This window comes from Oryza sativa, chromosome 1 (assembly GCF_034140825.1).
Source record: "Oryza sativa Japonica Group chromosome 1, ASM3414082v1".
NCBI classification, from domain to species: domain Eukaryota; kingdom Viridiplantae; phylum Streptophyta; class Magnoliopsida; order Poales; family Poaceae; genus Oryza; species Oryza sativa.
Genome location: NC_089035.1, coordinates 26,716,594 through 26,783,471, shown reverse-complemented (window position 1 = coordinate 26,783,471; position 66,878 = coordinate 26,716,594). Strand labels below are relative to the sequence as shown.

Genomic DNA, 66,878 nt, shown 5'->3' with positions numbered 1-66,878 from the left:
TGATGTTGCAACATAATTGACCTGATTGATATATACTGGTAGTTGTGCTTTTTATATTATCTAATATTTGAAGTGTTTTCGTTATTTCGATTTCTTTAAACAATATCCCGTACATGTTTGACACTGACAGTTTTTTTATTTAAGCTATATGGCACTTCTGATGATTGTGGATACAAATAAGAGTCATGGAACTCACTAAAAATTAGATAAAGCGATCGGATTGCATGATCTTTATACAATATCGCTCATAAGAAATGCCTCTACGAGAAGCGACATCACGGCCACATCAGCCACGCAGCCAAGGTGACCAAAGAATGTAGTTGTCTCCCTGTAACCCCTAACCCTTTCACTATACACAGAAGAAAAACAATGGAGCTAAATTATAATAATACTACACATACCCTATAAGAAATAATAAATCTTAAAAATTTACGAAGAATCAAACGATCCACAAATAAAACCTTGTGGTCGTGACTAAAAACAGAGAAGGAATAACAAGAGCCAGCCAATCACTTGGGCAACAGCCATTCTGTGTAGAACAGTTCTGCAGTTCTGTAATGAGGCAAAAATACCACAATCGTTACATCTTTTAATCACACGTATTGTCTATATAATAAAAAAAATATAGTTACAGAATTACAAATCGTAGAGGACCTTGTATTCAACAGAAGAACTGAGCTCAGTAATTTGCGGGCACGAATTAGTGGTGGTAGCAAATGAAGGTTGTGTATATGAACCTCGTAGCAGTCCAATTGCAATGGCCTTGTATGCAGCTTCTGATGGATGGAAGCCATCCCATGACCCAAACTTTTGTGGGTCATCGCAAACCTTGTATTCACCATATCCACATCTTGCAGTTCCAGATACACCATACGGTCCTCCTCCACCACAACAAGCTGTCAAAGGATCTTTGATTCCTGAACCGAGGTTAGGGAAATGTTAAACAAGCTATACTCAGAAGAAAAAAATGATCTTTTTCTTGATAATATGCGCTTTCCTCCATATTAAGGCTTCTAGACAGTTTTTCTAGTGTAACCGACTAGTTAGTTCAGTCTTAAACTCGGTACAAGTGATGTCATGTTAATTTGTAATACACATAATGTATCTATACCATGGTAAGAATGCAATAATTTGTAATACACATAATATATCTATACCATGATAAGAATGCAGATATCTGAACAGAGGTCTGGCGTGGGGGTGCATTACGTGACATGATGAAAATAAACTTCTGAACCTTACAAACATATGAAGGATACAGACAGATTTGCTTCGTTTGAGAAGCACTAAGGTAATCAAATTTAAGAGAACACATATAGAGTATTTTTCTTGTAACCTAAAAACTAAAATTAGTAGTGTTAAGCTTTCGAAAAGAAATCATAGTAGAAACAGTAATGAATTAACTGAACTCACCAAATTGTTCAGGGGAAAGGAAAACTTCCATGGCAGCTCCATAGTAATCAGCATAGATGATGGCCACATCAGGATGAAGCTTGCGTAACTTTTCCAATTCATCTATAAGAAGTTTGTTGTGGTATTGCGAGAACTCGTTCATCCACCTGAGGCAACCTGTCTCTGGCTCATAATCTTCCTTCTTACCACTCTTGAATATCATGAGGTAATTTGGAACACATCCAATGGGGAGGTTACCAGGAACAACCAGCGTCTTGGCTCCAAGCCCAATCAATTCCTGCAAACTCAACGCTGTTGCATTACAAGCCATGTAATTTTGTATTGCTTCTTGATACAGGGTCTCAAGGTACACAGAAAAGATGTAACATAGGCACGTTACTCACGGTGATTGTAGAAGAAATTTTGGCAATGACACTCGGAGTGAAGCTGCGAATCTTTGTAATGGACACCCCGCTGAGAAGAGGTAGGTTGTAATCATTGCCCCCAATTTCTCCGACCAGGAAAAGAGATTGATTCATCATGCCTGTGCAACCTGTGCAATAACTAGTGTTTAGAATCAGTATGTAAATATGATATTATAGCTGAAAATGGAATTTTAAGCATATCACAATTGCTTATTTATTATATCATAGTTAAACATTTAAAGGATCACAGGAAGCTTACTACTTGTCATTTCTACTAAAAACCAGATTTGTAGCAGCATGATCTTCCCCTTGGCGTATTAATTGATTTCTGATTTATGTTGTATGCCATCAATTCAAGGGCAAAGTTCATATGTAGCAGTGACATGGTGTCCATTTATAAAATATTTTTTATAATTTTTAATTTCAACTAATGATGATGTATTCTTTGGAAAACAATGTGTTATGGATTCGCGGTGTGATTTTATATATATATATATATATATATATATATATATATATATATATATATAAACTGCAGAAAGTTTTAGGACTCCTTTTACAATATTTCCTTTTTATAGAAAATACAGTATCAGTTATGGACTTAAGGTGTTTGACAATGACGGTTATGGATTTTGAAATGGACCATCTGCCTAGCAGCAATCAACAAAAGCTGTCAATCTTCAAGCCACAAATAAACCCCACTATTTCTGGTAATGATGAATTGCTTTTCTTATTTTCCTTGTGCTGTTATTTTCTTTGGATGCACATTTTTTTGTGTCTAAACCAAGTAACCACAGGTGACATATAATATGTGAAAATGACATTAGTAGTGTATCGTGGAAAATACTTCGATGCAGTTATATTCTTTAGAAACCATGTCAACGTCCTAAAGCACAAGTAAAAACTAAAAAGGAATCAAGGAATATATATTGTATACCATTGCACCAATTCTGAAATGGCATAGAAGGTACTAGGATAAGTTCCACACCATAAGGAAAATGCTATAGCATACTTTTCCTTTTTTTTTTTCTCTTCAACTTTCTAGCCAACTCCCACCTTCCATGTCTTCTGAGAGCCACAAAAGGTTGAGACAGTGCCTTAGTACCTGTCAGTCTGCGTGCTTATACTCTACTAATCAGTTTGTGGCATGTTTGGGATTTGCTTCTCCAATCTCCATGTGTCACATTCAGACCATTCTATTTATCACCAGATGCGCATCATCATCAAGACATTAACCCCCACCAAACTACTAGTCTACTGCTACGATTTCATATCGCTAGTTGAAAATGTCATCGTCAAAGGTGGGTAGAGAGAGAGGAGGGATTATATCAACATACCGGCCAGGTCGCCGGGGCAGAGCAGTTTCAGCAGATCACGAAACCACTTCATCTCCATGTCGAGGTGCACGATGTCAGCCATGGGCACCCCTCTCGCCCGGAAGAAGGCCGGGCTGAGCGCCGTGGCGCCGCCCACCGCGAAGTTGGCCCCGCATGCGAAGTCCCCCGCGGTCCGCCCGCTCAAGTACGGCCGCACGAACGGCAGCCCCAGCGCGTCCGCTGCGGCGCGGTGCACCCAAATTTCAAATCTCAGGTTAGTCGGGTCGTTCGATCGGTCGACCAATCGATGCAGGGGAGGAGGGGGCTGAAAATCGCCGCGAGCAGAGTACCGATGAAATCGACGACGAGGCGGCCGTCGGAGAATCTTCCGGTGGCGCGGTGGAAGAAGGTCTCGCCGTAGGGCGGGCGGAGCGCCGGCTCGCGGGAGTCGTTGCCGTAGATGAAGGCGAAGTTGCCCGTGTCCGTCAGCGAGTCCCCAAAGCTGAACAGCCGCGGGTAGCACGGCTCCTCCGTCGCCGCCTCTGCCGCCGACAGGAGCACCGCCACCGCCACAACTACCGCCGCCGGCGGCGGCGAGAGGAGGAGTCCTCCTCCCTTCCTCCCGGAGGTGGAGGAGGAATCCATTCCTCTCCTCTGCTCGAGATGAACGGAGAAAAGGAGAGAAAGTCGTCGCGGCGATGCTTTGCGTTGGTCCAAGTCTAACGTGGCTTTTATAAACGCTGCGGTAGTCACTGACATGTGGGGTCGCGGTGACAGAGGCCCACGGGTCAGTGGGGCCAGTGGTCGCTCTCACGTGTGACAAGTGTGCTTTCTAACCTTCGAGAATGATGAGATGTGCTCAGTTAAGAGGCCCTCTTTGAAGTACACGTCGAATCCATTATTTTTTGCACACAAACATATGTTCTTTTTAGTATTACTTCCGTCCCAAAATAAATGCATTCGTGGATATCCGTGCCCCACGTTTGACCGTCCATCTTATTTGAAAAATTTAAAAATATTTAGTCACACATAAAGTAATATTCATGTTTTATCATCTAATAGCAATAAAAATATTAATCATAAAAAAATTTTAAATAAGACGAATGGTCAAACGTTGAACGTGAATAGTACAAAACTATATTTATTTTAGGACGAAGGAAGTATTAATTAAGGCAAAGGTTTTGGATACTCTACGTCTACGTGACCTGGTGAAACCGGTAAAACGCAACAAGGACGTACGAAAATTACGTATTCCGAATGGTGAGGCACTTCCGTATGATGAAAACCGTGTGTGAGTGAAAATATGTTTTCGTCATCTCGCTTCTCCCATGGGCAAACGGCCCAAAGAACAATAATACGAAGCTCAGCACGCAGAACGGCTCGGAGGGGCAATCCTTATAAACCAAAATTAAAATCTTACAACTTTAATCTAGCGTTGTTTCTTTGAATCTTTGGTTTTCTCATCGTAGTTTATTTTACAACATTATTTTAAAAAGTTCAAAATTTGAAATATACTCCTAACTTTTAAGAATAACAAACTTAGAGCATGTCAATGGATTGTCTATACTACTTCTAATATAAATATTTTGCAGGTTTTTTCAAAAAAATTAACCTCCCACAATAGCCCTAAACAAGCTGAAAACATCATCCCCATCACCATAAATGTCTCTCCATAAGTCGAGGGAGGGCCTCACCCCGGATAGCCATCACCGACCGATTCACACGCTTAGGAGTCAACCGTGGGAGTACAAGAAAATAGGTCTAGTTTTGTCTGAAGTTTTTTTATGTAGACACATTTTTATTTTGAGAAGTTAAATTGGGCTATCTCTTAGAGGGAAAGGATATTTTTATCCCTTAAATTCCATTAGAGATTAAAAAAAGATTTAAGGAGATTGAATTTTGGCAAAAATGTTAGTCATGCTCTTTAGCATAATAACTCACTAGGTTAAATTACTTGTAATAAAACCTATTCACATGGGTTCAAACCGTACACTTGACATCACACGGATGCTTGTATTTAGGTTTATTATTCTTTATGTGACATGGTGCTCGTATTTAGGTTATGATGACTTTGTCAATCCACATTCATATATAATATGTGGACTGCTTCTAAGTTTAATAAATTCCTGGTTCTCAAAAAAAAATCCACATTCATAATGTGACAAAAGTGGGGGAACACATGTTAGAAGAAACGACAAGTATAGTTCAACGAGAAATGTGTTTTTTTATATGAGTAATAGTTTGTCATATACTCCTATATATGTAAGAAAAGTATAAAATGTTGTAAAGTTGATGTTGCAATGATTTGACTTAATTGATTGATATAATTTGCTCGTGACTGTACTATTTATCCAACACTTCCAAAATTTTGAAGTGTTCTAATCTTTTTCATTTCTTAAAACAACATTCTCGTGCATTCTTTGAGAGGATATTATTTATGGGCTATGCCACTTGTCAGGATTTTGTGGATACAAACAAGAGCAGTCATACTCACCCAAAAAGGAGAAAGCAAATTTGCATGACCATGGTTTAATTTTTTCAATCTCATATATACACAAGAAATATCGGCTTCTCATAAAATCTCTAAAGCGTTACCACGCAGTGCGGTGATATCATACTACCAACGTCTAAACGTGCACTCAAATGTACACAAAAATATGAAAAAGATTTAAGGCGTACGGAGCTCAACGATATGTACACTACTCCTAAGTACTAACACAGCAGGACTAGCAGGATCCTTGCCAAGCAATGTGTTCTTGGAGGTAGAGAGTTCACGAAAGTATATATATGCGGTGTTGAGGCACAAGGTAACAAGTTAGCAAGTACTAGCAACAACTATGGTGTTATTTTGTGTACTAATCTCCTCTTTGTCTTACTCGCTCCGTCCCACTAAATAAAACACTTAAATTTATCAGTCTCCAAAACTAATTTTTCATATATATTTTTTGTCAAAAAAATTTACTATGTTTATAAGAATAAAATCATAATCATATGAAAGTAAATTTAAATATCAATCTAGTAATATTATTTTTAACAAATAAAATTTTATTTATAATAAAATAGTTACTGATCAAATATTTAAAAAGTTGAATCTTTAAAATATGTGTGTGCCTTATTCTTCAGTGGGACGAAGGGAGTATTAGTTTTGGTCGGCAGATCGCCACCATGAGACGGAAAAAAAGATCTGTACCAACAAAAAAATCAACTCAAAATTATGTATACACGGTAAAAAAGGACAAATTCAAGGACCAAACAGTACACAAATAATACGTCCCATCATTATTGGTAGTTACAGAATGCACTGTTTTTCATACTCATATCCCCATGTATAAAACATTTTTTTTGTTATTTTTGCATATAAATTATCATGTTGCACATCTTGATTTTTTTTTCTTTACACATTAGACACACATGCACATATCATCACATACGCAAGACCGCAAGACCGCAATTACACACCCACAAATGCATCCACTGACACACTTTTGAAAAGAAAAAAGAAATAGTAACTTGTTCCTGATCTTAGTATATTCTTGTAGAGTGATGCATTTTTAGTGTACTTTGGTGTACCAGACATCCAGCTTCTAAATTTAGTTTCAGGAGTTTATTTTGTGAGAGAGGTTTACCTAGCTCCGCTCTCAGTTTAATTAGATGGAGCTGAAACTGTTTGGCTGAGTTCCAGCTTACGAGAGATGGAGGTGGAGCTGAAGCTATGCCAAACAGGCTAGTAGTACATAAAGATTCTCTTCTCCATCGCACCAAACATTGTGAAAGAGAAAAGAGCACCATTTTGAGATTCGTTTATGCACTATTACTATTTTGAATATTGCGATTCAATCTTCACAAGTCAGGTGCAAGAACTGAATGAAAAAAAAAGGAAGAAAATTGGAACGCGCGCTAATCTTTTGCTTTTATAGAGGACCGTATCAGATACGGTCAAAAGAAAAAAAAACTCCCATGAACATAAGTAATTTGCTTTACCTCATCAGCATTAAAAGCTTTTAAGTGTCCCCTTCAGAATTTACGAATCACCCAGGGATTTGACACTTGCAAGCCACATTGAATTGTTCACCGACGGGTTGCCGCTCACCGAGAATATTCCATCGCTGGAAATCTCCTATCTAAATTTGCTTTCAACTTGAGTAGATGAACAATTATTCCAAGTGGGAACCACGAATCGCATATACTAGTCTCCACATTTGATGGCTGGTGAGTGGTGTGACTTGTTAACAGCAATAGTCTCTCTTTTCACTCGTCAAATTCAAATGAGTAGTTTGTATTTCCAGAAATTATAGTTTTAAAACTGGCTAAAGCAGAACATTAGGCCAGTGTCAACAAATGCTAAGGCAAAAGGTGCATAATCCAATGTTTGTCCAATGTAACAACTCAAAACTTGACACAAATAGTTCCTCTCGTACAAGTTTTGTTCTGTTTGGCATTAGGCCGCCGGATTCTTATTGTAAAGCTCAAATCCTCGGTATCCCAACACAAGGGGTAGAAAAAAGCATAAATCAAATCAAGAGAAGCCTCATCTACAGGTATGAGTTGCTAGTCTGCAAAATGGCCTAACTACGCATTTGCAAATTTGATACCCTTCTCAATTGAAGCCTTGAGCTCGCCCTTAAGATTCTCCAGTCCTTCCTTCTCAAAGTCTGACAGCTGGCCCAACCCAAGAACTTCCTCAACTCCATTCTTCCCAAGCTTCACCTGTAACATCAGTGAAGGAACATAAATATTTCAGCAGCTTGACCATAAAGTTTACTGATTGAAGATTTCTAAAGCAAAAACCAGTTTTGAAATGACCAGATGATAGAATCACATTCACGTTAGGCTAAGCACCCACTACGTCTATGTAATATGTAAATAATGTCACCATGAGCACAACATAAAGCAAAGCAGCAAACCACAGGAAATCTTACTGCAATTTGCATACATGATTTGCTATGAGATTTGGCATGGCATATTTGAGGGCATTTGTATGACCTTTTGTACAAAAAAAAAATGCTTCTTTTGCAACAGCCTTACAGTAACCAGCCTATAATATAGGAAACCAGATGAACCGTAACTTCTTTTGCAGCAGTACACGGATGCCGTGCACAATATCTAAATTTGCATGGATGGTCTCAGGTTCATAGAATCAGAGCACCAAAATGCACACTTCCACAGTTCATAGTAATAGATGAGCCAATAAAATGAACACATTCTGAAAGTATATAATAAGGTAGCAATTCCATAAATGAGGTATAACCATTAATTGCAAAGTAAAAAAAGAAAGAAAGTATCTAACCACACAATCATTCAGGATACAGGAATCTAACCAGAGACAAGAACCACTATTATATAGGATTTAGTATATTAATATATATCTTTCTATGCAATAAAAAATTTGCATGGTTCGATCCTGTCCATCTTCTAACATTTTTGGACAGCAAGAGGAGGACGCAAATAAAACAATATGCATACAAAACTAGAGCCGCACATTAGAAAAAGGAGGAATAGAATAAAAGAGATATCATTAAGATGAGAAGGAATGTCAAATACTCTAGATTTACTCCACCAAATGATATAGATCACAACTGCAACAGACAAAGAAAGTTGTGAAAAGAAAATGTACCTTGGAGGCAAAGAATGGCAGCTCTGTTACAGTTGATTGCACAAAAGAGCATTCAACAACGTCCGGCACTCCATTCAGACCCTTTAAGCAAGCATTTGCGAAAACAGCACCAGCATACCTGTCCCCCAATAGAATCAAATGAGTAAGGATAAAAGCACTACCATTAGCCATAAAAGCACTAATTCCTCACTCTGCACAGCTGTTATGTTTATTTTAACTTACGCCATGGACAAGGTTGCAGAGCCCTTTCCAGCCTTTGCTTCAACAACTTCAGTCCCACCATCCTGTGTTCTCTTGGTAAGAGCCTTGATGTCTTCATCAGACAACGCATTAGTTGCAGGAGTTGCCTACCCAAATAAAGAGTTCCTTCAGTTGGATTGTTAAGTTATGAGCTCATAAAAGCATCATCTGCTTCATATTTTTGAACAGCCAAAATAACACAGTTATATCTTATATATTGGTCATGTTTGTGTTCTTATTTGTAATCCAAAAAATGATTGTACACTTCATATTAGACTATGTTAGCGATGATTCTATAAAGATAAAAGATTCCTATACAGAAACTATGTCAACCTTGAGCGAGAAAATATAACAAACTTGGTTATTAACTTTTTTATCATAATAAACATGTGCAGTTTACTACAAGAATAAGAGAACACATGAACAGTAATTCTTAAGTTAGCATGTTTTAACCATAGCATGCATGATATGATTATGGTGCCATAACAAAAAATATATATATTGTAGGCATACTCCCTCCGTCCCAAAATAAACCAACCTCGTACTAGGATGTGACATGTCCTACGAGGTTTGGTTATTTCGGGACGGAGGGAGTACCAATCTGATAATCTTATTTTTATGATATGTAAATATGGATCCTACTGGTATGACATTCTGAGTTATGTTAATCAAAAGTCAAAATCCATACCTGTGAGAACAGTGGCAGGATGGTGATACCCGCATGACCACCAACAACTGGGACATTCACATCTGCCAAAAAGGGAGAAACAAATCCAACAGAAGATAAGAGAGAAAAAACACCAAAACCCTACTATATCAATTCTCAGTACTCAAGTGACTCTCAGGTCATTACCAGTAACTGGTACATTGGCCTTTCCAGCATAGAAAGTCTTAGCACGAACAACATCAAGAGTAGTCACACCAAACAACTTCTTCTCATCGTAAGTCCCAGCCTTCTTGAAAACCTCGGCAGCAATTGGGACCGTTGAATTCACTGGGTTGCTGATCATGTTGACAAGAGCCTAATATACATGAACGAATTTAATGAACGTGTTGGTAATTAAGCATGTAATACCAATGAACATGCATGAGTTTCAAAGATACGAAGACTGAAAACAAAATTGATAGAACTTATCAAAGATAAGCAGATAACAAGAAGCAATAAGTCAGGGTAAACAATGATATTCTTCTGATTTGTCCAGGTTAATAAATGACCCGTGGGGATAAAAATAATTGCTGCACCAAATTATCAGCATTCAGCCAGGGAACCAGATTATTCAACAAGAGATATACAATGAGTGCTGGATGCTGATACACGCGTGCTGGGGAAAAGTTTGGCGCCTTTTCAGTAATCTAGTACAGCTTTTTTCACACCTCTAATCAAATCATGTTTACGATTCCGTTACTAGACCTAATTGCAGCGAGCAATACCCACAAGCGACCACAAGAGCTACAGGCACAAGAGCTGCAGATCCAGAGTGCTGCGAGTGAGGGAGAGATCTTACATTCGGGCAGTACTTGGCAATGGCGGTGCAGAGGTTCTTAACGATGCCGGCGTTGATGTTGAAGAGGTCGTCCCTGGTCATGCCGGGCTTCCTCGGCACGCCGGCCGGGATGATCACGATGTCCGACCCCTCCAACGCCTCCCCGAGCTGGTCATCCCCCATGAACCCCTTCACCTGCGAGAAACCGAAACCCCCAAAACCCAAGCGCCCGCAGCGTTAGACAGATCCCGGCGGAACGGGAAGAGGGGACGGCGAGCGATGAGAGCGCGGGGGAGGTACCTGGGCCGGGGCGTTGATGTGGGAGACGTCGGCGGCGACGCCGGGGGTGCCGGCGATATCGTAGAGGGAGAGGGAGGAGACGAGCGGGTTCAGCTTCATGAGGAGGGAGAGCGGCTGCCCGATGCCGCCGGCCGCGCCGAGGATGGCGACCTTCCGCTCCGGCTGGCCGGAGGCGGAGGAGTAGCCGCGGCGGCGGCGGAGGACCTGCGAGGCGGATCTCATCAGCGACGGCCTCATTGCTGCTCTCCTCTGCGGCGCTCGAGATCTGACTCGGTGGAGGAGGCGAAGGGCGGAGAGAGAGAGGAAAATGCAAAGCGGTGTGACTTTGTAGTCGAGCAAAGGGGATGTGGATGGGATTGGGATCTACTCCAAAAGGTTGTTAGCGAAATGGTACTACTAACTTGTGCGGTTTTCTTGCTCGTGTCAATTTGATTTTTCTCTCTTTGATTTCATCTCTCTTTTTCTCTGTGCGCCTCGTTAATACTATCATTTCTGATTTGATTAATCTTAATACTATTATTTCTGATTTAATCAATCTGTTTTTCCGTCCGTCTGGTTTGGTTAATAAAGGTGTCATGGTTTAAAAACTAGTCACACTCAAAACTGTTCTAAGATTGAGACGAGTATATGACAATTGAAATTTACTGAAAGTCAGCTACACGAAGCGCTCGGAGGATACGGAAGGGCGGAAGGCTTAAGGTGCTTACAGGCAAACAATTGTAGTTCATGTGTAAATTAGCAAGAAACGAACTAAATAAATACTCCCTTCGTTTCACAATGTATTTATTTTAGCATTTCCCACATTCATATTAATGTTAATGAATCTAGACATAATATCAATATATATGTGAGAAATGTTAGAATGACTTACATTGTGAAACGAGGAAGTACCAAACATAGCCTTCTAAGTTCTAACAACCAACAATTATTAGACAAGCCTATCATTTCTTCCATAAACTGCACTCGCCATTTTTCTCAACTGAGACGTTAACTCCTCATAGAAAAACAAAGCTGAAACAGCTTGCAGTAATATGCAGTTATGCACTCGCCAGATACAAAATTTGACGAGGAGGTTAAAGTTATATGTTATGCTATTGATACAAGCTGGCTTGACTTACATCAAGATCTGATCCTAACACTAAGGCAATCATATTGGGAGCGAATCGGAGCTTCTACCAAGTGAAGAGCAACAACTAATTCCAGGCACAGCACTACAACAGGAGCAACCATGATTTGTCCAACTTCGCGAGCTCCTACCTTGTCAGGCTGATCATGAACTAAATTAAAGAAGAGCGCAAGTAAATCAGTCGGTCATGATATCACTCCCATCTGAATGCTCAGAGGCATCAGTAACGTCTCCCAGCTCTTGGCTCTCCTCGTCAGTTTCCATAGCATCAACTTCAGATTCTTCATCGTCTGTGTCCTTGTCCTCGTATATTATCGGTGGAACAGCGTCCTCCTCATCAGTTTCACCGTCAGAAACCTGGAAAAGTTTTGAGTTACTGCAGTGATTAAAAAGACCGCGCCATTTGGAGGAAAGAAACTTACCCCGCTGAAAAGATAGTCTAGGGTAGTTGAAAGTTGAAGTGCTGACTTGAAGGTTGATGTTCTTGCATCAATAAGCTGCAAAATTGGCAGATAGTAACATTAGTATTCAGAACTCAACCTGACTCACAATTGCCATTCCTGTCTGTGCTTGTGCCCTAAAAATTTGATAATCAAGGAAGTCAAAACTTCAAAAAATTCCTGACACATGACATCTAAATGCAGCATTGTTCAGGAACGATGCAAACTAGTAATCTAATAATCTTAATCAGAAAAAGCATAATCCAGTATAGATGATGCCATGCCACTTACTGTTACTGCAACTGCAGCAGAAGATGGTACTAACCTGATAGAGTGAGTTTAGCAACAGTAGAGAAGATTCCTGAGACACTATGCTGCTCATGTGCCGACAAAGTAAAGCCTGAAGCCATGGGAGCATACAAACCAGTTTTGCACCCCTGTGGAGAGGAAAAACATATCATGTGCAACCTTTCCACCAAATTGTAATGGAAATATTAGAGATTTACACTAACAGAAAACCTACCTGGATTGTATTAGCAATACAAAGAACTTGAGAAGCTTAACGACGTCTGCCGGTGTTAGGAGTGATACTGACTTTACAATGACCTGGATGTAACCCAGCCAACAATACAATTATCAGACAAGAGGAAATGTTCCATGAAATTGCAACAGGAAAATTCATATCAATGCATTGGAAGACTGCTGCTAGGAATGAATACTATTAGATTGGTTATGGCCTCATGGAGAAAAGGAGGCCAGTTTTTAGTTTAGTAAATTAGGCTAACCAAGTTTAATTGCAACTTACAAAGCAGTCCAACAAGACTGGATTAAGAGGTTCAGACTACTTTGTCTTTTCTTTCATTCTGGGCTACCCTTCTTTTTATTTTCAATTTTACTTGCTATGTGAAATATCATTAAAAATGGCAATAATAAGAAATAAGAATCCAAGTAACCATAGCCTAAGTTTGACATAGCCAAGCGTAATCATGTCTTGTTCTACATGTTTTCCTAATCATGTACATAACCATCATAGCCCAGTAAAACAAACATCCAAAATCAAATTATTGTAACGTCAACTACCTTGTCTGAGCCAAATAAAAATGATGAATTATACGGAAAAATTGAAAGCAGAATAAGATTCTAAGTGAGACTGTTTTCAAAATATGAAAAATGATTGAGTGAAGATAAGGGGCGACAGAAGTCTCAACCACACAGTGCACAGGAAAAAACGGAGCCATACCTTTTCATCTCTATTGTACAAGCATTTTAGCAATTCAGTGTGATCATCAGCACGCAAAGCTTGCTTCAGCAAAACATGGACTGAATCTGCACTTGGTGGCGCTAAAGAGGGTGGTTGCTCTTCAGTAATTTCAGACTTGTTTAGCAAATTCAGACTTGCAAGTTTTTCCTCCATGGTCGGTTCATCAAGATTGTACTCTGGATTCACTTCCTTGGTTGTGTCTAAACATCCCAAATAAAAACAAAAATTAGTGATGTGGTAATAAAAAAAACAATATAGAGGGCACCCTTAATTCTGTCCTTTCACTATTTAGAGGTAGAAAAGGTAAAAGAAAATGTTAGTGTAAGGTTTTGGAGGTAATGTAACAAGCAATGTCTCACCATTAGTGGAATCCAAAACGGATGATGTCCTTTTCTTTGCTTTTCCTTGAACAGGTTCTGCATCCTTGCTATTTGCTGGGCAAAGAAATAATCAATGTCAGGCATCTAGACAAAGTATATAATTTGCAACTTGATTATCATACCATATAGTGGAGGGTAATTATGGAGAGCAATTCCAATAGATTTTTTATCAGTTCGAAAGGTGCACGATATGAAGTTAGCATTAAACTAGTGGATGGCTGAAATGAAACTACATACATGCCATTAGTGCTTGGTGGAGTGCACCACTAGGCACTAGTCATAAATAACATCTACATTACTTCGATCTCTTGGCTAGTTGATTAATCCAAATCATTATCCATTAGTTAAGAGCAGACAAGCTGCTGTCTGGATTGGAATTCATCTGAACAGGAAGAAACAACAGTTCTTGTCATTGCAGAGAAAACTAAAACAAGGTTCAAGCAGAGCGATCTGGAAAAATTGTGAAAAAGAACAACGCGGATCAAGTAGATCAGTCCTAAATCTAACCGTGTTTTGACTAACTAAAGCTCAATGTTCTGTTTAACAATTGAGAACATTTTTGAAATAAGAACTTATTGCAGATATATAGGAACCAGCAACAGTACAAAGCAGCTCAAGAATGATGGCATGCCTTTTCCATTATGCAAACCGGGTTATTTATACCAGGATAATTCTAACACACTTAACTATTCAATTTACTGCACTGATAATGATTATAAGAGCAGCAGGCAGATACAACAACAAACCTTTAGCTTCTTGCTCCAAATTCCTTTCCTGCGGAGACACCATATCTTGTTTAGCTAGTTCATCATACTCTGCAACCAAGTTGATGTCCTTGCAAGTATCATCCAATTCTACAACCTTGAACTGTAAAAAGTTTGGTGATCCAAATACAACATGAACCTTAACAGTATTGTCTTCATTGGTGTCACATAATTTAGCTGAAATTATTGGGATACGGCCTTTTTTATCGAGTGAATTTTTGACTGAGATTTTTGTGGGCAGTACTTCATTTTGGGAGAGGGTCTGTAAATGCCAGACATGAGCAACACCTTTCTTCGATACTGCGAGAACAATGCCCCCATCTCCATATGATGTGCTCCTTGTACACTCTACTATCTTTGGCTGATTTTGCATTGTAAGGGAGGCTGTAGAAACGATGGTACAACTATTCTGATCGCAAGACCACACTTGCACTTCCTTATTATTGTCAACATGAGAAACCAAAAAACGTCCATCATCTGATACAGACATCAGCTGGACAGGACCCTGCATTTGACAATAGCATCAATAAGAGTTGAAAGCCTCTATTGAGTACATGACATATTACAAATTCATCTCGTGGGGTGTATCAACAGGGAGAGAGGAGCGCAAGTTTGAGATAATGACATACAACATCAGAAGGAATCCTCAAGATCTCTTTTTTCTCACTCACACTAAATAATCTTGTTATCTTACTTGATACACCCATAAACTTCTCATCTGCAAAATACAATGCCAAAAGTTTAGTTGAGATACACAAAGAAATGACAAAGAAAGAAATTGGCAATAATAACATAAGATGTCATATCAAAGAAAGAGTTCACATTCAACTCATTTTGCTGAAACCCTGGGTTATGTAAACTAAATTTCATTTGAACTACCCGATTGGCAATTAATAATCGAAAGATGCGAAAGAGATTAAAAGAATTAGTGTTCTGCCAGCTCCGTATGTTCTTGATATCCCATATAAAATAATTGGTACATGAAAAATTGTTTTTTTTTACCTGGCAATTGCATATGTGTTGTCATGCTCTATCACTATCAGCTACTACACTACTACATGTTAAGATCAACAAATAATTAGAAATGAATTTTCCACTTCATGATACATCAAAAACAAGCCATCCATTTTTGGTAAAAACCTTCTATTAACATAATAAACATCCGGAAGACTGGATTTTAATAAAGGTTTTTTCAAGCATGCATCAGGTGAACAGATGAAATTAAAGTTGCGCTCACCATGAGAAAGTGTAAAAGAATTAATTGGTTTCTTCGTAGCTTTAATAGTGTCTTTGGATTCCCCGGTGCGAGAATTCAATTCACATATAATTCCATCCATGCCAGCAGTATAAAGAACACGCCCATGTCTTGCAAAATGAAGAGAAACAACCTTGCTAGTAGAAAAAGGAAAGCATGTTAAGGTAGGCATGGAATTTTCACAATAAAGTTACACCAGAGACATATTGATCTAACTTGTTTTGTTCTGCAGCACAGACTATGACTCTTTTCTTCAGAGGCAAGTTGGCTCATAACATAAATCATCAGAATGGCTTGTCAAAAATTTGGTTTACAGGCCATGGGATGCTTGTAATAATCCAATTAAGCTCATGTTGCCTGCTTAAGTGTGTTCCAATATGAATATCTCGTTATTTAGTTAAACAGGAAAAATTACAACTCTTCCATTTAGGTGATAAATTGAAGCTTGAGCTTCAAGCACAGAAGGAAAGAAAGAAACTGAGTCTTGAGCTACAACAAATACGCCAAAAGAAGTTTTTTTTTCCCGGCAGAGAGCAGCATATCCATGCAGAACCAGCCATTTAGATTAAAAAAAATACTTGTAAGTTCAAATATTGTTTTAACTTTTAAGCAATGACTAAGATATAGCATAGTACACGTGATAAGCCTACAGCGCAGTTAAGTAGGGGAACAAAGTACTGAATGTTATGTATGTTTATATCGAAGGGAGAAATGGCCAAACTCCTTGTTTCAAAATGCCAAACATTCTAGTTTGAATTAGAAGTACTAAACGAAATTCAGAACATTGCAGAAGAACCCCTATCAGTCAAGTTAAAGGTCAAGAACATCAAGCTCATAGATCATAATAAGATTGCACCTACCAAGTATGAGGAGCATTCTTCCATATGACACCAGTAGAATCGAGAACTAAAACTTGACCATTTGTAGTACCAACAGCAACAAGAATAAGGTTTCCATCCTTTTTATGCTACAAAAAAAATACCCAATCAAAAACAGCAAATTGTAAGACAGAAATGAGACAGAGCCTAATTTCAATCCTAAAAAATTACCTTTTTCTGAACAGAGCAACATGCAATACAACTGTATGAATCATCTGGGGCTGAAATTGGATCAGTCCATCCTTCTATTATTTCTCCTCCTCCTGTACGCCATACCTTCTCAATTAGAAAAGCACAAGCAGAAAAAATGGATAGGTTAGCATACATCAAAGCTACAATCTCACAATTTGGATTGATGTTTTGAGCGAAGGAAAGATTTTAATGCTAAACACATATCCATCCGAATTTCCTCCATCATGTAAAGCTCAACTTTTCACCCTCTTTTTGTTAGTAGTAGTAGACTTTCACCTCTCCGAAGTACCATTTCTAAAATAGATAGGCTATCTACCATTCACAGATCTCAGCTTTTAACTTCTATCACTCTCTACAAACAGCTTATAAGCAAAATTATATACTCTTGAGTCTTGAGGTAGACGCCCAACGTATTTAAATAGTGATACATCATGAAAACTATTGCCTACAACCAAGCAGCACTTCACCCGGAAGAAACAAAAACCAACTTCACCAAACTCCCCTATTTAATCGCCGTGAGAGAGCAAGCGTTCGAACCTAGTTCCCCAACCATACAGCAATCACTCGCGAGCCACGAGACATCTCGAAAACCAAAAGCACACTACTACATCGTAGCGCAGCGACCGTATAACGCTCCAGCAGCGGAAGTATTCCCCCCTAATCAACAACGACCGAAGGACGAGGGGAACAGCGCGTAAGGAAGGGGGGATTCAGGTGACGGGTTCCGAGCGAGGACCTGGACTCGCCGATCGGAGACGGCAGCGAAGAGCTCGCCGTCGGGGGAGAAGGCGGCCGCGTCTGGCGGAGGGGGCGCCGCCGTCTTGTCGCCCGCCATGGCTGGTTGGGGGGGGGGGGGGGGGGGGAAGTAACGACGGCGCGGGGCAGCTCGGAAAGGAAGGACGGGGAGAAGCGGCGAGGGTTTTCAGGTTTTGGTTCTGGCGTCCCGGGTTTTTGCTGGTCCGAGCTGCTAAAATGGAGGCGAGGCCGTTGGGCCGACAGATTGGGCCAGAAAACTTCGGCTGATTGCAGTGGGCGTGGCCCGGTGAGCATTGTAAAGATGGGAGTTCGCTTTTAAACTCTCCTTCCAGACCCTCTTAAAACCCCACGTCTTCCAGCCAAACAATAAATTTAACAATCCCCACCCTGCAACTCCTTTCTCCCTAATAATTCCCCCAACCAAACAGCTGTTAGGTCTTTGTAAGAGTGGTAGGTGAAGATTTAGCCGTGGAGGTTGTATTTCTTTGGAATTGTAAGAAACTGTCGTAAGTTTTTTTAAAATAAAACTTTCAAACTTATGGTAGTTCTTTACATGGTCTCATTTTTTTTTCAGAACAACGTCCACCGTATGGTTTAGCGAGTTAGATTTGATTGGAGGTTAAGAGTTTGGATCTATGGTTAACGAGGTAGAATTTTGGTGTACTTAGAATGCTTATGAAATTTGTAGAGCAATTCGATGATTTGAGGCATGATTAGAAATTCTAGTGGATGGACCATCAGTATATTCAGGCACTATATATGTCAGATTAACTAGTCAGGTATATCAGGTATTCCCTCCTGTTGTTAATATTTGATGCTGTTGATTTTTCTTTTAACGGATGCCGATGGAAGTGACAACAGTGAAGGCTCGGGAGAACGATGAGGCCTGTGGCATGCAGCTCTGGTGCTCGTCTCTGTTGCTCATCATCATCCACTCCTCGTTGCGTCGCACGGCGGCCCGCAGCATGCTTTGGTGACCACCTAGTAGATCTGTCGCTCGGGAATTCGACGGCCCTGGGACAGTTGCTTGGGCTGGATAGAGGTTGCTGTCGTGTGCTTCTCATCTCACTCACCGGCATCCCGCTCCTCATCACTCCTCTCACCGTCCCTGCTTCCTTCTGGGCATGGACGCGGACGTCGGTACCAGTGCAGACTTATTGTTCGGCTCGTCGGTGCCAGACTTGCGGAGAAGAGGGAGGCTGAGTGACGGCTCCGGCAACTTGGGCCACTTCGACGGACAACGGCTGTAGAAGGACAAGACTATGGGAAATTTTGTCAGGATAGTATTTTAGGGTGTAAACCTGGTAATTTAGCAAATCCTAATTAGGCCTTATTCGGTTTAGAGGGGATTAAAGAGAATCGAAGAGAATTGAGGGGGAATAATTCCACAATACAATAGGTGTAGAATAAATTCTCTCTAATCCCTCCCTCATGGGGATTAACGAAAAAGGCCTTATGGTTAGCGTTTTGACCAAACCCCTCCCTGACGATGACATAATGGCAATTTTCTCTTATGTTTCATATAAAAAACTCAAGAAATTTCTTATATACCACTAAAAATTTACCAGTTTTCTTATATGACAGTGGAAATTAGCTCTTTCCTTATATGACATTACCTCAAATTTTCATACCCTTTTATGTCACTACTGTGTTGATTGTGTGTTACTGTTATCTCCATAGTAAAAAGACGCATTTGCCCTTATGGGATTTACTGATGATTATAATATGAGAACTATTTGAAAATTACGGAGATAGCCAGCATATTAAAAATACATATATTTTTTATATATCCAGCATATTTAAAAAATATGTACTGGAAATTCATGTGGATAGTATGTACTGCAAATTTGTATGATTTCTACTGCTTTTTATTTATTTGGCATATACATCTATTGTTGGAGGTATGTACTGTTTATTTTTTACAATTCGGTATACACTAGATCACGTAATAGTTTTCAGAGGTATATGTACTGTTTCTTTTTTTTTCTAGTATTCGGTATATTACTAGTGGTGGTTTTTGTTTTACTACGTCCATATATATATCCACGCTCGTCCTCACCATGTAGGGATACTAATTTCATTGATACTTTTAGTTAGTACTAAGGTTATTTGGGTCATTTATAAAAAAGATAACAGTTTGATCAAAGACTACTGTTAGTCAGAGTGATGGTAATGGCATAAAACAGTGTGTAAATTTGATCTAACAGCATATCTCTTATCTACTATTATAAAAATTGAAGATGTTTTTGTCATGAATTTTTGTATGTCGCTCATACATATAACTTGGCTATGTTTGACTGCTCTTATTTTTACTGTGATGTAGCCAACAAACACAGTATTTTGTTTCTTTTGGCTGTGGCAGCGCAGCGGCGGTACAAAGCAGCGAACAGGCCACATATCGATTCTGATCCATGCGTCCATGTGTTTTATCTGTCTTGCGAACGATTGCGTTAGGGCGTGGCCTGAATCGTTTTCTGTTTCCTATTCGATCCACGCGCACGATTCTCACACACAATCGCCCCATTGTCTCGTACAAGGAAGGAACAAGATGCCGATCCCTGATTGGTGTATATACGCACGAGCCGGCGAGGAGAGAAAGAAAGGCAAAGCATGTCGTGGACACATATCGATAAATTACATGCAAACATTGATTATGGCTGCTCTTCGATTAGCCGCGACGCGAGCAGGCAAAGCTCGCTTTGATGTCTCTCTCCTATATGCCTGTCCAGAATTCAAATCATCTGCTAATCGCAAACCATCAAGCAGTAGCAGCAACAACAAGGTAACGAGAGGCTGCATACGTTTATCTAATCCAAAGGATTAAGTAAATTAATTACCTTTATTATTTACCAATCTATGCTTGCACAAAAATATAATTTTTATTATGACTAGGATTGCTGGAAGTTGCTCGACATGCTTATATATATAGAGCATCATCGTGATATATATATATCCAGAACGACAAAAAATCTCAATATTTATAGTTGCTGAATATTTATTTATATATATTGGACAAATAAAAATTGTAAACTAGGAACAAAGTGTATAACTTAAAGATCATCCAATTTTACCAAGAAAAAACATATTATCATCTTAAAAGGCTAAATAGTTCCTCCCATTATAACACACTGACATTTTCTCAGTAAGAGAACAACCAATTTTAAGTGATATATCAGAAAACCAATAAATTTTCAGTGGCATATAAGGAATTCTCTCAAAAATCTCGAACCCAAGATACAGTCATACAGCTATACGGTGCCCCGAATCAAAATACTACCTCCGTTTTTTAATAGATGACGCTGTTATTTTTTTCTCACATGTTTGACCATTCGTCTTATTAAAAAAATACGCAATTATAATTTATTTTGTTACGAGTTGTTTTATCACTCATAGTACTTTAAGTGTGATTTATATCTTATACATTTGCATAAAATTTTTGAATAAAACGAATGGTTAAACATGTGAGGAAAAGTCAACAGCGTCTTCTATTAAAAAAACGGAGGGAGTGTGATACATGTATCCGAACCAAGCTAGTATAAATACTAAGGGCCCCTTTGAATCGCAGGGTAGAAAAAACGGAGGAATAGGAAAAACACAGGATTCTGACAGGAATTGAAATGTAAAACAGAGGATTGCAAAACATAGGAAAAACACAGGAATGGTCGTTTGATTGGAGCGCAGGAAAAACGCAGGAATCGGATGAGAGAGATAGACTCAAAGGAAATTTTTCAAGAGGTTGGAGCTCTTGCTAAATTTCCTCCAAAATCCACATGCAATGTGCCATTCCATAGGAATTTCATAGGATTTAGAAAGCTTCAATTCTTTGAATCAAAGGGCCAAATAGGAAAATTTTCTATAGGATTTGAATCCTATAAAATTTCTAAATAAATCCTTTCATTGAAAGGGGCCTAAAAGAACAAATTAAAGGACTAGCGATGTCTAGACAAACCTACCTTCCACGGTACCGAAGCGACGCTGCTACTAGATGGGTGCCGCGAGCGAGCGAAAGTGCACGGCGTGCGGCGGCACCGGTGGCGACGAAGTGCAGATCGACATCGATCGGCGAAGAAGTGCGCAGACCGGACGACGGCAATGGCAAAATCCCTCCACAAGAAAACCCATGTAGTCCCATGACCATGCTCGCCGTCGCCTGCATAGTGCTGTTCAGCGTCTCACTGGTGCTCCTCCTGGAGTACATCATCCGCCCGCCCGCCCCGACCCCGTTCCTCGTCCTCGCCCGCGCCGACGGGCTCGACGACACCACCGGCGCCCCCGGCGTTCCGCCTCGAGATGGGCGTGGTCGGCCTCGCCGAGAACTACCACGCGTGCGTCGGAGGGGGCGGCTCCGTGCTTGAGGTGTCGTACCACGGCATGGCCGTCGCCATGGGCCGCGTGCCGCGGTTCTGCGTCCACGGGAAGCGGGCGGGCGGCGAGCGGGCCGACGGCGTGGCCAGCGCGGAGGCGACGTCGGTGCGCGAGGAGCTGCGCGGCCTGATCCGGAGCGAGCGGCAGATCGTGGGGGCGGCCGAGTTCAGCGTGGAAGGGGAGATCAAGGGCTTCGGCTATCTCCGCTGCAAGGCGCTCTGGTTCCGGGATGACAAGCGGAGGAGCCCGATCCCTCTGTGCCAAGTCGAAGCCTAAAGTGTGTGGCACGGGCTTTTTGTTTTTTTGTTTTCCTTCGTATAGCACGAATCTTGAGGCTATTGGATGGTCCAAAAATCGACGAATCTTGAGGCTACTGGATGATCCAAGAATCGACATGTTTTTCCCTAATAACATGTCATCACTTTTTTAGCAGCTTCCTTTTGTTTTTTTTTCTTCGTGTAGCACGAATCTTAAGGCTATTGGATGGTCCAAAAATCGACATGTTTTTTTCCTAGTGATATGTCGCCACTTTTTTCTAGCAACTTCCTTTTTCTTTTTATTAAGTGGTGATAATCGGGGCACATGTGAATGATTTAGTGTTTGGGTACATCGAAACAAATAAAACTGATTGTGGGTTAGATTTTTTTTCCCAACTCAGTTTTCACCGTTGTTATATCGTAAAATATCAGGTTGTAAAGACATAGAGTCAAACAATCTTACTAGATCTGAATCTAATTTGAGAAATATCCATAAACGACTTAAAAAAACTGTAAAACCTCAAAATCTTAAAAAAAAACTTCCAAATATATATTTTAGATAACTTCCAACCTTGATAGAAAAATGCTTAAGAAACTGCTTGATGACGTAGTAGCATCCGATCCCACTATCACCGATGAATTGAGCGGTGAAGCAGAGCATGCTGCCGTATCCACGTGACTAGATTGCAGGAAGGGAAGGATACGTTATATCCACAAGGGGAAAGGAGATAGACGACCTATGTTGAGTTTGGAGGTGGTTCTTATATCGAAGTATATCTCATCATCATTAAATACAATTCTACTATCTCCGTTTCAGGTTATAAGACTTTCTAACATCGTCCATATTGATTCGTCTCACAAATTAACCTATATCCGTGTAATTAGGTTTATAATTAGTTTATATTTAATACTCCAAATTAGTGTAATTAGATTTATAATTTTAAAACGGGAGTTTGGAGGTGCTTCTTATATCGAAGTATATCTTATCATCATTAAATTCAATTCTATTAAATATTTTAAAACGAGATTTAGAAAATACTAGAATTTTAGGTAACTTTTGGTGTATAGTTTCACACTTTTCACAGCTGGGCCCTGGCACCGTTCGCCACGAGAAATTGGACATTTTGCCACTGTCAAAAGAGGGTTTCGCTATAGTGCCATTCCGCCAATTGGATTCATTAAAATGCCACCTCCAAGTGATGCCAAACATTTCTTTTGCCATATTCACCATTTTACTCTATTTTCACCAATTTTTGTACCCGGGCTGACCAAAATACCCCTTTGGGTTGCTTCTTCCAGCTCAGCCCTTCTTCTAGCACATTGGCGCCGCCGTCGCCGCGACGCCCGTTGCCATGTTGATCTCCCAGTCCCAGTGGACTATATCGCGCGTTTTTTGGCGGGGAGCGAGGCAGGCTAGCTTGCTAGCTAGCCGCGAGCGGTGGGTCGGGAATGGCGAGCCGCCGCCGCATGGTGGTGCTGGTTGGGGTGGTGGTGGTGGCGGCGGCAGTGTTGTTGGTCGCCGTGGCCTCGGCCGGCGCGAGCGGCAAGTCGGCGCGGTTCGAGCTGCTCCGGCCGACCTGACGCGCATGCACCGGGAGCGGATGGCATTCATCTCGTCGCGCGGGAGGCGCCGCGTGGCGGAGACCGCGTCCGCCTTCGTGATGCTGCTCTCCTCCGGCGTGTACACCGGGACGGGCCAGTCGCATCCCGGTCCGCCGTCGCATCCGCCATCGTGCTGAGCACATCTTCAATGTTTCTTTCTACACACGCGTACATGAGTTGTGATCTGGTTGTGTATATATTCTTCATGGACAAGTTCATTCTTTTATCTTTCTTTTTGAGCGGAGGTTCGTTCTTGTTGTTGCATGTATGTTCATCATCATCATCATAGGATTTAATAAGGCAACAAGTTAAATTTCCCACCGGAGGCGGCTGGATCCCCTTTCCTCGGCTTGAAAATAGAGTGAGCTGAGCTAGAAGAAGCAGCAGTCCTAAAGGGGTATTTTGGTCAGTCCGAGGGCAAAAATTGGTGGAAATGGAGTGAATATGGTGAATATGGCAAAAAAAAAATGCTTGGCATAGCTTGGGGATGGCATTTTAACGAATCTAATGGGCGAAATGGCATTATAGCGAAACCCTCTTTTGATAGGGGCAGAATGTCCAATTTCTCGTTGGCCGCGTGAAATTGATCCACGATTGAATCCCAAAAGCCCCAAAGCCCCACACACTCCTCGTTCTCCAGCCACCTCCAGCCCTACTATGCCTCGCCCAAAGCGCCGCCGGTCGCCCTTGCCGCCGCCGGCGCCGCCTGGCTTCCCCACGGAGCGGAAACACCATCTGCCGGAGCTGCAGCCTCCAGCGGTGGCCGCGGCGTCTCCTGGCGTCGCTGGAGTTCCCGCCGATCTTGGCGACGCGCTCCTGCGCTGCGGCAAGCTCCTGGACAAGCTCCTGGAGCACGAGGACGGGTGGGTCTTCGCCGAGCCGGTGGACGCGCGCGCCCTCCGCCTCGTCGACTACTACCTGCGCATCTCCGACCCCATGGACCTCGGCACCGTCCGCCGCCGCCTCGAGCGCCGCCGCTACGCGGACCCGTGGGCGTTCGCCGCCGACGTCCGGCTCACCTTCAACAACGCCATGTCCTACAACAGCGCGGGCGACCCCGTGTACGAGAGCGCCGCCGAGCTCTCCGAAATCTTCGAGGCCGGGTGGCCCTCCGTTCTCGCGGCGCCACCGCGCCCGCCCGACGCCGAGCGCAAGCGGAGGCTCAGTGGTTTGCTCCCGCGGCTGCCGGTGGGTGCACAGGTGACGGTGGCCGAGATCATGAAGAAGCGGGACGGGTGCCTGCGGGAGGTGAACGGGATGATGGAGGTGGACCTGGACAGGGCGGACTCCGCGACGCTGGACGAGCTCGACCGGATGGTCGCGGAGCACGGGGCCGCCCTCGCCGGCGTGGTTAAGGTGAAGCAGGTAACATCTGGCAGTGTGCTTTTGCTCTTAATCCTGCTCTTTAGCATTTCAGTGAACCCCCTGGAATCTGTACTCATCGCGTCTGTTTATAGCGTAGCAAAATCTTTGCATTTTCTTTGCAAAAAGGCAGTCCTTTTCGAATGTTAATAGCAATGATGGATATTGCCAAGTTCGGGTGGGATGTAGGCTGTGCCCGCGACGTAATTTCGGTGTGTCCGATTTGCACAAAGGAGGATAGTGACTGTGGAAAGGGGCGTTTTGTGTTGAAATGTTATTTGTAGGGTGCGTTGGTGATCACTGATCAGGAGCACAATGCAAATTTCAGTGGATGGACTATCAGTCTATTCACAGTTGGGCTCCTAGGATGATGGGGATAAGTTGATGGCAACATTTTCCTGCTTGGTTATTTTTGCACCTGGCAATGCTCAGAAAAAGGATGGTGTATGAAAATGGCTTGCGTGCACTGCTAATTGTGCTAGTGACTATGTTGCTCTGTTGCTGGTAGAAACTTTTGAGGCTTTTTGTTCTGGTCAATGGTGATTAAACCTTTCCTTCTGGCAACACTGATTCCCCTGATGGGATGGCGTTAGGTATTGCGCATTACTGAATGTGGTGTGGTGTGGTAGAAACATTGTTATGCATTTCTTCTAATGGAAAGGAGAGGGGTTTCCTCCCTCTAGCTCAAATAAAAAAAATAAAAGAAATATCACAAATTGAACATGCAGATCAACTATTTGAACGGATCGGAAAATTTTATTTATGGGCCCTAAGCCTGGCCCCATTATGTAACGTGGCATTCCACCTGTACATACTTAGTTCGAGCAAGCTCAAAAAGTGCTCAATCGTCATAAGAGGAACACAAAATAATGTGTTGAACTGAGTATTCAGTATATCATCAGATTATTTTCGGATCCAGTTGTATATCTCTGTGTACTTTAGTTCCTCTCCATTTTATGTTTCCAACAATATGAGTTGAACTTCTGTCGTTCAGTAAAATACCAGGCTCCAAGTACTAGTTTGATTCACTGTTTGCTGTTATCTTGAACTGTGCTGGTCTCTGGTATCTGTTTTTGACATTTTTGTTCACTTATCTTTACTCCTTTCGAAAGAAGGCAATGATGGTGGTAGTGAATCTGTCACCCCACCAACTCTATTGTGTAGAGTACTATTTTACCAAATACTCCATGTTTTTACCTACTCTTCTTTCATATGCTTTAATATTAAAAATAGTCCTTCTAACTCTATCTTATTTCATTTCTACAGCACATGTTTATTATACAAAGACACATATAGGGACAAAATTCTCCCCAAACCATCAAACTAATCTGTTCCAAGCAATATTAGCACACATATAATATATTTTAATCCATAGAAAGCACGAGTATTTAGCTAGTGTTGTGTAAAAAAACTGCATGTGGATAGTGGACCAATAAATAGTTGTCATGAATTCAGGCAGACATATCATACAGAACACTGAGTCAGGAGAGTCATTTTGTCATTAAGACGCTCCTCTTTCATTGCATTGTTAATCTACCTTTTTTTGGGAATACATATCACTATATATGTCTATGAATAAGATCTGATGTTGTGTGCATTCCCCATTCAAGATAGTAAGTGCCTTCAATTTAACTAATGGAAGTGCCATTTCCATTGCACGGGTACATTTGAATTTCTTTATAGTTGTCTTTGTTATACACTGTAGCACTATAGTACTTGTATTGTATCTACACCACTATATTCTTGCCCAATCAAAATGATTATAGTGCATCTACGCAACTATAATCTTGCCCAATCAAAACGATTGTAGTCTTATACTACCTCCGTCCTAAAATATAAGCGATTTTGATTGGGTGGGACATAGCCTGTCCAGACTCGTAGTATTAGGATGTCTTGTCCAGACTTGTATTATTAGGATATGTCCCATCCAATCAAAATCCCTTATATTTTGGGACGGATGGAGTACATTCTATTCTCTTGATTGATCAGTCAATTAATTTGTCAGACCGTAAGATTTCTAGCACTCGAACAAAGGGCTGTATTAATCAAATGAGTTATTTAACCTACTTATATCATTACATTTTCAAAATCACTCCCCCTTCCTCACCTTTCAATGTGTGGCTTTGTTCTGCTCGACATATAGTTAGGTTCACTATGGTCCTGTACTGATCTGACAGAGAACATTCAGTAATGCGCTTGTCCATATGACTGCAAACTGAATGCCTTGTGAGCTTCTTGTTATGCATGGCATTCCTCACTTATTATTTTATTTGATTTTGGTGTGGGGCTTCGGGCTATCTTTTTTATGAAAACAGTTTATTCTGACACCTATCACTTGAACTATTGCACTGAAGTAATCAATTTTTTATCTATTCATGTTAGGAGTATTTAATAGGACACCATTTGCCAACTAACTAAACAATGATAAGTTGTTATGATTTATCAGCTATACGTTGTTATGAGGTTTCTTTCTATTATATATAGACAAGGGTAAACAATTTCAGCATTTCTAAGTGTAAAATTTTCACTTGATACCATAGAATTGGTCTATGCACAAAAAGACAAGACAACCATACTTCACCATGTGTGTATTCACACATGTAGTTAGTGAAGTCTGGCTGCTTTTAATACCCGTGTTTATACTTCCCAGCTCAGATGCTTAACAGTTGACAGTAATAACATATATATCCAGTAAAGACGTGTTTATGGTCTTATGGTGCAGATGTAGATGAATATATGCAAATCTTGACGTCACACATTATACAGATAGCTGCTATGACACTAAGAATCATATTGTACATTTTTTAGCATCGTCATAGATGAGTCTATTCTTCCTTCGATTTTCTGTTCTATGTTTGATCTTTATGCTATCTTTTTTTCTGAACTGTAGGAGCCATGAGTGGTGGATAATCAAATTTCAGAAGGTCCTGCAAGATTCTACCTCAGTGTCCCTTTTTTGTCGAGGTTCCTGCTCTGTGAACTGCTGATATATCTTTGTTTCAGAATGCTGTTGGCTTCAACAGGACTTCGTGAGACCATGAGTCCATAACACCGTAGTTATCATATCCTAGATATGTCAACTTTGCATTTTGTCAGATGTCATACCGTTGTGTTTGTAAGTTGGAACAAGCGGGGGTTGTATGTTGGGATCAGGGTTTTCTGATACTGAAACGTTTGGTGAACTAGAAGGGGAAAATATGCAAAAATATGCAGTGCAAACTCTTATGTAGTGTAAAACTGAAAACTATTATATGATACATAATATATGTCTGAAATGTCTATGTTATTATGAGTAATTCTTTCTCAGTGTTGTATGCACACATAATATAGGATACATAATATAACTCTTATCTCGCTGTTTGTGTGTCACTCAAATAATTATGAAAAAAAAATCAACAAAATTAGATTAATATGTGATAAATCAATCAACAAACATGCAAGTTAAAATTTAACTTCTAAAGTTGCAACGAAAAAAATAAATTAAACTATGTCTAGTTAACGCATATTCACAGTTATAATTTTTTTCGTTGTAACTTATAGAAGTAAAATTTGATCTTGTATGTTTGTGAAGTGGTTTATCATATATTAATTTATCTTATTGATTTTTTTAATTTTTTTCTCAACTATTTAGATGACATGTAAACAACGAAATGATGTCCCTCAAAAGTATAAAATAGTTTTCCCACAGGGAGAAAATGAAGCAATAATATTACTAATCTAGGTGTTAGTTTTTTTAAAGTAAAGTACACCGCCGATCTTTAAAATTGGGCAAGGAGTTATTTAAATCCACAATCTTGTTTTAATGAATCATCATGGGTTCAAAGCCCATCCGACTGGGCTGATATGCATACATGGTTGTCCAGTGTGGCCATAACTTTGCACTTGGCCCCCTCCGTACCTAGTCGATCCGCTTCTTCCTCAAATATCATCTCTTCTTCATTGTTTCAATTTATGGTTGCGGTAGCGGTGACAAGGATGGTAGCGGAGACCCGGTTAGGGTGGCAACGATGAAGGAGGCGGGTAGGACGGTGCTAACAAGGGAGGCGGCTAGGGGTATTCCTAAAGTGTGCCGGTAGGAGAGGCCATGGCTACTTGAAGCAGCATGTCTTCTACAAGTGCCAAGAGAAAAAGGCCCGATCTCTCGTTGATTGTGCCCTTACTGCCGCAAGAATAACACAGTGAGCTCATTGCAATGATGTATGCTAATCGGGTCGTATTTTCTTCACTCGTCCTCCCACAAGGTTAGGTTCATCTCCCGCCTCGACACCACCGATTGCACCGCCATCATCAACCTATCGACTGCCGACCAAACGTGCTACCCAAATCGCATCTCCGTCCACCACAGAGTGCCCATGATCGCTGACATCGCCCTTGGAGTCATCACAATAGTGCCGAGCGGAGGGGGAGGGGGAGTGGGAGCTATTGCTATGGATAGAGGAAATATTTTGAGAAGTGGGTCAACTGGGTGTGGATGAGGCTAACTACAAAGTTGCTGCCACACTAGACGACTACGTCAACGGTCAATGGTCAACACAGTCAGACATGTTTTAAACTCGTGATGATTTATTAAAACAAGATCATAAACCTAAATGTCTGATTTACAAGATAGTGAAGCTAAGTGACACCTCATTCTAGCTTTAAGGATCGACATTGTACTTTACTTTTTTTTTTACCTTTTTTACTATAAGATTGAGTCAAGAAATCATTCGGTTTTTCATCTAGTGTCTCACGCCAGATGGCAGCCATCAAACCGTTCATATTTTGACTGATATGGGGTAAAAAAAAAACATTCGAATGATCATTAGACAGTCCTATCGTGAAAATATTGATAACATAAGTGTGTAAAAGTACTCAGCGATCATTCGTGCTACAAATAGCAATATAGTCGCATACCACAAACCACTCATGCATATATCACCGGCTCATAGCTGTCCGCGCGCAGCTGACGAGGAAGGTGTCTCCGAGAAATTCAGGACGAACAGGCGGCGGCGGGATGGGGGCGCGCCCTTCGAGCATGTCCACGACGTCCGTCATGCCGGGCCTCATGTCCCGGCTATGCTGCGTGCACCACAACGCCACCTTCACGACGACCTCCACCTCCTCCTCGTCGACGCCAGCCGCGCCGCCGCCGTCGCCGCGCGCCATGGTGGCGTCCACCACCTCCATGAGCCGGCCTTCCTCCATCCTGTCCCGCATGACGCACGGGAGGAATTCCTTGGTGAAATCCGGCGGCGCCCGCGCCTGCGAGGCGCCCCCGCTGCCCGCGAGCTCGAAGTTCCGGCGTCCGCCGACGAGCTCGAACAGCATCATGCCGTAGCTGTACACGTCGGACTTGGCGGACAGCGCGTTGACCAGCATCTCCGGCGCCATGTAACCGAGGGTGCCCCTCCAGCGCGTGTCGACGCTGGTCAGGTCCCTCCCGATGGACATGGAGATGCCGAAGTCGGAGACGTGCGCCCGGAAGTCGCCGTCGAGGAGTATGTTCGCCGGCTTGATGTCCAGGTGAAGGATCTGGTTCTTGCACTCGTGGTGCAGGTACGCGAGCCCCTTCGCGACGTCGACGGCGACGTGGCGCCTCCGCTCCTCGCCGGAGAAGAGCCAGTAGTCGAGCGACCGGTTCTCGTAGAATGGGTACAGCAGGTACCGGCCGCCGCCGGGCTGGAGGCAGTATCCGAGCAAGCCTACCAGCGCGTAGTGGTGCACGCTGGCGACGATGGTGATCTCGCTCAGGAAGTCGGCCTCGCCGACGGACTCATCACAGACGATCCGCTTGACGGCGACCGCCGTGCCGTCGTCGAGGACGCCCCTGAAGACGGTGGCGGAGCCGCCTCGGCCCACCACGCAGCCGAAGTTGTCGGTCATGGCCTGGATCTCGCCGTGCGAGTACTCCCGGAGCAGCCCGTCGATGCGAAACGCGGCGCGCAGCCGCTCCGCCTGCACAAGGGGACGCCCCGCATCTTCTTTCTTCTCCGGTGGTAGTGGTTCCGCCGCAGTAGCCGCCGCCGCCGCCTTGCGGCGGAGGCGACGCTCGATGCAGGAGAGAAGTGCTTGATAAGGCTTCCAGATGCAGTACACCACGAGAGCCACGATCGTGCCGATCAAAATGGCGACGCCATGGTCATTTCCAGTGGTTGCTTCCACACTCACGACCACTACAGTAACTACAGCAAGGAATGTTCCGGAAACCGTCTTCTCCTTCCAGCTTGAGAAGGAGCAGAAGTATAAGCAAGCAGTGGCGACGTAGGCCACTGATTCAACAGCTAACTTTGCCCCGACGCTATGACGAGCAAAGCCAAAACGGACCGCGAGGAACAGGATAACCACAGTTGCCGTGCGCAGAAGGAACTTCCCTGTGTTGCCTCGCAGACAGGCACAGCAGCAGCAGCTTCGTGCTTGAGGAGGATCAACAACTGAGCCGGCCTCTACGTCTGGCATAATGTCTACGCACCACAGGCAAAAGCAAATGCAGCAAAGCTTAAGCTATTGGAAACGAACGAAAAACAGTAGAGTCTGAAAAAGAGGACAGGAGCACGAGAGGTACTTATTGGCCTTCTAGATATCGCCATCTCCAAACAGAATGATGTGATCTAGCAAGAGGGACAAGTTGTGGCCTATAGATGCCGATTTTGAAGTCAAATGAGCAGTTGTTGGAAAAGTAGATGATTTAACATACAAAGAAGCAGGTGTCGTTGTAGACTGAGCGCGCTGGCATGAAGTGAGTTATATAGGACCAGTTCGAATGAGCATGCAATGATGCAAATATCAACTAGAGTTGACATCTTTCCGCATCGCGGCGATCAGATCGGTACTAGACTACGGCCGTGTTTAGTTCACCCTCAACTACCACCAAATTTTAACTTTTCATCACATCACATCGTATCACATCCAAAACTTTCCTACACACATAAATTTTCAACTTTTTTTCAAACTTCTAATTTTTTTCAGGAACTAGTACCTTCCTTCAGTTGTGTGGGATAGCGGCATCGGTGCGTGATGGTGGTGTTATTTTTTTCTTTTCCTAACTTTAATCTATCAGGTTATAGTCTTATAATTTTTTCTACTATATTCAATGAAACTTTGCATTAACTAATTAAGTGTCGGTTTCTTAGAATATCTTTCTCGTTTTCCTTTAGCACACTTTTCAAACAATTAAACGGGGTGTTTTGTGCCAAAAAAATCTCTTAGAAAATCAATATATATATATAGTTCAAGTTTATAATAATTAATATTTGACTAATCATATATTATTTTTTGAGGGAACAAGTAAGGAGCTCCTACAATTCACGGTTTATAAGGAAAATCGGATCAAAAACCTTACGTCGGCACGGTCAATTTATAAATAACCAGCGAAAACCCTCACATTGACATAATGAACCCAAGAACAGCAGTCCAACAAGGGAAAAAAACTCCTAAAACGAAGCATTCAAGAAGGTTACATCGACAGAACGGTGACACCGTCCGATCCAAACGAATCTAAGGTTTTCACCCGGAGAATTCCCTTAAAATAGAGTTGAAGCTCCAATAGCAACACCTATAAGAAGGTGAACGACGTTCGAGGGCATCGCTGTTGCTAGCACTGGCAAGCAGAGCAAAGCTTTTACCTCGGAGTCCCATTCAACCATAGCAACCATAGCGGAAGCCACCAAATGTCACCTGGCTATTCACATCACCTGCACAATGGCCTGACTCCAACGAGAGGCGGAGCCGGACTGACGGCGCCAACAGTCCGGCTCCACCTAACAGCCACACAGGCCGCCCAAACTCCGTCGTCTCGCCGCCACCATCGGGGGCCCGACCTCACCCGACCCCGACTGAGGACGCGTCGGGTCTGGACCTAGAGGAGCCAGGTCCGGCCATCCCCCTCACACCACCACCACCGGCCGATGCCATAACGCTGCCACAACACCGGATGCAGGGAGGCAGGCCACCGAAGCCGGAGGTGACTAGAGACACCCCAGATCTGGCCGGAGGAGAGGACCACCGGCCATATCCAGCTGTCCCCGTGCTGCCCTCGCCGTCGTCCCGGGACAAGGAGGCCGCTGGTGCCGAGTGGGGAGGAGCAGCCGTCACCGCCGGAAACCCCAGATCCGGAGAAAATGAGGGAGGGAGAGAAGAGAAAGGAAGAAGAAGGAGAGAGGAACCGCCGTCGGCAGCGGCGACGCGAGCGGACGCGGCCGGGAAGCCCCCGCGCACACGGCCTTTTCGCCTCCCGTGTCGCCTAGAGTGAGTGGCACGGGAGTCAGGGAATCCCAAAAGTGACTAATCATATATTAGTGACTTATCTCGCTTTGCGTGCTACAAAATTTTTAGCAGAACAGCTAGCTCTAACTCATTCGATCTTTCCATTTTTTAGTCACGTTCCTGTCACATAAATTCTACTTTTGTCGCCGATAATCTTTCCAATAGTATGAAAAATGCTACGTATATACGACATTTTGCCTACGATCTTCGTACAGTCAACGTGTACGACACAGGGTAAATAACGTCGAGCGCGCACACGCTGCAATCCAAGAGCGCCCTGAAGCTCATATCCATACTTGACCTTGCATGGATAAAACTTGCTTAATCCAAGCCAGGCCCGGTCACATGAGAAATTTAATGTTAAACATCTAAGTACAATTACCATATAAAATCGACTAAAAAAATTACTCTAGGCTGTACCATGAGGCTTACGAGATGACATGCCAAGACGTATGTAATGAGTTTGAGCTTTGGATAAGGGCTCCCATTTTTACGTGGGACCAAAAGTTGCAACTGTTACACTAAGGCTGGGAGAGGGAAAAGTGTTTCATTGTATAATGAAAAGATTCTAGAATGTTACTTATCACACAATAAAAAGATTCTAGAATATTATTATCACATCATTCATTCATCATTCATTTTTTTCATATTACACCCAACTACTTTCTCACCCCTAACTATACCTCATTTAATGAGACATCATTGTCTTTTTTTTCTTTCTCCTTATTTTCCAAAACAATCTAAAATCTCATAATTATGGGACACATTACATCATCCATACACACACCCCACAGTACCACACACACATCGATGCCCATAATTGAATGTTACTCACTTCATCTACTTTTGATAGTTATATTTCATCTTGGCACAATTGACCGATGATAAGTAACCATTTAAATATGCTACTAGTTATTCCTCGTAAACAAACGATTCATTAATATTTACATTTTTCGATGCCCATGTAGCCAATATTGTGTGGAAGAATATATAGTCACACATTAAATTCAAGAAAGTCATTAAGAGGATAGGTGGTTGGATTGAAATATGCCTATCAAAAGTAAATTTTTCAAATTTGAAAATATGTCTATCAAAAGTATATGGATGGAGTACTTCTTTCAATAATATATTTATTGAAATAAAATAAAAGGTATTTATAAAAAATCTACTAATATCAATTTTATTATATTATGAGTTAAAATTTATCATGTTTGATTACCCGCATGCTGAAAATATTTTTATGGGCTAAACAAACCATATTAAATTAAATAAAAATGATTATAACCCTATTTTATTAGAGGAGACAAGTGCATGCCAACACAAACAAGGGGCTCCATATCATATAAATGGTGCGAGAGATATAAGCAGACAAGCCTTGTTGTAATATTAGTTGTTCTGACGCATAGGAGTATATGAAATGGTGCAAGGATTTGCGTTGGTTGTGAGTTGTGATCTTACTGAGTTCATTCCTACGTACGCATGCTCTCGTTAACCGTCTAATTTTACAAACATCCTAGTATAAAATGATGATTAATACATGCCGAACAATTTAATGTTCATATACCTATTCGTCTTTGTATTTAGTTGTCTTTCATATAAACCTGACTTAGGTGCCAGAAACAAGTCTATATGGTGACCAGTTCGGTGCAAAGGACCAATCAGCGATGAGCTATAGTAGATTTGTAGGATATTGACCACATCAGATCTGAGGTCTACGACTTTCATTTCTACAGCATTCTCCAACCTGCTACCTCTGCTAAACAGGATGGAGCTGCAATCAACTATTTTTGTTTACTTCGGACGAATTAACTCGTTCCAAAAACTTAGAAACAATCTGATACAGAATCTGCGTCACTATTGTGCTATGGCCATCACCATTCATGGCTACAAAGAGTAAAGAAAATGTCTGACTGCCCTAGCTATTCTTTCATCCACGAGCATTGATATCGTTTCATCTTAAATCTCATGTATCGCATTAAATTTTACACGAATATTGCAAAACCTTAACAGTGAGCATGCCCTAGTTGGTCCGGATATTCATTTTCTGATATAGACTTCTGAACTGCTAAGTCAATTGGGTGTGCTCGGGCAATTGGAGCAGGATTATTTACTCTACTCCACTTGAATTCATGGGTCAACAGACTCATCAGAGTCACTCCTCTCTGCCTCAGCTTCTTCACCGTTTGCAGCGGGTCGTTGAACATTACGCTTGGTTGCTGGAGCAGGTGCAGCTTTCTTGCCACCTTCTCCCGCTCCAATTACGCTAGCATTCTGGTCTATCAACTGAGTCAAGGAATCTTGCACATACAGTGATAGGAATACATATAGCAAAAATTATTTTCATACGTAAACATGGCATGGAATGGCTCAACAAGAACCAGTCAATTAGTGAACCAGAAGCAGTCAGATAACTAGTAGCAGGTATTGTTATTTCAACATAACAGCCTACCAAGAAAATGATGCTTGCCTTCCAAGTTCCAACAATACGAGATGTTGAAGTTTAGGCTCGGCACCATGCTCAAAAAGTTCATGGTATTACCATTGTCATCAAGATAAGGAACTCATTATTATATATAGTTTATTAACTTCTGATTAAAAAGCAGTAACTTCAAGCAATGGTTGTTCATGAGCCAATTACAAACTAAACGACAAAAAACCTGTCAACTAAAGATATATAAATAAAAAACAATTAAATTTTTACTCAACTGTAATTAAGGTAACATATGCTATAATTTGATAAAACCATCAAAACCAAAAGGATACTGACAGATACTCCATGCATAATATTCATGAGATGCTTTTCAACTCGGTGAACCAGTTCTGCCTGTAAACATGAGTGAATGGAACAATAACAGTTATGATTGACAAAGTGCTTCCATGAGGAGCTAAAGGGAAGGCATTGAATACATTTAAGTCAGGCTCTCTCCGGAAACGCCGCCTTCGTGCATCCCTCATTGGAGGAGTAAGACCATGTGTGTATTCAATTCCTTCTGGAGCAGGATCATCTTCTTCTCTTACCATAATCATCTGTTACAAACTCAATGTAAGATTCTTAAAAGCCTACAATTGATAAAACAGATCTTAAACAAATCTTATCCTTTTACCTGACCAATATCAGCTGTTTTAATTAGCACTGAATCATTGTATGTCTTGTATGACTCCATAACAGTTGGGAGATCTAAGAGAGATGCTGGAAAGCTTTCATTTCCAATCATAAATGTGCCACTTCTTCCATCCTCTGTAGCACGAAAAAAGAACACCAATCCACAAGTCAAAAAAGATTAACTGAAAATTTCAGTGATAACAGTACTAGAGTATTACAATACAAGTTGTATCCATCAAACAGAAATAGACCATTGTTTTGAACCAAAATTAGAAGTGAGTAGAGAAACTAGACATGCACAAATAGAATGCTTTAGAAAATATTAGCACAAACCACATTTCCAGAATCTAAAGAGTAGAACCTGTCGAGTAAGAACATTGCATTACACCATGAGAAGATACAAATTCTTCAAAGTATAATTACTGGACTTTAGTCATTTTTTATATTGCTAATAGTGATTAGGCAATTGGACGTCTTAGAAAGTAACCGTAGCAAATATTACATTTGTGGAAAAAGGAAACGTTAAGAGAATGATACAAGGAAACAAGATTTCCAAAATCGTAAAGTGTGCTATTATCTGCATTCCCTTCATAATGTATTATTTAAATATGGCATCTGCTGCTAAATGGATTACTCAATATGTCATCATTCTCAGATCTCTGCAGGTAAAGAGTAAAGAGCACAGAGATCAGATCCCCGCAACTGGTAACCCGCATCAGAAACCACAAGCTTGCAAAGCATTGCCCTTTAATATATGTGTACAGGAAAGATAATTCTTGCTGCGTTGAAAATACAGTACCAATAAAAAAAATCTACCAACACGCTATACTGCGGACTTATGACCTAACACCTATATGACAACACACCAGCATATGTCCACTCAAGTGAGGAACAACCCATCGGAAGCGTTCCCTGGTGTACCCGCACTTCCACAAGCACAGAACGGAGGTTTTCCACTTGCACTCGCACAGCATAAACGGTATGCGCATTTCGCCGAACAGCGTAGGGTCACGGTACCTCGCTAGCGAATTCCCAACAAAACCATAGCTTTTGACGCGCAGCTGTTATACGACAGGCCTACGCGCATGCGGAAGCTAAATTCTACTGACAGAAAGAATCACCTGAGAAGGAGAGATCGAGGGAGGCGTCGTCGGGGTTGGAGGATGACGCGCCGGCGGCTTGGTTCATGAGGCGTTCGATCCGCTCCGCCACGGAGGGGGCACACGGAGGATGAACTGCTGCTCCATCTCAAATTCCCAATTCCGCCGGGAGCACAGCACCGCGGCGCCCTCCAAGATTGCAAATTCGACGAGCAGCCAATTTACGGTCTCTTCCGCCGTTCTCTGAATTTATCCTGGTGGAGAGTAGTTGCCGACTATATATTGGTTTAGTCGGTAAAATTGAGAGGATCACTAGTGGGCCGGAATAACTGACCACGGGCCCTTCCTGCGGAGGAATAAGTTCATATGAGGTCCCTTAACTTGTCAAAGAATCCGATTTACGTCCTAGACTAGAAAACCGGACACAACATATCCCTCAACTATCAAAACCGGTGAAACCGGTGCAGATTAGGTCCCTCGGCGGTTTTGAGGGTGGTTTTGGCTAACGTGGCGCCTACGTGGCTCACTTGACTCGGTCTTCATCTGACGTGTCATTGACGTGGCGCTTACGTGGCAATTCGATCCGGAAAAATAATAAACCCCGTGGGCCCCACATGTCAGTCTCACACAGAAAATAATAAAAAATGGTGGGACCCACGTGGGCCCCACATGTCAGTCCAACTCACCCCCCTTCTTCCTCCTCTCCTCATCTCCCCTCTTCATCTCTCTCTCCTCTCCCCTCTCCAAGCGACGGCGGCCGCTCCTCTCCCCCCCACCTAGGGGCCGCCGCGCGCCGCTCCCCCCCGCTAGTCCCCGTGCGCCGCTGCTCCTCTCCCGCCCTCCCGCCGACCGCCGACGCTCGCGCACCACCGCTCCTCTCCCTCCCTCCCGTTGGCCGGCGCGCGCTGCCTCCTCTCCCGCCGGCTGCCGCGACGAGCTCGCTTCCTCCCTCGCGGCGCTCCCATCTGCCGCCCTCTCCGCCGGTGCGGCGCGCACCGCCGCTCCTCTCCCTCCCACCCGCCGGATGGAGAAAATGGTTTGGCGGCGGCACGGAGCTCCTGGAAGACGACGACGGCTCGATCCACCAATCTAACTAATTTGCATGTATTTTCCTGATGTTAGTGAGGTCTCTAGAGTGGTACAGGTGCAAGGAATCAACGCGAGGCTCACCGAAGCAGCGGGAATCGAAAATTGATGCCGGCGGCCGGAGTTGAAGAAGATGGGGTCGATCTCCCTCTTCGGCGCTCCATTCTTCTCGGTTCTTGAGGGCTATTGATTGCACTGATGAGGAGAGGTTGTTGGCGCGAGGATTTGATCTGCGGTGGTCCACAGCGGTCGGGACGGCGACGATGTCACTGCGGCGGCCGCCGGATGCCATCTTCTAAAGCAAAAGAAGAAAAAGAATGAAAAAGAAAAGAAAAGGATAGACAAAGAGAGGAGGGGAGCAGTGAGGATGACATGTGAGGGAGCGGTGCGCGGCAGTGCCAGCGGGGGGAAGCTACGCGACGACCACAACGTCACCGAGCTCGACCGCCGCCGCTCCTCCTCTGCTGTCCCACTTGAGCCGCCGCAACAAGGGCCACCTCCCGCCACCGATTCCTCTTCCGCCCACAACCGCCGGAGCCGTGCCTCCACCGCTGCGCGCCGCTCCCTCCTCTTCCGCCGGCCGCCGCGTGCCGCTGTCTCTCCGTCGCCTGGGAGAAAATTGCATATCTACCATCGCATAAGATTGGCTTCGTAGAAATACCATCACTTAAATTGGCTTCGCTAGAATACCACTCCCAACTAGAACGGCTTCGCCAAAATGCCATTTTGGACAAAAATGACCCTGCATCCGTCTCTTCCACCTCCGGCACGAGCAAACGGCAATGGTGCGCAGTGCAGTAGTGACGGGTGAGATGAGGAAAGGTCGACGGTGGTCTTCTCCGACGAGTTCGTCCGCCTCACCTAGCTGCGCGGCCCCCAACGCCTTCAGTCTCCACGACGCGCCGCCTCCGTCGCCGACGAGTTCGACGAATCATCCCCATTGCCGGCGAGTTCATCTGCTGCCTCGACGCACCGCCCCATCCTCAACGAGTTCTTCCGCCGCACCTCAACGCGTTACCCTCATCGCCGGTGAGTTCATCCGCTCCGCTTTCGTCGCCGATGAGTTCGGCCCCATCAACGTTGATGGCATCGGCTACGGCCTCCTCCTAGCGCGGCGGGCAGGATGAAAAGGTAGGGACGACGAGGATGGCAGCGCCCCCATCGTCGCCGGCAAGGTGGCACCGGTGGCTGCCGACGAGCTCCTCCGGCATTGGAGGAAGGGAGAAGAACCAGGGTCATTTTTGTCCAAAATGGCATTTTGGCGAAGCCGTTCTAGTTAGGAGTGGTATTCTAGCGAAGCCGATTTAAGTGATGGTATTTCTGCGAAGCCAATCTTATGCAATGGTAGATATGCAATTTTCTCGTCGCGTGGAGAGAGGAGAGAGAGATGAAGATAGGGGAGATGGGGAGAGAGAAGGAAGAAGAGGGGGTTGAGTTGGACTGACATGTGGGGCCCACGTGGGTCCCACCATTTTTTATTATTTTCTGTGAGACTGACATGTGGGACCCACGTGGGTCCCACCATTTTTTTTTATTATTTTCTGTGTGAGACTGACATGTGGGGCCCACGTGGGTCCCACCATTTTTTATTATTTTCTGTGTGAGACTGACATGTGGGTCTCACGGGTTTTATTATTTTTCCAGATTGAATTGCCACGTAAGCGCCACGTCATGCCACGTCAGATGAAGACTGGGTCAAGTGAGCCACGTAGGCACCACGTCAGCTAAAACCGCCATCAAAACCGCTGAGGGACCTAATCTGCACCGATTTTGATAGTTGAGGGGCCTGTTATGTCTGGTTTTTTGGTCCAGGGACGTAAATCGGATTCTTTGACAAGTTGAGGGACCTCAGATGATCTTATTCCTCCTGCGGAAACATGTGGCTTTTCTGGGCCGTTCAGTTCTCCACATCAACCTTGTCTCTCGTAGGCCGAGGCCCTGGAGAAGTCCACATCTCGCGTTCTCGTGGACGCACGCCATCGTGGAAATGGAGGACTAAAAGCAAACCTCGGTTGGTGGCCCAGGCCCAGCTGAAACGTCCTGAAGTGAGGGCGAATCCTTCGCCGTCACACCGCGTCAGCGCGTTGTCTCGAGGCAGGTATATGCAAGGGTGGAAGGCAACGGGTGCTCTTTGATCTGATGATGCCGCTAGCTAGGGCTCGCCCTACGCGATTACGGATATATAGAAGTATGGTCTGCCTCTGTCCATGCCTACTTATTGGTATGGGCTACTTTGGCCTATCCGGTCATCGGCTAATAATGTATGGAGGGGGCTAGCTACCTCCATGGAATAGAAACGGTGTCATATTCCCTGTAACCGCTCTGGCCATCTCGTCAAGTAGCGGCTGGCCAGATTGACGATAACAGATACGTTGGCATCGTCCCTAGTTCATGGAACCTATACAACCGAACTTAATCAGCTCAAGTTTGGTTCATAGCTCGAGGGGTGCCAATCATTTGTGCCCAAGTGGAAACTCGCCGAAGTTGTAGGCGTAACAATTCGAGCTATGGTATAAATTGCACAGGACAATATTGCCACAACGCGACCAGTGTTCATATGATGTATGAAACCTAGTTAAAACTATGTTTGGCATGTGTGATATTATACGGGGTTAGTACGAAAACGGTACTAGCTAGTACCATTTCGTAGAGATAATAACATTCCACGATTCCAACCATTTCTTTGTGACCCCTATTACTCCACCCATGCACCCCTCGCAAGTCGCAAACCGTCCAGACATCGGCAGCGCCAACATGGCTGCAGGCCCCTGATTGCGCCGCCAGAGTCGACACGAGAACCCGTGCGGCATCACGTCGGTCCGGGCGAAACGGGGGTAGCAATACAATGATTGAGCCCCCCGCCAGCGGCACAGCCAAAAAAGTCTAGCCGCCGCATGGCCAGCCCAGCGCGTCCCCGTCCCCGCAGGTCGCTCGCCGGAAAACGACCGCGCGAGGAGGAAGGGCGCGCGCGGACCGAATCAGCGAAGACCAACGAGCGCGCATCGACAAGCCCCCTCGTGACAATCAACTGCTCTCTCGATCGAGACGCGGAGGCGCTGTTGCACGTCCACGTACGCCTCGCTCGCTCTGGTCTCCGCGCAGAAACGGCGACACCCTCTCGCAAAAATCTTTTCCTCCCGTCAGGATCAGATCGACCGTCGCGGCCAGTCTCTGATATCGATCGGTTGGTCGACTACGACGTGGCTGATCGACTGATGAGATAATAAGAGAATCCCCCTCCGCGCGCGCGTTACGCGAGTGTGCGCTCCTACACCGAGGAGGCAACGAGACGCGGATGTGGTATGGGTGGTGGGTCGGTCTATCGACGACTCGGTGTATACGATCGTTGATAGAAGGTTTGACAAATGCGGGGCAGAGGATGAATGAAAGCCAGGGGGCGAGCACGCAACGAACGCAACGCAACGCAGCGGTGCGTGTGGGCCGCAGCACAACTACCACCCAGATGCTAACATGATGCATCCGTTGCTTGGATCGGGCCTTCGCTTCGGGTTGGCTGCCTTTTGATAACGACCCGGTTGAATCGAGCGAATCCACTAAAATTATCGCAAATGGAGATGGTGGCTCCATTATTGGACGAAATCAATTTTAGACAAGCGTCCAAACACATATGTGGTGTTTAATACAAACCAAATCGTACATGAACAAAAGAGGACCGAGTGGAGTGAAAAAAAAAATATGGAATACGCAACGCAGGACGTACGTTGCCAGCGGAAAGTAGACAGTAATGCGTTTGTCTGAAAACGGATCACATTTTACGTGCACACAACGAATGATGGTGGTATATATGTAGATTAATCTAGCAAATTAAATTTAATACAGCATCACAAATAGAAAGTTACACAAGAATTATAAACACCGTAAAAAGTTCGAAATGTGCCACTAAATCCTTTGGGCGGTTCACAGTTCTAACGGCCAGAGACGGGGACTTGAGCCGGCGTAGCTCATGTGCCCCCTGTTGTTGGCCATGCCCTGCGTACGTATGCGTGTACCTCACCATTGTGATTAAAGAAATTATGTGGTGGTTAACGAAAGGCCTCTGAAATTCAACGCCATATATTTATGTACAAGGCTCCTTTGCAACATGTAGCAAGTTGACAGTGTATAGTATTAATTACTCCCGTTAATCATCTTGCAGTACGACTGTACCCTGAGGTGTACGTACAGTACACTTGTGGCTGACAATCATACCAACGGCTATTCGGGCAACTAGAATGCCAAAACTGGATAGGTGTGTGAGCTTGACTGCCATGTTATAAGTTGACATTTCCCGTTAGTGAAGGTGACCTGCATAAAAAAAAAGTGAAAAAGATATAGGTAAAAAATGCCGCTATGTTTCCTCAGGCCTCATCAGCTACCATGCGCAGGACACGCCTGCATGGGTCGGACAACTATAGTCAACGACAGATCAGGATTAATCTAGACATGAGTAGCACTCATTGGACGTGTTTCATTTTTTTTATCCTCTAGTTATCCAATTTTGATTGGAGTCAACTGAGTAATTAACCAATTAGTTTTAGGCCAATCATACAAAAAAAAGTAACCGGAAATCAAGGTCAGTGTCATATATTTTAGCTCCTCTTATAGGATTACTCCCTCCGTACTCGCGAAGGAAGTCGCTTAGAACAATATTTAAGTCAAATCTTGAGAATATAAATCATAAATAACTCTTAATTTGTTGAGTTTGAAAATGTAAAAAATATATGAATAGATTTGTCTTGAAAAATACTTTCATAAAAGTATACATATGTCACTTTTCAATAAATATTTTTAGAGAAATAAAAAAATCAAAGTTGTGTTTTGGAGACCGTGTCGCTGTACAAAACGACTTCCTTTACGAGTAGAGAGGGAGTACTATTTTTGCTTGGCCTAGCTTTAATTTGCTGATGTGTTTGCACAAGTGAGGTCACAAGGTTGGACAGCAGGGACGTGTATGTAGCTAACAAACTAACACTCCCTCCGTCCCCCTAATATAAAGGATTTTGATATTTTATTGGTACTGTTTGACCATTCGTCTTATTTAAAAAATTTTTAAAATTATTATTTATTTTATTTGTGGCTTACTTTATTATCCAAGATACTTTAAGCACAAATTTTCATTTTTTATATTTGCATAAATTTTTTGAATAAAACGAGTGGTTAAACAGTGTAAGTAAAATATTAAAATCCCTTGTATTAGGGGACAGAGGGAGTAGTACGATACTGTAATCCTATTTACAATGGAAATTACAAAACTCTAATCAGTGCCGGTTAGTAAGGGGTTGTTTAGATTGAAGACAAAATAAATCTTACTAAATTTTGGCAATGCCAAAATTTTGATAAGTTGACAATATTACCAAAATTTTAACATGATTTCTTATGTATTTATCAAAGTTTGGCAAAAAAAACACTAAATGTATGCACATCTTTGGCAATCTTATGAGGAGAATCATCGGTAGAACCGACACTTATGGGCCTCCTTGGCTCAAAAGAAAAAGAAGCCAGCTCATCAAGCCCATGCTCCGAGCAGCCCGAACCCTCATCTACCTGTTGACGACTAAATTTGGTAAGATGTGAACCGGGTTTGACATTGAGATCGAGGCGGATTCGATAAAGAGATCGATTCAAAGAACAGAGTATGCATTGGCTGTGAAGGCATTGGCTGAAGTGTGCATCGGCTGGGATGGATCGGACAGAGGATAGCCGATACAGCCGATGGAGGTGATGCAGCCGATTCCAATGAAGGTGGTTTCAGGGCTGTTTCTAGACTCGTTCAAAGTATTTCATAGAGATTGCCACGATGGGGATAAAGCTCTTGGATTAGGCAATTGTACCTATTAATTAGGATATTTCGTGTAATTTCCTTAGAGATATGTTTGGGCAAAAGTTTGCCGCAAAGACTTATGGTATCTTAGAGTTTGTTAGAGATGAGTGTCGTGTCCGGCAAGGACATATCTTGTATCTCGGGTATAAATAAAACCCGAACCCATGTAATCAATAAACAATCGTTCAATACAATCTCGGTGCATCGCCACCCTTTTTTACTTTCGTTTATTTCGACGAGTTCTTACTTTCGGGTTGAGCTGCATCGATTCGATTTTCAACTAGAGGTAAAACTTGTTATGGCGGCTTGCGTTATCGGGGTTAATGCTTCCATCTTTATGACACTTTAACCCTGTTTATGTAATTCGTCGAGTTATCATATACACGTTGTAATCTATGTTGGTCGCGCTATATAACTTGTTATCGGTTGGTTCTTATTGTAGGAAAGCAATCAATAGAGTTATGTTTTGTTATTGATCTAGATTGCATTGTGTATCTACCATCTCTTGTAGGTTTTCATCATCTCGCTTAGATATCATATTTGTCTTTATGCTTAATGCTGCATCGGTTGAGTTCGATCTATTAAGTAATATCTACAACTATGATATCTGGATTGTTTTATGATCATCGAGAGAGATAGTATCGGGGTTTCAGCCGATATTACCTGATTTAGCTTTATGTTTTATATGCTTAATTGATATGCTGAATCTGCCTGTTATATTAAGATCTTATCGCAATAAAGTATATTAGGCTTCTGTTTGATATATTCTATCCGTTTTAATATCTTAACATAAAGTGGTATTGGAGTACTAGCCGATACATGCTAGATCTATCTGATCAGCTATGCTATGAGCGTTTATAATCTTCACGTTAATGTATATTTCGATCTAAGTGATTTATACTGTCTCAGCATGATGACCGATCTATCCCAATCACTTGGTTTGAATATACATTGACAGAAAGATTATAAAGCGTTAATATCTATAGCCGATAAAGTAGATTTAGTTTTACTTTGCTTATTTATAACTGCCGATCGATTCACATATGACATCGGCTTGAAAATAAATGACATGTCATCGGCGACTGGCCGATCGGCTATCGTTTATGGATTTAACCGCGGTTTCTTTTGTCTTTATTTCTTGTTGATTGTAGGATCAAATCAACTGGCACGCTAACAAACCTAAAGGCAAGATTTTGGACCTGCACTGAAGTTAAGCAGATCTTCCAGGCCAGTGTGTATTTTTCGCATCAACACTACCCCCGATCCCCAACTTTAGATCAAGAATCCACATTCATTTCCCTGATCCCCAATATCAGATCAAGAACATACAAAATAAAAAATCCCCCCAATTCACAAATAAGGATCAACTTCATAGTAATCTCCTAATCTATCCTGAATAAAAAATGTCACATATCAAAAGAACATATGGTGAGTTGAGAAGTCCGTCCATGCGTAGATCTGGCTGCACCCAAGGGAGGAAGACACAACAACCAGCAGCCCAAGTCTCCCATGCCATCTCCCACCGTACACCCAACCTCATCCATCGTCGCGCTTGAGCCCTTAATTGCCACCAACTTGGTGATCTCCTTCTCCTTCGCCACATTGGCTAGATCCGGGATCAACAACATGAACACAAACCAAATAACGTTGTCGACCCCATTGGATAAGAAAATAGCAACGAAGGTTCTGACCAGCCAACCGGATCCATCGGCGGGGAGGCCGGGGTCGCCAGATCCGGTGTCCCCGGCCTCCTCGCTGGACGATTCGGTGGCGGCGATGGCGCAGCTCTTGTGAGGATGCATAGGGAGAGAGGACACCGACGCTTTGTGTCGAAGCTTGTGCTTCTCTAGCTGGAAGGAGTGGCACCACCCTTTTGGGATTCAGGTAGGGAGCGGGTGCGAGGAAACATGGCAATTGGCGTCGCGCGCGGATAAACGAGGGCTGCAAAAGACTATGGTTTAGATAGATTTAAGCCACTCGAAAGTGTAACACCCTACTCCTATCTTCTTGTTTGGATTCCTTGTTGCCATGTATTTAAGATGTTGGTGTACTTCTGTTCTGAGGCTCTGAAGCTGATTTCTCTTTGTGTGGAGGCTAGTGGCATTGGTCCTCCCCTTATAACTATAAGGGGATACCATAGTCCCCAACTCTTTACACATGGGTCCCATAGGAGTTGGTATGTTTGGTCTTGTTGCACGGCAGTTGGCGAAGCCCACTATCGACTCCGAACTAGCATATCGGTCGTGTTGGCAAGGCATAGAGTGGCTTCTCTCCACCCCTTTGCTCCTTCCTTTGACGTGTGGCTTAGGGTAGGTGATGTGGACACCTTGGTGGTTGCCGAGCCTACTTGAGCATTAGAGGCTAGGTGGGGCTGTACTACAGTGGGCTGGAACTGGCAACAAGTCAAACGACCATGTCGTCTGATAGCCCCCATGCTCAGTGCCTTTTTAGGGTGATGATGGCTTGTCCCAAGGTCGGCATACGCCATCTTGTCGTCCATCGTCCCGGACGCACGTCAGGTTGGTATAGATTGTTGCTATCCTGAGCACGTGGGGAAGGTGGCAGATGTGCCCCGAGTACAGTGCATGAGGGGCCGCACTCATGGGCGAACGTGCCCGGAGCATAACCCACAGTAGGGATGAAAACGGATCGGAAACGGACGGAAACTAGCTTTATCATATTCGTTTTTATATTTTTTTTCGGAATCGAAATCGGAATCGAAAACTCGGATACGGAAATTAAATAGAATATTATTGAATACAGATACGGAGCGAATACGAGATGGAACGAATACGATAGCGAATATTTACCGGCATATAAAAAGCCCCTCAAATTAAGTTTCTTGATCAAGGAAGAGATATCACTTATTATTTTAGTTCAACATCTCTAACATTTATATCGTCAATTTTGTAGACGGTCTCACAACCGCATGTGAATATCGATTTTCATGGTTGTTCCTCTAAGAGATCCATATGCAAATATGATTATCATTTTCTATTCTCAAGACCTTTTACTAGATGCATAACTTACTTGCCATTGTATAAATTGGAGATGTTATTTATTTTACTTCACATTTTCAAAATTTGTAATATTTGTTTTATACTTTAAATTCTTTCGAATACAAATGTTATAAACTACAAAGTGGTAGATCCTGTTGAGCTCTACATCTTTGATATGGAACACATCTCCATCAGATGTCGTTTGAATTGTAGATCTGAGATTTTGTAAAAATTAATATGGTATATTATAATGAATATTTAGACCCTTAAATGACCTCAAATAATAAAATAGTCAATAAGAAAGTTGTAGATCTCATCGAGCTCTACAATTTTGATATAAAGTGTGTCTTCATCTGATTCCGTATGAAAAAGTTATGTATATATACGTGTTTTTTTCTAAAATTTGCTCAATGTCTGCGGATATCCGAAAAAAATTCCGGATAGTTTCCGACCGTTTTCCGATTCTGATGGATAGTACCCTTACTGTATTCGTTTTTGTTTCTGAGAAAAAAATCCGAATTCGTTTCCGAATACGAGAATTTCCAGATAGTTCAGACCGAAACTATCCGAATCCGAAAAATGGTCTGGACGGACAGAAACTATCCGAACCAGTTTCATCCCTAACCCACAGAGGCCGCACTCAGAGGTGGACATGTCGCGAGCAGAACCCCTAGGGTGTTGCACCCGAGGGCCAATGTGCTTGAGCACAACTCATGGAGGACCACACCTAGGGGTGGATGTGCTCCCAAGCACAATCCATATGAGGGGTCACGCTTAGGAGCAGGTAGCAGGTACGTTTCGACTTTTGAGAAACTAGTAATGGGGATCTTGGTTCCCGTTTCTCCGACACTTTGAATGGGAGAGTCAGGACTCAGGAGTTATACTCAGCTCAATATGAGAGGAAGGGAGAGCGAGGAAGTCTTGGGCTGGATCGATATGAGAAGCGGACCAAGTATGGACTTACATTAAAAAGAGGGGTTTGGAGTTAGTGAGGCACACGACTCGGTTCATGAGTCCAGTTTTCTGGCTGGTCTGGATAAAACCAGTACAAATAGTTTGTTTTTTGGGTTAATCAACAAAACCGAGACTAAAAACATAAGTGTCGATTTATATTTAAAAAACAGTACATAGGTAGGATTATTAGTACCGGTTTTAAATTTAGGTGTTACGTAAGGGCTTGAAAGGCATGAAAAGTTTCATATGTATCAATTTTAGATGAATCGGTGTATATGAGAGCATCCCCTATTAGATGCTTCATAGTAGTGGCTAACGCAAGAAATGAAGTTGACTGCTCCCTTGTAAGAAGCAAGTTCACATGGCTTATACCGGCGATGATTGAGTTAGCCGTACGTACATGCGTTTGCTTTATTGATCGAGCCCGGACGAATCGACCGATCGACTCGATTCTTGCAGCATTTGACCATGCGTCCCACGCGCGCCAGCAGAGAGACGTTTTGGCTCATTGCAAAGTACTATCTTTATTTCGATCGTTCTCCAAGAGTACGCGTCCTGAATTCCTGATTTAACACGCCAAAAAAAAATCTCCTTGGTTAATCGATAAAGTCCTTGGGTTATCCAAAATAGAGACGCTATTATTATTACATTATTATGCGGGATGTAACCGGTATGAATTGATCTTCTGAAAGGAAAAGGCTCGGCTTTACGGAATTGTGATCTATTACTCTTTGGATTTCACTGTCTACGCTCGCTGTTGTTCTTTTTATGTGCACTTAAAAAGTGCGATGCGTACATATCACCGACGATTCACCGGTATCAACAAGTGATCCTGCATGCCGCTCGTATCGCTTGTTGCTCGTATTGATATTCCTTTATGTTAGAAGAAAAAATCGCTTGTTGCTCGTATATATGCTAATCGGATATGATATGATAAGCCCGTAATTAAGGGGAGGCATCAGCAGTCTACTTCTTATAGTGGAGAGGTAGCAACTTGACTGACCGGAAAGAGATTCTTATTCATGTTGACAAATTCTCAATAAGGGTGGTTTTCACCGTGGGTCCGTGGCCCATACACAAGTCGGATTCTTAGTACAGTAAAGAATGATAATTGTAGGATCGTAAAGGGCCTTTTCCACCCCAAAAGCTAGCCATTAAGGTGAGTGACTTCCCTACTTATATCTTAGTTCCTTTGCCCTTCCACAACTAATGTGGGACTATTCAACAATCTCCCCTTTCACACATTGGTGTCTCTCAGCCCTTCACTACCCTTTCACCGTATCTGGGCCCCCACCGGCCCACGGTCCATCAGGTATACGGGCCCCGCAGGCACTCACGGTCCATCAGGCCTTCACACGTGTCCGTCGGGCCAGAGATGTTAACCTAGCCTGGCTCTGATACCACTTTTAGGATCGAATCACAAGAACTAAGCCAACCAGAGGGGGTGAATGGTTGGTATATCCAAAAACCGAAAACTTTTAGCGGAAATAAAAGTTACCCTCGAAGTCGATGGATTGCGGTCTGACCGAAGGTATTGCGCCGGTCTAATCACTTGATGAACGTCGGTCTGACCGATGTAGATCGATCGGTCGAACCGCCGAGACGCCTGCCACGCCTGTCGCCGCCGCCGGTCTGACCGCCCGTATGCCGCCGGTCTGACCGCCGCTTGCCGCCGGTCTGACCGCTGGTAGATCGCCGGTTAGACCGCCGAAACCCGGTGAAACACAAATTGAAGAACTCTTAAAGTAGATGACGACTTTATTGATTCTCTCTGTGTTTACAAAGTGCACCAACAGCACTCCTTACAAAAATTTCGACTAAACTCGAAACTCTAACTCAAAAGCTCAACTCAATTGCTCTTAAAAGTAATACCGGGAAGCCTCACGCTCCCCCTCTATTTATACCCGAGGTAGGTAGCCTAAAGCCACGAACCAAACTCATACTAAGAGTCCTAAACACCTTAGGAAACCCTCTAGTATAAGAAAGAAACTTTACATAACCAATCGTACCAAATTTGGACTCCTTCCAAATTCGACTCCGCATCCCATACGCACACAATAACTCCATCGTATGCCATATGGAATCTCCATCAACCACGTGCATCAACTCTAGCCTAAGTATCCCGCATGATCTCTGACTACCACGGACGTCGTCTTATCCCCAAGCCGACTCCCGGTCCGTCACCGCAAATACTCTCCCGAGGCATCGATTCACCTACACACGAAATAAACAAAGAAACCATATTCCGAGACCAAGCTATCTCCAACTTGACTCATTAGTAGCAAACAACAGTATTACATACGTATAGTATTCATCTAGAAGTCATAATCATGAAATAATCACGGATATCCAAACAAACAACCCGAAACCGAAACTGACACAGTGTCGGCCGGTCTGACCGGCATACACAGCCCGGTCTGACCGGTCACATGAAATAATGAATCCTGTGATCACCTGTGAAATCCAATCATCTCCAAAACCACTTCGTGAATAAATTCCAAATAACAAAACCAATAATCTCCGATGCCCAATTGTTCATCACATAATAATAACCAAAAACACCTTTGATTTTACAATCTCCCCCTTGATGAACACATTGGCAAACCTATCAAAAATGTTTTGGTGTTTGGAAAAATAAAAACAAAAGTGGTAAAAAGCACACTTCGTACAAACGTACACATCGTGCTCAAAAATCCAAAAGAAAACTTCTCCCCCTTTTGAAAAGAAAGAAATTCCCAATTGAACCAAAAACATACTCTTCTCAACAACTCACCAAAATTCACCTTGCTTCTCCCAAAAATCCAAAAATTTTCACATACTTCTCCCCCTTTTGACAATGATTTCATCAAGCATAGGAATTATGTTCATTAATGTTCAAGAGCTTAACATACATATAGTATATCAAGTCATGTGTTGCAATAAAAAGAAGATAAACCCATCTATAATATAACAAGCATGCATTAAAGTATAACCATGAACCAAAGATTTTACAATTAATCTTGAATCAACAATCAAAATTCATGATTTCATACAATTTATAATGCAACATCTTAACAAGCACATAGGTTGAAGAATAAACACTAAACACACATACCTATTGCATTTATTACTCTTTCTCAAATAACCTTTAGCACAAAATAACTAAGAGAATTTTTTTTTCAATTTTTTTCTTTGCTTGAGCCTTTTTGCTCATATTTTTCTCTTTTATTCCGGGTATGTCCCTGTCGTCAAGACTGTTTCTAGGGATTCGGCACCCATTATTTTGCTCACATCGAATACGTCGTTGTCGACAAGACTGTTTCCAAGGATTCAGTATTCTTTTTTTCATATTTTTTATTCTCTTTTTCACAATGAGCAATTAAAGCTATTTGAGGAATAACAAGTCAATAAAGCATATATATATATATATATATATATATATATATATATATATATATAGCATTTATAGATCAAACCATATGCTAGCATCAACATTGCATATTTACTTAATTCAAGTAGAATTTAAGTGTCATGCATCATCTCCCTTAAAAGTAAAATCTAAATCTCATGAAAAGACTAGAATAAATACAAGCTGTGCTAGAGACAAATAAACTTTCAAAGTATTGCTAGCATGCACAAGAAAATACCATATGTATAAACAAAGCTATCTTTTATCAATTTTTCTCATTGTCATATTATTGCTTGATAAAAGCATGAGGTACAAACTCCCCCTCAAACCATGCCAAAAGGATGAATTATTCCCAATTCACCACGAAGAAAAGCAAATCGGTTAGAATCCAAAGGTTTAGTGAAAATATCAGCAATTTGCAACTTGGTGTCCAAAAACTGCAATTCAACATCTCCCTTCTCAACATGATCCCTCAAAAAGTGAAAACGAATATCAATGTGCTTTGTGCGTGAGTGTTGAACAGGATTCTTAGCAATGTTAATAGCACTAGTATTATCACAAAAGAGAGGTACTTTCTCAAAAGTAAGACCATAATCTTTCAAAGTAAATAAAAGCCAAAGAATATGTGAACAACAACTAGCAGCAGCAACATATTCAGATTCAGCAGTTGATTGAGCAACACTAGATTGTTTCCTAGAAGACCATGCAATCAATGATGTACCAAGAAAATGACATGTTCCACTAGTATTTTTCCTATCAATTATACAACCTCCAAAATCAGCATCGGAATATCCACTTAAGCATATAGAAGATGAAGTAGAATACCAAATTCCAAACTCAAGTGTATGATTCAAATACCTCATTATTCGCTTGACCGCTTGACGATGTGAAGCACGAGGAGAAGCTTGAAAGCGTGCACACAAACATACAACATATTGTATGTCTGGCCTAGAAGCAGTTAGATACAACAAAGATCCAATCATACTTCTATATTCCTTTTGATCAACAGCTTCACCATCTTCATCAGGATCCAACACAGCTGTAGAACCAATTGGTGTTGAAATTGGCTTGCAATTCTCCATCTTGAACCGTCTCAAAAGATCCTTCGTATACTTCGTTTGATGCACAAAAGTACCTTGAGGTGTTTGCTTAATTTGCAATCCCAAAAAGTACGATAACTCACCCATCAAGCTCATCTCAAATTCCCTGTGCATAGTCTCAGCAAAATCTACAACCAAAGCGTGAGTCGAACAACTAAAGACGATATCATCCACATAAATTTGAACGAACAGTTGATTATCACCATGCTTAAGAACAAAAAGCGTTTTGTCAACCTTTCCCATTGTAAAACCTTTCACAAGCAAAAAGTTCTTAAGCCTATCATACCATGCCCTAGGAGCTTGTTTCAAACCATACAAAGCTTTAGACAATTTAAAAACATGGTTGGGAAAATCAGGATTTTTAAAACCTGGTGGTTGTTTGACATAAACTTCCTCCTGTATAAAACCATTTAGAAAAGTACTTTTTACATCCATTTGATACAATTTAAAACCTTTTGAAGCAGCAAAAGCCAACAAAAGTCTAATTGCCTCAATTCTAGCAACATGAGCAAAAGTTTCATCAAAATCCAAACCCTCAATTTGAGTAAAACCTTGAGCAACAAGTCTAGCTTTATTTCTCACAATCAAACCATCCTCATTTTGTTTATTTTTGAAAACCCACTTGGTTCCAATAATATTATGTCCAGAAGGTGGTTCAACCAAAGTCCAAACTTTGTTTCTCTCAAAATTTTCAAGTTCTTCATGCATGGTGTTAATCCACGATTCATTAGTTAATGCATGTGACACATCTTTGGGTTCAAAAGAAGCAACAAATGCAGAATTTGCACAAACATCATGAGTCGTTACCTTAGACCTTGTTGTCCGCTCACCTATATTACCAATAATTTGTTCCGGCGGATGTCGTCGTTGAATGTGCAAAGGAGCAGCAACTTCTGCAGTTGATCCACGTTCTGTACCAGTACTGGTCGAAGTAGTAATCTCCGGAGGACCATCTCGAACAGCATCAACAGAACCCTCAGCCGACGACCCTGGCCGGTCTAACCGCACCTCCTGTGCCGGTCTGACCGGAGGTGTGCCAGTGGTCTAACCGGCCTAGCGCCCGGTCTGACCAGCCGAGCCGACCTCGTCGTCATCGTTGTTGTCGCTCTCGTCTTCAAAAATACGACCATCCTCCCGCTGAACCTGTGACAGTGTACCTGCAATATCGGGTCTAGTACCTGGACTAGCCTCATCAAAAGAAACTTCGCAAGTCTCAACGATTTTGTTAGTCTGCAAAATAAGTACACGATAGCCACGAGTGTGTGCGTGGTAACCAAGAAACAATCCATCGGTAGAACGTGCCTCAAACTTATCCAAATTTCCAGATTTCAAGACAAAGCACTTGCAACCAAAAACACACAAATGTGAAACTTTGAGTTGATGTCCAAATCGAAGTTCATAAGAAGTTTTTCCAAGTTTTGATCTCAAGAAAACCCGATTTGAAATATAACAAGCAGTGTTAATCGCCTCAGCCCAAAATTTTCTAGGAGTTTTATATTCATCCAACATCGTTCTAGCCATCTCAACCAAAACACGATTTTTCCTTTCAACAACACCGTTTTGTTGAGGAACACGAGGATAAGAAAATTCATGTTCAAGACCTCTTTCATTGCAAAATTGTTCAAAAGAAGCATTTTTAAACTCACCACCATTATCACTTCGAATTCTTTTCAAAGAACCAGGAAATTCAAACTCCAATCGAAGAAACAAACCATGAAAGTGTTGAAAAGCTTCGTCCTTAGTTGCCATAAAGAAAACCCAAGAATATCGAGAAAAATCGTCAACAATAACCAACACATACCACTTTCCTCCAACAGATTGCACTCTAGCTGGACCAACAGTGTCCATATGTAATAGCTGTCCCGGTGCATCCGTCATCACAGAAACAATAGGAGCATGTGAAGTAGAAACCATCTTAGCATGACGACTCGGTGTACAAACCAAATCAAGATCTTTCTTAAGTTTAGACAAACCACGAACAAGATCCAAACCACTTAACCTAGTGAGATGATCAAAACCAACATGTCCAAGTCTACGATGCCAAAACATCACATCTTTATCAAACTTAACAACCAAACATGTTATCACAGGTGAAATAGGAATTTCAAAATTAGCTTTAAACACACTTCCATAGTGAGAAATATTCAACACAGAATCACCACAATAATCAAAAATTTTACTTCCAGTTTTCTTAAAGTGAACCTCAAAATTTTCATCAACAATTTGTAAAACTGGAAGCAAATTGTACTTTAAGTCCTCAACCAAAGCTACATTCTTCAATTCAAAATTTTCATTTACCTTAACCAAACATGTAGCAAGAACGGCACTTATAGAAGCATCACCAAAGATAATCGATTCAGTCTTGGATGCCTTCTTTAGGGAGGAGAACTAATTTTTATCACCGGTCATGTGCCGCGAACAACCGGAATCCACGATCCACACGTTCTCCTTCCTTGCCACCAAAGCCTACACACAAGCAGAAGTCGAAGCCTCAGTACTGGGGTTAGATGATAATAAAAATTTAGGAATCCAGTACTGAGATACACGACCAGAAGATCCAATAGGCATATATCCACGTGCAAAATCAATTTTATAATTTTCAGAAAAATTCCTCCGAGGCCGGTCTTACCGAGGTATAGTGGCCGGTCTGACCGGGGGCCGGTCTGACCGCTTCTGTACCGCCGGTCTGACCGGTGCCCGGTTTGACCGATGCTTAGAAGCCGGTCTGACCGGTCGCCGGTCTGACCGCGGGACCCACTGCGGTCTGACCGGTTTCCTCGAGGGAAAACCATATTTTTGCCACTTTGATTTTGCAAAAGCAATTTCTCTCTCCTTTTTCTGTTTATGAGCTAATCTGAAACAAAAACCAACAATATATCCATCTTTTCCACAAAAAGAACAAGTATATTTTTCACGATGATTCGACACATTGGTAGCATTAGAAGATTTAGCAACACAAGCAACAACAGGAGATTTTGCATGCACAACATTGGATTTTGAAGAAGATGCATTCAAGGTAGACATGATACCAGCAGATTTAAACATAGTTTTGTTAGTATCAGGTTTAACCAAAATCACACCACCTCTAGCACCAACACTTAACACAACAGGAGGATGTCTAGAATTATGAGCAATAGGATTAAAACCTAAACCACGGTTACGTGTGCTAACCTTTGATTGATCCAAAATCATGTTGAGATTCTTTTTACCATCAGAAAATCTTAGCAAAGAATTTTTCAAATAAGAAACCTCTTTTTCCAAATTAGCACAATTTTCACAATCTACCATGATACCTTTGCTTTTACGACATTTGGGGCAAGAAAGCCCTTCATTGTTTTTCACAACATCTTCCATGTACTCAACACGACCTAAAGCATCTTTCAATTTCAACTTATTCAAATTACATGTTGAGCAATCCAAAACATCATGAGGTTGTTTTAACTTTTTAGCAGAAATCATGTTAAACATCAAACTAGCATGAAAAGCAAGTTGATATTTTTGCAACAACTTTTTAGCTAAAAATAACTCATCCAAAGTGCGTGTGTCCAAAGCAAAACTACAAGCAAGAGAAGATCTATTTTTCAAATCATGTGCAGCATTAACATCTCTAATTTTTGAAATCTCGTTCATTAAAACCTCACAATTTTCACAATCATCATCATTAGGAATAACAGATTTTAATCTAGCAATTTCAGATTTAAGAGATTCAATGATAAATTCCTGTTTTCTATACATCTTCTCACACTTCTTATTCTTTTCACTCAAAATATTAATAGCTTCCTCAAAAGCACTTACCTCATTATCTTCATACTCTGTGTCAGATTCACCACGCGTCATGAAGCAAACATCGGAGATGTTCTTTCCCTTATCATCATCTCCACTTTCACCATCTACATCACTTAGTGGCTCGAAGACGGCGCAAACTTGTTGAAAAGCCTTTCTGAGATTGTCCAGCTTCCTCCCTTGGGATGAACCCTTTGACTTGTTGTTGTTGGGCTTGTTGTTGTTGGTCTTCTCACCATCTTTGTCTTCTCTTTTGCCTCTCCCAAGCTTAGGACAATGCAAACGAAAATGATCAATTGAACCACATTCAAAGCAACGATTTGGACCACCTCTTTTCCTGTTCCTGGCATTATTCATAACTCGAGAAATTCTGTTAGCAACCAAAGCCAAATCCTCCTCCTCGATTTGTTCGAGTTGATCATCGGAGGTGGCATTAAAAACAGCAAGAAAAGAAGACTTAGATGAAGAAGCATCAACATCCAAAGAGGAAGAAGAAGAAACCAAAGCACTCGACTTAGAATCAACTTTTCGAAAAAGAACATTCATCTCATGTGTTTTCAATTTTATATAAAGTGAATCCAAAGTCAAAGTAGACATGTTAACAGACTCCTGAATAGATATAACTTTCATCTCCCAAATAGACATGTCAAGACCATTCAAAAAGTGGCGAGAAATCTCATATTGTGAATAATTAGCATCATAAGAAGAATCAACAGATCTAAGATCACTCAAAATTTTATTAAACCGAGAAAGATAGTCATCCAAAACTTCTCCAGGTTTCATCTCAAATTTAATATACTCCTTTTTGAAAAGATCACGACGAATTTCTTTAAAATTATTTGTTCCTTGATGAAATTACTCAAAGCAGTTCAAATCTCATGAGCAGTTCGAAGATGAGCAACACGATCATAATCCGAACAAGAAATACCACTCAAAAGAATATTGGGAGCTTTGCAATTTTTTTCAAAAGCAGTTTTTTCAGCAGCAGTATTAATAGCTTCAGGAATCACATAAGGATGAGAAACTTTTCTCCAAATATCATAATCTTCAGCCATAATATAAGATTGCATCCTACTACACCAATGAGAAAAATCTGTTCCATCGAAAACATGAGGCTTAGTTGAAAACCTAGCGGGAGTAGCCATGGCAAAAACTCTAGATCGATAAAAATCCAAAGAGGAAAACAAGGCTCTGATACCAATTGTAGGATCGTAAAGGGCCTTTCCCACCCCAAAAGCTAGCCATTGAGGTGAGGGGCTCCCCCAGTTATATCTTAGGTCCTTTGCCCTTCCACAACCAATGTAGGACTATTCAACAATAAGCTGATTGCAATTGGAAAAAAAAATTCCCCCAATCAATTAACTTATGGATGGATTAGTCGAACGCCTACTGTAGTACACTAGTAACTACATCAACGATGAACTTTGGTGTAAACTAGTGATATATAGGTGGTGTTGGAATCTTCTGAAGATGGAGATGAAGATAAAAATTAAGTGTTTTATGTAAAACGAGATGGTAATAATGTGTGATTAATTGAGTTTTAATTATTACAAACTTGAAAAAATGGATTAATATTATATTTTAGAATAACTTTCATATAGAAAGTTTTCGCACAAAACGTACCGTTTAGCAATTTGAAATGCGTGCCACGAGTATCTAAAAGTTCATCCAATTTTGGTTGGAGAAAAGGACATACCATAGTCTATGAGAGAAAGATGAAACTGGCACGTGTGTCGCTGATAAGTAAGTATGTATGTATGTATGTATGTATGCCTTTACTGCTTTACATCAAAGAAGGAGAATCACGCAGCTATGGAATCTAGAAGCAAATAAGGTTAAAGAGAATCACGTTTTTCGATTGATAAAAAAACGATAGATTGGCTATATAAAATTTTGAATTCTTTTCTTTTCTGGTTTGTAACAAAAACTTTCTTTTTATTTATAAAATTCAAAATAGTAAGCAAAGCCAATAGGGTTCCTTAAAAAAAACAAAGAAAATGCAAAGAGAAATAAGAAGCCAATCCTCTCTACATTATCTTGGACTAATACCGACAATCACAGAGCTAGCTTAGTGCAAAATTTATCGCATAATAGCAACTTCTCTAGTTATTCTCTGATCTCAACCAACCCCTCTCATTTATTTATTTTTTTCACCTGCTCTATCGTCTCCATAACCATAACCACATCCTATTTAATTTAATGAAAAGGCTATACGTACTAACTTTTTCTTACTAAATTCTTACTAACACTGATGTGTCATGCTATGAGTGCATTAGATTTTTTGTAACTTCCATCTACTTAAATCAAACGGTTGAGATGATTGTTAGTAAAAGTTTAGTAAGAAAAATTTAGTACGTGTAGCATTGCTCTTAATTTAACATACTCCCTTAATCACCGTAACAGACTCTACAAAACTTTGGAGGGGAGTGGGGTTCGTCTTATTAAAAAAATTTAAGTAATTATTAATTCTTTTCCTATTATTTAGTTCATTATTAAATATACTTTTATTAATTCTTTTCCTATTATTTGATTCATTATTAAATATACTTTTATGTATACATATAGTTTTACATATTTCACAAAAGTTTTTTAATAAGACGAACGGTCAAATATGTTTACAACAGTTAAACGGCGTCAAATATTTAGGGACGGAGAGAGTAATACTCTGTACAACATGAGGTCGGGGTAGAGGTAGCTACTCCCATCAATATTAAAATATAAGCATTTATGAAGGCTTTAATGAGAATTGAGAAAATATGTGAAAATAATTAGAAGAAGATTATGATTGACTGAGGGAAAATTGCAAAACCACCCCAGAAGTCACTTGAAATCTGACATTCCACTCCATAAATCATTTTGTTGCAAATGCCAACTCCCTACTCGGTTTCGTTGCAAAAATCATTATTGTGCACACGTGCTTACCTGAATCGATATGTTTTTAAAAATTGTGAGGCATTTACGTGGCTTTTACCAAAATTAAATACATTTAGGAGTATAGTCTTAACACACTTTTTAGAGATTGCATAAATAGATTGCTGATGAGAGCTTAAATGTTGTTGCACTCAGTTTTGCTATATGCAGGAAAAAAATCAATGAAACATGAAGAATAGATCTAATGTGAGCACTTTAATAAGATTGACTCAGCTAGCTCAGCCTACAGTGGACTCTACATAAGTGTTAGAGAAAATCTCTTGTGTACCTCTGAAAGTTCACCTAATCCCTTCTGTACCCCTGAATTTTGCTCAATCCCTTATATACCCCTAAATTTTAGTTTGGATCCCTTCCATGCCCTTTCCGCTAGTTGACCGTTAGTTGACCGTTAAATTCTTATGAAAAAGTCTATTTTGCCCTTTGGTATAAAGAAGCATATATATAAATTAATAGAGTATATTGTGCAGCATAGAAATTTGTTATATGAGACTATTATGTTTATGAGATAGTTATGCACCATATTATTTACGATAAATATACTTGTATATATGACATAAAAAATTAATACTTATTTATTAAGTTATTAAAAGATTTTTTTTAGCATATGTGTTCTGATAGTAATAAACAAATTTGTTGTATTACTATGAAAACACATATGCTACATAATAGAACTTTTAATAACTAATAAATAAGTATTAACTTTTTATATCATATGTAAAAATAAACTTGTCACAAATAATATGGTGCATCACATATTCATAAATATAATAATCCCATCCGATAAATTTTTATATTCCAACAATTTACTTCATTAATTTATTATGTTTCTTCATAGCAAAGGGCAAAATGGACTTTTTCAAAAGAATTTAACGGTCAACTAACGGTCAACTAGCGGAAAGGGCATGGAAGGGATCCAAACTAAAATTCAGGGGTATGTAGGGGATTGAACAAAATTCAGGGATATAGAAGGGATTAGGTGAACTTTCATGGGTACATAGGGGATTTTCTCTAAGTGTTAACGGCTGATTTGGTTAAGCACGTGCACACTGAGGTATTTTTGCAAAGAAAAAGACTTATGAGGTGGAATGTTAAATTTCAAATGATTTATAGCATGATTTTCGTAATTTTTTTTTAGAAGAGAAAGTAGATGAAAAATTAGGATATTTTTATGGGAACCAAAAATGTTTTAACTAGTAAAATAGAGGGAGTAATGAATTTGGACATTTGTACTCTACCGCGCTGGATTCTTCCAGAAGACTAGATCAGCAGCGCTGCTTGCTGGTTCAATTCGCACGTGCCAACCTAGAAAACTATTTAATATATATATAAAGCGTGTATGTTCATCGTGATCAAATGATTTATTAGTGGTCAAATTAGAGTAACGGTTAGTTGAAATTGTCAAATATTACGAAATGGATGGAGTATGCTATATAGATATCCTTTTTAATAAGCCAAGAAACAAAAGTTACTCTCTTTGTCCTGTTATGTGTCAAGGAGTAGAAAAAAGATTGAAAAGATACGTGAAATAAGGTACGTCATTAGCATATGATTAATTATTAACTGTTTTAAAGTTAAAAAAAGTTTAATATGATTTTCTTAAAGCAACTTTTCTATATAATTTTTTTAATATACAACATACCGTTTAATAGTTCAGAAAATATGCAAATGAAAAACAAGTATCTTTTCTTCTCTTTCTGCCTACCACAAACGCATCTGGAAAATGATCCATTGACATATTTATTTTAAGGAAAATATTGTAGGGAAGCTCCCACAGTTATATAATTTTACTAAAAAAATTAAAAATAAATTACAACCGGTTCAACCATGAGACATTTGACCTTCTATTTTTGTAGATTTACATAATACCTAAATTTTGGTATTATAAAAATTCCTTTCAGCGACAAATTTCCAAAGGGATATTTAAAGATTTGCCCTTCCAGCAGTAGTTGAAATAAAAGTGATTTGCCACTTCTGTGTGTTTGTGAAATGGACCATAATTCACATGTCATTGACATATGAAATACCAAACCATATGTCACGCCCCGAACTAGTCCCGAGTGGAACTAGCCCGTGACGCTCCAAATTAACCTGTTAATCGATACCAGTCCCAGGAAACAGTGCTGGTATCACAGGAAGACAAAATATCACAGCAACAGAGGTCTCTTTATTATAGAGTAGGAGTACAGTCATGTTGGGCTGCGGACAGATCCCGAGCTCACAACTGCATTACGAAAGGGAAACGGAAGCCAAGACTTGGACCACACATCACAGGCGCGACTTGGGAACTAGGCCGAAACCCTAAAACTCATCGTAGCCGGCTTGCTCCTGGAAGAACTCCTCGTCAGCGGGATCCGCTTCATCTTCTTCAGCAACTGGGGGGGATTATTTATATAGAGCAAGGGTGAGTACAGGAGTACTCAGCAAGCCATGGGAAATAAGTGTTTAATGCATGCTTCAAAGAAAGGCTATTGTTTTTTTTTGCGATTGATTTTATTTAAACTCTTTTCCGAAACAACTAAGGGAGTGCTTCTCAAATGACACGGATGAGACAGTGCGTCTCGTCCGGTCGGAGTATGTGCAATGTTTCAGTCTTTTGAATTGATCAAGATTGGCACCCGGCCAACAGCTTTCAAATGGCCACCCGGGCCTGGCTGATCCCATCAGCCGCCGATTTTCCAAACATCAAGCCCATTCCACAACAGCAAATTTCACAAGGCAGTAGTCAAACAAAACTACGCTAGGAATCACCTCACATCCGCCCATGACCGTGGGCACGGCTGTTCGAACAGTTTTAATAACCTCTGCAGAGGGGGTACACTTTACCCACACGACATTACTAACCCGGATCATCCAGCCCGTGCAGAACGGCCACGACTAGAGACCTTAAGGCTTTCATGACAAGGCATTTCGAAAGCCGACACAGGTTCACCATATGCCAACGAGAGGGGTCCCAGACCAACACCAGATTAGGTCCCAGACCATACTGTGCCAGGAAGCCCAGGGGTCCTCCCCGACACCACCCCGGCGAATCCACATGTCTCTTAGCATCATGGCTCCCCCGATAAGCTAGTTACTCAGCCAGGGGTGTCCCATTCCACCCATGTGGTCGTACTTGTCTTATGTTCGGATGAAATTCCAAGGAAACGGTCCTTAAGTGCAAGAGCGGGAAACCGTACACCCGGTACATTCCCCGGTCCGCGGTTTTAGAAATTCATTTAGTTCGCAAGCACCGACCCAGGTGTCGGGTTTTCCAAGTCTTTTGTAAAACCCAAGTTTTACCCAAGATGTTTCTCAGATTTTAAGTTTGAAGGTGATCGTCGATACCCGTGCAGAGTGCACGATTACCGAGGCGCAACTAGGTGGGTACAAGGGAACATGGTATAACAATTACAATGGAAGGGTCAAATGCAACAAATTAGGTAGGTCCGCCAATCTGCCTTGCAGACGGGACAAGCAGATTAAGTGCGATCCTATCAATGCATAATATTTTTCAAGCAACATAATTAAGTTCAAATATAGGCTCAAGATGTTCAAAGGTGGCTTGCCTTGCTCGAGATCTTGAGCTTGATCCTCGAAATCCTCGCACTGCGGGTCTTCGGGCTCCGAAACTACACGCGAAATGGGACAACTCAACAAACGGCGAAAATAAAGCCCTATTAATGACCTCTAAGCGTGCCATTAGATAGATCTCGAGATTTGAGGAATTTTGGAAGTTGAACGGAGTCAAACAGACTTACGGTTGGGAAGATATTGAATTTCTAAGATTATTGGATTTTTGGTCTAAAGGAAAAAGGATTTATTTAAATCCTTTTTGAAAAAGAAAAGAAAAGAAAAGAAGGAGGGAGGAAAATTAGACTTCCACGGGCGGCTAGGGCGCGGCCCGAGAGAATGGGGCGGCTCGGCCGAGCTTAATGGGCCGGCCGGCCCAAGAAGGCGGCCCAAGGCGCGCGCGCGGGCGGGGAGGGGAGAGAGAGAGAGCCGGTGGGCCGGGTCCATCCCGCGTGGTCCCGGGTGGGACCCGCTTGTCGGCGACTCGGCTCACCGTGAGCGAGGTGCACGCGGGGCGAGCTAGGGTTTGGGGAGGGAGGCGCGGCGCAGGCGCGCGGTTCACGGAGGACGCGGTGCGGCGTGCCCACGCGCAGCCTCACGGCTCGCGGTGGACCGCGCCCGCGAGGGGCGGAGGGAAGCGGCGGGCCGGGGTCTGCTTGACCCGGTCGCGGCCGAGGTGGCGCCGACGTGGCGCCTACATGGCTGCCACGCGGGCCGGCGGGAGGTAGACGACGACACCGGCCGGAACGGACGGCGGACGACGGCGGCGAGCAGTGGAGCGAACCATGGCGATACAGGCGAAAGCGAGCACACCGGGAGGTTGCACGGGACGAGGGGAGACGAGCCAACGGCTCGGATTCACCGGGGGATGCTCGACGGCGGTGGATTGCGGCGGCGGCAACCGGCGGAGAGAAAAGGGGGAAACGGCGATGAGGTCACGAGGGGCCGATTCCCGGCGGCGAGAGCATCTACTCGGATACGGGAACCCATCCCTTGCGCCGGATTAGGAGGAAACGCATCGAGGGAGGCCGGCGACAAGAGGCGCTTCCGAGCTCGAGCGGCGACGGCGGCGAGCACACGGCGAGCGACGACAGCAGTCGGGGCGGCGCCGGCTAGCTACGGGGAGGCTACACATGCTACTACCAAAAACTAAGGGGAAGAGATGGATTGAGGAGGGAGAACGGGGAGATGCACTACCGTGCGGACGGGGCGCAGTGACGATGGGCCGACGGCACGGGAGTGATCTCTCCGGCCTCGGGCCGGGGAAGAGGAGGAAGACGAGCTCCCGGAGTCCCCTTCCGCGTCCACGAACGCACCGGCTCTCCCGGTGCTTGGCGATGAACGGCGGAGGCGAGACAGAGGGGCGGCAATGGCGCGGTGGCGGCGAGCGAAACGGGAGGAGGAATCGATGGGAGGGCGCCTTGGTTTATAGGACGACGATGTCGGTTTGGAAACCGACCTTGGGCGGTCAAGGCGCGAGCTGGCGCTCGGCGCTCGCGGCCAAAACGGTGACAGAGGCGGATGACGCCGGCGGGGAGGGGAAAAGGAAAAAGGAAGGCAGAAAGGGAGCTTGCCCCTTGCCACTTTGGGAAAAGGAGGAGGGAGCGGGGGCGACGCGGCAGAGGGAGGAGGAGCTCTGCCTCCGTCCCTTGGAGGCTAGCGCGTGGAGTGTCGGGGGCCGGGTCGTGACGACGGCGATGACGGCGGGGCGGTGTGGAGCGGAGCGGCGACACGGGCGGCAGGCGCGGGCAGGCGCGGCAGCGACCAGGCAGTCGGCCACCATGGCGCGCGCGCGCGTGGGAAGCAACGGGCGGCGCGGCGATTTCGGCGGCGTCGGCGGGAAGCGGCAGCGAGGGCGGAGGGCGCTCGGCTCGGCGCGGCTCACGTGCACGCGTGTGCAACGCACGGGCAGAGCGGCGGAGAGGGAGAGAGAGAGAGAGAGAGAGAGAGGGAGATGGGCCGAGAGGGATTCGGCCCATCGAACCCGAGGGAGGCAAAATAGACTTTTGCGGAGGGATTTGATTTGGGAAGGATTTGGATTCGGGATTGAACTTGACGATAGATCGAGGATTTGACATCTGAGATGGCACGGACACTAGACAACAAGCAAGGAAACAGATTTCGCAAATAGAGTTTTTAAGAGATAATTTTCCCGCTAGGCGCCATGACGGAACGGGCGCTACACCATATCAATAACTAATATAAATATTCGTATTTTTCCGGTCGTCACATCTAATTTTCGTCTGTTTTTCGTCCATACACAATCCGATTCGGTTAGCAATAGCCATGGAAAAAAATTGCAAAAAAAAAACACCGCCACCAGAGTGAGAAGAGAGGCGGCGGAGGGAGCGCTGCTGCCGGATCCGCCTGTGGTGGCCACCACCGCCGACAGATCCTCCCTCGGACGAAGCCGACGCCATCGTCACCGTCGAGGCCGACGGGGAGAGGGAGAGAGGGACGGACGGCCGTCGCCGCCATCTCTGCCGCACCCCGCCGTCGCTGCGCCGTGCCGGCGAGACGGGAAGGAGAGCCGCCGCCGTCACCGCCGCTAGCGTGAGGAAGGGAGCCGCCGCCGCTCGCCGTGGGCGAAGCCGCGGCTGCTAACATGGGGGAAGGGCAGCGCCGCCACCGCCGCCGCAGCCCTCCATCGCTGCGCCGTGCCGGCGAGAAGGGAGGGAGAAGGGAAGGGAAGCGGTGCCGGTGGTGGGAGAGGCGGCCGGCTGGGGGGAGGGGGAGAGGCGGGAGATGGGGAGAGGGAGCAGCGCCGCCGGAGGGGAGGGGAGAGGAAGCGGCGCCGGTGGGGAGAGGGAGAGGGGGAGAGGCGGCGTCAGGAGTGGAAGAGGCGACCGGCTCGGCTGGGGGAGAGGGGGAGGGGGTGGGGGAGGATTAGGGTTAGGGTTTTCAAAAGGCCGTGGGCCAATCGGAAGGGACAGAAATAAGTCTATTTTAGGTCCCTCGGGCCGAAGAAAAATAGAAGAAGTTCATTTTTGGTACTTCATTTTTCCGAAGCATTATAACAATTATAGTTATTGAATATGTTTAATTCGAAGCAAACATAAAAGGAAGTAGTTTCTTGCTTTTTTTAATTAAATAATTGTTAAATGATGTTTGTATTATTAAAATTAGCAATTAAGCTCTGAAAATTCCAATAAAATTTCAAAGAGCATAACTAATCATGGAGAACTTAATTAAAAAATTAAATTTAACCATGTCATTTTATTTCTCACACTTGCTTTACTTGTAAATTTATTTAATTATACACATACCTACTTAAAAATACCAAATATTTCAGCGAATTTGTATTTTAATTAATTGCATATTTTTCTGATATGTACGCTTCCCGTTGCAACGCACGGGCACTTTTGCTAAACCAAACAACATTTTTGGTCAATATACATACTCTGTAATCACCCG

General features: G+C 42.7%; 5 protein-coding genes and 1 pseudogene across 7 annotated transcripts; 1 reads left to right on the top strand and 5 right to left on the bottom strand.

Moving 5' to 3' along the window:
* Nucleotides 1-202: 202 nt before the first annotated feature.
* Nucleotides 203-3,838, bottom strand: LOC4326250 (GDSL esterase/lipase At1g28600). Of its 2 annotated transcripts, XM_015777618.3 has the most exons (6): nucleotides 3,484-3,838; nucleotides 3,155-3,373; nucleotides 1,797-1,945; nucleotides 1,414-1,690; nucleotides 655-917; nucleotides 203-552 (listed from the first exon to the last, which is right to left on the bottom strand). In XM_015777618.3, exons 1-6 carry the CDS (start codon nucleotides 3,776-3,778, stop codon nucleotides 475-477), a joined length of 1,281 nt encoding a protein of 426 aa, XP_015633104.1. In that variant the 5' UTR covers nucleotides 3,779-3,838; the 3' UTR covers nucleotides 203-474. The 2 variants fall into 2 exon arrangements, with proteins under 2 accessions (XP_015633104.1, XP_066168012.1); XM_066311915.1 differs by having other exon boundaries at nucleotides 493-917.
* Nucleotides 3,839-7,462: 3,624 nt separating this feature from the next.
* Nucleotides 7,463-11,108, bottom strand: LOC4326249 (malate dehydrogenase, mitochondrial). Its single transcript, XM_015766118.2, has 7 exons — nucleotides 10,772-11,108; nucleotides 10,493-10,666; nucleotides 9,841-10,009; nucleotides 9,676-9,737; nucleotides 8,970-9,094; nucleotides 8,748-8,865; nucleotides 7,463-7,840 (listed from the first exon to the last, which is right to left on the bottom strand). The coding sequence occupies exons 1-7, from the start codon at nucleotides 11,006-11,008 to the stop codon at nucleotides 7,703-7,705; spliced, it is 1,023 nt and encodes a 340-aa protein (XP_015621604.1). The 5' UTR covers nucleotides 11,009-11,108; the 3' UTR covers nucleotides 7,463-7,702.
* A 632-nt stretch (nucleotides 11,109-11,740) lies between these two features.
* Nucleotides 11,741-18,012, bottom strand: LOC4326248 (uncharacterized). Of its 2 annotated transcripts, none has more exons than XM_015774866.3 (12): nucleotides 17,804-18,012; nucleotides 17,047-17,151; nucleotides 16,858-16,964; nucleotides 15,980-16,134; nucleotides 15,372-15,460; nucleotides 14,725-15,247; nucleotides 13,958-14,032; nucleotides 13,578-13,798; nucleotides 12,861-12,943; nucleotides 12,663-12,774; nucleotides 12,320-12,394; nucleotides 11,741-12,254 (listed from the first exon to the last, which is right to left on the bottom strand). In XM_015774866.3, exons 1-12 carry the CDS (start codon nucleotides 17,900-17,902, stop codon nucleotides 12,075-12,077), a joined length of 1,824 nt encoding a protein of 607 aa, XP_015630352.1. In that variant the 5' UTR covers nucleotides 17,903-18,012; the 3' UTR covers nucleotides 11,741-12,074. The 2 variants fall into 2 exon arrangements, with proteins under 2 accessions (XP_015630352.1, XP_015630415.1); XM_015774929.2 differs by having other exon boundaries at nucleotides 15,980-16,130.
* A 6,606-nt stretch (nucleotides 18,013-24,618) lies between these two features.
* On the top strand, nucleotides 24,619-28,705 carry LOC4326247 (transcription factor GTE3, chloroplastic). The gene is made up of 2 exons (XM_015779795.3): nucleotides 24,619-25,412; nucleotides 28,300-28,705. Exons 1-2 carry the CDS (start codon nucleotides 24,705-24,707, stop codon nucleotides 28,306-28,308), a joined length of 717 nt encoding a protein of 238 aa, XP_015635281.1. The 5' UTR covers nucleotides 24,619-24,704; the 3' UTR covers nucleotides 28,309-28,705.
* Nucleotides 28,706-30,323: 1,618 nt separating this feature from the next.
* On the bottom strand, nucleotides 30,324-31,844 carry LOC107276791 (probable receptor-like protein kinase At5g20050). The gene has a single exon (XM_015779710.3). The coding sequence runs from the start codon at nucleotides 31,842-31,844 to the stop codon at nucleotides 30,324-30,326; it is 1,521 nt and encodes a 506-aa protein (XP_015635196.2).
* A 3,572-nt stretch (nucleotides 31,845-35,416) lies between these two features.
* Nucleotides 35,417-38,104, bottom strand: LOC4326246 (transcription initiation factor TFIID subunit 7-like; annotated as a pseudogene).
* Between the last annotated feature and the right edge of the window lie 28,774 nt (nucleotides 38,105-66,878).

Excerpts from the sequence above, each read along its gene's own strand:
- LOC4326250 (XM_015777618.3), bottom strand. The coding sequence starts at position 3,778 with ATGGATTCCTCCTCCACCTCCGGGAGGAAGGGAGGAGGACTCCTCCTC. Across the intron at positions 3,374-3,483 it reads CCTCGTCGTCGATTTCATCG|CGGACGCGCTGGGGCTGCCG; the intron begins GTACTCTGCTCG and ends ACCGCGCCGCAG. Across the intron at positions 918-1,413 it reads CCTTTCCCCTGAACAATTTG|GAATCAAAGATCCTTTGACA; the intron begins GTGAGTTCAGTT and ends ACCTCGGTTCAG.
- LOC4326249 (XM_015766118.2), bottom strand. The coding sequence starts at position 11,008 with ATGAGGCCGTCGCTGATGAGATCCGCCTCGCAGGTCCTCCGCCGCCGC. Across the intron at positions 9,095-9,675 it reads TCCTGCCACTGTTCTCACAG|GCAACTCCTGCAACTAATGC; the intron begins GTATGGATTTTG and ends TTATTTGGGTAG. Across the intron at positions 7,841-8,747 it reads TGCCATTCTTTGCCTCCAAG|GTGAAGCTTGGGAAGAATGG; the intron begins GTACATTTTCTT and ends CTGATGTTACAG.
- LOC4326248 (XM_015774866.3), bottom strand. The coding sequence starts at position 17,902 with ATGGCGGGCGACAAGACGGCGGCGCCCCCTCCGCCAGACGCGGCCGCC. Across the intron at positions 16,965-17,046 it reads GTTGCTCTGTTCAGAAAAAG|CATAAAAAGGATGGAAACCT; the intron begins GTAATTTTTTAG and ends TTTTTTTTGTAG. Across the intron at positions 15,461-15,979 it reads TTCTTTTACACTTTCTCATG|ATGAGAAGTTTATGGGTGTA; the intron begins GTGAGCGCAACT and ends TGTATTTTGCAG.
- LOC4326247 (XM_015779795.3), top strand. The coding sequence starts at position 24,705 with ATGCCTCGCCCAAAGCGCCGCCGGTCGCCCTTGCCGCCGCCGGCGCCG.
- LOC107276791 (XM_015779710.3), bottom strand. The coding sequence starts at position 31,844 with ATGCCAGACGTAGAGGCCGGCTCAGTTGTTGATCCTCCTCAAGCACGA.